At 43.2% G+C, this 54075-nt stretch overlaps 1 pseudogene; it reads left to right on the top strand.

Annotated features, from left to right (window-relative positions):
• Positions 1-38512: 38512 nt before the first annotated feature.
• On the top strand, positions 38513-48699 carry LOC130097272 (extracellular calcium-sensing receptor-like; annotated as a pseudogene).
• Positions 48700-54075: the final 5376 nt, after the last annotated feature.

Genomic DNA, 54075 nt, shown 5'->3' with positions numbered 1-54075 from the left:
TTGAAACGTGCATTGGAAACGATTGGGGTCCGGGTAACATTAGCAATCCCGAACCATTGAACACGCAAAACGACAACGGGGCGGGTAACAGTATCGAGCCCGACAAAGACAAGGATTTGGGGGTCGAGCGCAACCGGCCCTACGAGACATTCAAAATTTTCAAGCTCCATAACGATCGGCAATCGTATGACATATCTAAAATCGACGGCCCCCAGCCTCATGCTAATCAAGCCTTCGACGTCACAGACGGATGTTTCGATGTGTTGGGGTTCAAACTCATAAAAGCCGCGACCGTGGTTTTGCTCCAACATCTCATCGGAACGAAGCTGAAGGACGAGTGCGAGGGGTGTGAGATTGATCACCCCAGCCAGCTGCAGCATTCCTGCCTGTTTGACCCTCCTAACTACTACTTAGACACGCATTTTGATGAACTTTCGGCCAAACTGTTTAGACCCTATTTTCATGTCATCATCGCTATCGTGCTAAAACGGTGTGGGTTAAAATCTCACCCTCAACGGATTCAAGGAACAGTCGGGACTATTCTGCACGAATTAAAAGACGAGCCATTCATTGGTGTTAAGCTTGAAGAAATCAGAGTTGGACTTCTGGAGAAACCCTGCGACGAAATAGTTCACGACGTCGTTGATCTCTGGGAAGGTCTCGCGATCGTGAATGGAGAGTGACCAAGACACCCCCGCTATGGGAGCTGCCTGTACCGTAAAGAACACTATGGAATTCATGTTTAAAAGACATTACAAGCGACAGATGACCAAACTGTTGAATAAGATTATTACAGATGCATCGCGCGATGGTCATCCATTTATGGAAGACACTACACGTGAAGCAAATTTCAAGAAACAAATGGTGTATATAAGAGGACTGGCTAATTCCTGGGATGATTTGGCGGACAAATGCATTCACGGTATCGAAAAACCCGATGTGATGATAAAACAGATTCTAGATATGATGTGTGAATCACAATCCCCACTCACGGTCACCGATATGCTCTGTACTTGTACGTATGTGGCAGATGTCTGTACCATGCTGACCTTGAGGTCAAAACAATACGACCCTGATGATGATGACTATGGTATTAAAATTGACGAAATCAGTACCACCGTCGACAAAATTGTTGTAATGTATATCGACTACATCCTAGACAAACACATGATGGCCTGTCGCGATTTTCTTTTCTGGCTCGACTATCAGTGACGTCATTATGACTATCCTACTTTTATCACCGTCCATTTTACTTAGACTATGCATGTAACGTCGTTATATCCAATTATTCTATATTTTATTATATCCATTTTGTACTAACCTCATTATATTCAATTTTACTTAGATTTTGTAGTACTAATATTATTCTATTTACTTTCTGTTTGATTTTTATTATTATTATTATAGCCATGTCTACTTTCATGTATTATATTAATGCCATTTACTTAAATTGTGTATCCTGTAACTTTTTTTAATAAAAGATTGATTCAAAACACATGTACGAGTTATTCTTTTACAGCGATCGAAACGACAGCATGACGGAGCTCATGAAAAAGGCTTATTATACACCCTCCAACCCTGGTTCTTTAGGGGGTAAAAAACGATTAAAAGACGCCATCTTAAAAGATAGCGGGGTCCATCTAAGTGATAAAAAGGTTTCAGAATGGCTGTCTGGTGAGGATGCTTACACTTTACACAAAACAGCCCCTATAAAATACAAGCGAAATAGAGTAGTTGTGTACGGGGTCGATACGCAGTTCCAGGCCGATCTTGTGGACATGACAGCCTATGCCAAGGATAATGACGACAATAAATATTTGCTGACCTGTATAGATGTGTTTAGTAAATATTCGTGGGTTCGCGTGTTGAAGAATAAGAGTGGCGTAGAGGTTACTAGAGCGTTCGAGTCTATACTCGAAGAGGGGCGTGTGCCGCAGAAATTGCAGACGGATCAGGGAAAGGAATTTTTTAACAAACAATTTCAAGATGTAATGAAAAAGCACGATATTAATCATTTCGCTACCGCTACCGATTTGAAAGCCAGCGTCGTGGAACGATTTAATAGAACGTTAAAAAGTCGAATGTGGAGATTTTTAACGGCTACAAATTCACGACGATACATAGATGTTTTACAAGACATTATGCAGGGGTACAACGTCAGTTATCACCGAAGTATTAAAATGAGACCCGTGGACGTCAACAAACTAAATGAGGGTCATGTGTTTCAAAACTTGTACGGGGATATAAAGAAGACCGAGAGACCCACATTTAATTTCAAAGTCGGCGACATTGTCAGGATTTCTAAAGTGAGAGGCCCATTCGCCAAAGGTTATGAGCAGAACTACACGGAAGAATTTTTCACCGTATCCGAGCGCATTCCGCGCAAACCACCAGTCTACAGACTCACAGATTACGACGGCGATGCCATCGAGGGAGTTTTTTATGAAAAAGAGATGCAAAAAATAATTGTGAGTGAAAACAAATCTTTTAAGGTGGAAAAGATTTTAGGTCAGAAAAAACAGGGGAAATCTACGCTTGTTTTAGTGAAATGGGTAGGCTGGCCTTCAAAATTCAATAGTTATATAGATAAAAAAACTCTGGTGGACTTACAATCTCCTTAAAACAAGCCAGCGTTTAACGGATGAGATCATACGAGTGAAGGACTACCATGGACGATCAAGGTTTCTACGTCACGCTACCGTGCAATGCATCATCGGCAGTTTACCCCGGAAATCGTATATCCGCCTACACAACCAGGATAGCAAAAGCTATAGAATTGAAAGGACAATGGGAGGTGGGACTAGCCGAAATCGAATATCCTAGAAGCTGGTATAACTTTAACGATGAAGACGGTTATTTCAGCCTACACACTGCCCCAGGACCTGCGAATAACGCACCCTCTACAGACAGTAGACCTTTTAAAAAAGACTTATCAGGGTTTTTTGTATCGAGGAAATTACAAATAAGCGGGGGGTACTACGCAAACATTCGTGCAATCATCCGTTTGATAAATCAAGTTCTCGCACCCTCGGCAGTGTTGAATCACGATGAATTAAAAAACAAAGTGTTTCTGGTCGCGAGACCCAACATTTCAGTCAGTTTCCAAGGTAAACTCGCTACTATTTTAGGAATGATACCGGACGATAATCTCGGACGTTCGAACTACCATGAAGCATCCGATTTTACTACGAGCGTCACTACGTATGCTCCTCATCAAGCCGATATCAACGGTGGGTTCTACACATTGTACGTTTACACCGACATCATCCAATATCAATCGGTCGGCGATTCTTACGTCCCCCTTTTGAGATGCGTACATATATCCGGTAAAAGCAATGACGCAGTCATTGCTAGTTACGACTCCCCCCATTACGTATCGATAAACAAGGATCACATCACCAGCATTACCATAGAGTTGAAGGACGACCAAAACCGCAAAATACCATTTTCTTACGGGAAAGTCATCGTAAAACTACACTTTAAACCAGCGAATCATTCTATTCTTTAAAAATGAGTTATTACTATAACCCTAGAGAGCCCCATACAGCCGACTATGTGGACTATTACCGAAATCAGGCCGGAGGGGGTTTGCCGGGCTATTCCGGCGGATCGGTTATGTATGGAGCTGGACTAGGAGGACTTTTCAGAGGTCTGTTCAGGATGGCCATACCTCTGTTAAAAAGAGGATTTAGCATCGCGAAACCCCATCTAAAATCCGCTGCTAAAAATATAGTATCCGACGTCGTCTCAAACGTATTGACGCGAGCCCATACCAATAATGCTAATGGTCAAGACGGATCAGGGCTGATGGTCATGGCCCGTAAGAGAATGTCTAAACCACCGGGTGTGAGGAGGCGTGGTCAATGCGGTAAGAAGAAGAAGAAAACAACAAGTAGACCAAAGAAGCGACCAGTCACACGCAGAAAGCGTAAGAAGTCTGTTAGTCGAAAATCATCCGTCAAGAGATTCGTAAAAACCATATTCTAACATGGCGCTACTGCATCGTATGTCGGGAGAATGCATCAAGTCCGAGTTGGACTTATTTACAGTCCTGCTGACACAGACGGTTATTGAGAAAAACAGTTATTTAGAAGTAGCCCCTTTATCCGCCATATCGGACACCGCCCCATTAGAGTTTTTTATCGCGGGGAACGGCGATGATTATGTAGATCTAAATAACACGATGCTCTACCTACGCCTGAAAATCACAAGACCTAATGGAGCCGACATCGTACATCCAGCAAGGGTGGCGTTAATAAATTATCCTGGAGCCACTATATTTTCACAAGTCGACGTGACCCTAGGCGATCGTCTGATATCGCAGAGTTCGAACACCTATCCTTATCGATGCATCATAGAGAGTCTGATCAACTATAGTAAAGATTCTTTGGAATCTCTTTTCTCCGCCGGACTGTTTTACAAAGACAGTTCTGGTCATATGGATTCTAACGACCCGGTCGGGCGTAACACAGGGCTGAAAGCAAGGTGGTGGAACTGATGGCCCCTATACATAGCGATATATTCTTTCAAGAAAAACTTTTGTTAAACGGTGTAGACATCAAAATACGCCTAATTAGAGCAAAAGATGAATTCTGTCTGATGAGGTGCGATGATGTGGCTTACAAAATAAAAATAGAGTCGGCATCCCTATTTGTCAAGAAAGTCACTGTAGCACCGCCGGTGAGACTGGGACATGCCCAGGCGTTACTCTCGACAACAGCCAAGTATCCCATAGATAGGGTGGTTCTAAAAAATTTCTCCATACCTGAGGGGACGCGTGTTTCAAATCAAGAAAATCTGTTTTTAGGAACCCTACCAAAATCTATCGTCATCCTCGAAGGGACATTCTTCAGAACTTCATCGACAATATCCTCCCCCACAGCTCTGCCGTCTTCAACGATAGGACCAGCAGCACCCCCCTCTGGTTCATCTTTATGACCGGAATCAGTATTAGGTAACGAGAGCGTTAAAACGCTACTCTCACGATCGCCTTGTTTAACGATGTTCAAAAACCTGGTAAGGGTATTGGTGTAAAGTTTGGCTTTTTCGTACGGATTCAAGTCTGTGCGACGTAGAATATTTCTTATGGCGTCATCCAAACCGTTCTCTACGCTCCGTTGAATGTTCTCGCGGGGGTTTTCACTCTTCATCTTATCCAGTTGATGGTGCGGAACTAAATACATCTTCTCTGCATACTCCATCCTATCGATTCGCTATTAAACTCGTAATAAACGGTACTGCGACGCTTAGGAGCGGCAGCAGGAACCCGCCCTTCTGGTTAAAGACTCGTTTCTTGGCCGTTATGCCGATTTTTTTATCGGCTACAAATTTGATTTCGGCTTTTCTCTTTTTCAACTTTCGATACTGTTGCTTATTGACCGGGATGGTACCGTAGAGGATGTTAAGCGCCACTTCGCACAGTGCTAAAATGAATTCTTCGGACGCCGATTGTAAAATAAGACGTCGCTGTTTAGGACTGGCTTTATGTAACAGTTTTAACACAGGCAAATGTTTACAAAGTCTGGCAGACATGGTGATTTATAGCGTTCTTCTTCTTTTTTTCGGAATATAAACCACTTGACGGTCGGAAAGTAAGCCTGTTCTGAGACGGTACTGCTCCGGAGTTTTCGCTTTATAGTCTATCATTAGGTAGCCGAAAGCCCGATCGACAGCGTCGTGATAACACTCCATAAAGTATTTTGTGTTTCCCGGGTACATTTGACGTCCTAGCATCGCCACTTGATTGACGTCTCGTGGATTTTTAAACAGAATAATATAATTGGCGTTTAAGCTTATGGTTCGGCTGGACTTACCCTGGGCAAATACATTTTGCACTATGTAGATAGCGCTGAGATTGCGGTGGTGACAGTATTGGGTGAAAACACGTTGAAGTTCCACGTTACCGCTAGCTTGCTCCATTAAATCATCCACCACGAGCAAGTTTGTCTTGGTGACAGGCAGTAAATCATCATCATTCAGAGTCTGGGGTATTCCTTGCACAAATTTAATGTCGTACAATTGAAGTAAATCATCATACAAAGTCTGCCAACAATCATACAACCAAACAATGTTTTCAATTTTCATGGAAATGATATTCAAACCTTTTTCCAACAAAAGTTTTACAAAATATGACTTTCCAGAGTTGGAAGGCCCACTCACGACACAACTGAAAGGGTGTTGAAGTCTGAAATCAAAATCGGAAACATCCTGACCCCCTCTATGCATCATCTGATCAGTAGCCATAAGGAAGTGTGGTGAAATCAGACAGAAGCCTACGTTTATTATAGACCACCTTAAACCTTTTAACGACTGATTTGTTGTGCAGTGTGAGAGACTTTTTATTCCTCACAATGTCTTCCGTCTGAGCCAGGATGTATTTGGATCTATCATGCGACGTCACATAGCTGTCAACCAGACCAATCAGGGATTCGAGACAGATAGCTTGGGAATTTTTAGCATTCAGGGTTATTCCCTTAGCCTTCATGCACGATTTACCTTTGACCGTTTCAAAACCATACGATTTGGGCCCGCTCGAGCAAAAGACCGTTATGTGGTCATCATCGTCTAATTCGCTAGTAAGATCCCCCAAATAATCCCCCAACGGAGGCTCCCAGTCCCCGTCCCTGGACACAAATACGACGCTGTCTGTGTCAGAGTATAACAGTCGGTCGCCGAGTCTATCCATCAATTCGTACAATTCCAGTCGGGCGTGTGCGGTAGTAAAGGCCCCTACAAAAACATTCACGTCGCGTGCCTTGCAAACATCCTCTTTGGACGGTTTATGCTGGACGAGAGCAACGTCTTCTGAGATGAATGAGAAATACGTCAATGTGTCGGTATTACCAAAAACGATTCTGGTGAAATCTTCGGGGTCGCTCACCAGAGTCGTTTGAGGCAAGTTCTGTCTTAAAGTGAAGCGCCCCCACAAACTATTCATAATTAATTTTGTGATTGCCCTCTGGGCGGCGTTGTACTTAATCTTTTCAGGGTCTAGTTGAATCCCCTCTTTTTCAAAATAGTCGCGAATGTAAGTCTCTTTCTCAGCATCCGTGAAAACATTCGACGGGTAGCCCGACGCTTGCTGTTTCATACGCAAGAACGTTTTTACGTATTCGGCGAACAACGTGTCTGACTGTTGTGGAAAATGCCAAACCTCGTCTATCTTGGCTACCACATAACCCTTCTCGATGGCTTTTAAAAGCTCGATAGTCACCCAACAACCGGAGAGCGCTCTTTCCTTATCCGTATGGGTACAGCTCGTGGTCTGGTTTTGGTCGTGAGCACACGCGGCACAAAGGGGAAACATGAGTTTTCCTTGGCATCTGTAAGGGAGAACCGGGTGCAGTAATTTGCGGGGAGGGTACACGGTCGCTTTGATAAGGCCGTAATAATTTTCAATCGGTTCAAAATCTTTGAAAATTATTTGGGGGTGTTCAATCGGGTAGCTTTTCCTCGCCTGACAATACGGGTACAGACTGGTGAAGTCCAGATACTTTATTTTCTCATCACCGGTCACTTTGTGATAGAGTTTATAGGCGTTTGTTCTCCCGCCGTACAGAGCGTCTCGCGGGTTCAATCTCTCTGGCGCGGAATAATCGGCCATAAATTCGATCACGGACGGGTCGGTTTTTTTCATATCGTCCCATTGGCATTCCCAAAGAACTTCGATTTGCAAACCGTACGCGTTCCGCAGAATTTCGATCTTATCGTCAAACTGGTTCCTGAGAACCCCGTAGGGCACTCCGGACAAGGGGTGTGTCTGATGAGGTGTAAAGCGACAACAATGACCATGGAAAATACAACCCGCGTACTCTAGACCGTGTCGAATACCATCGTGTTCATAGAATCCATCTAAAAAGTACTTACCGATCGATACTTCGCCGTGGTTTAAGGCGTGGTGGACGTCTACGTTTCGAGTCTTTTTTATATACTCGAGCCATTCAATCGAACCGCTCGAGTATGCCTTATTCTGATGGACGTACGCTTTGTTATGAGTGAGGGCGAGCGTGTTTCTGGTGAGATAATGTGTTTTGAAGACCCCCATCGAACAGCCGGCGATCGTCGTGAACGAAAAAGGGTCGAGTTGGGTGCAATGCATGAAAGACTCCCTGTATTTCATGCATCCTTCACGTAATAAGACGACGTCGTTAACACCGTACTCGTGCAGTTCTTTCTTGAAGTCAAAGAACTTGCCCTCAACCGTCTGGTACCACTCGCAAAACTTTTGTCTTTCTTTGACCGACATGTTATCGTAATTGTAGAACTTTTTGTCAGGGTATGGCCCGAAATAGTTCTCATTTTCCACCCTGTTGAAAAGGTGGGGGAAGTAACCTTTTTCAGTCGTCGTTAAGTCTAACGCCGCGGGCATTTTGGCAAGAGCCATTGGGAAGAATGAGTAGCTATCGATATATCGCTGGGCATACGCCTCATCGTACATGAAAATTAATTTGCAGCCATGCATTATGACGTCCAACGCAATCCCGGCTTTGCTGAAAAACTCAAGAATTAAAAAGGAGTCAAATCGGGATGAATAATGCGCTATGAAGCAGTAACCATTATATCGCGGTTGTCTGAAGCGATTGATTAGCTTAGCGATACAGTCGGTACCATGAGCGGTAAATTTCTCCCCTTTGAATGTGATGGCGCAAACAAAATTGGCCTCGTGTCTGCCGTTCTCGTAACGCGTTTCAAAATCGTAGAAGATGTATTTCTCACACGATTCCTTAGGCGGTAGGGGTTGTATGAAGCATTGATGCTCACCAACCCCCGTCAGACGCTCTCGACAATGCTCGCATCTGTCCAAGGCACATGTGTGTTTGGTTTTCTTATCGCCCGGTTTAACGTCATAACGCCTGTTACATAGTTTGCAAAATTTTATAATATTGCAGGCGGGGTGTTCCTTACCGGGAGGTGAGTTTTTTTTATGCATTTCGAAGCAATAGGCAGATTTACAGTAACGCAGACAATCGGGGCAATGTATGATTCTTACAGGGAACGTGTAACAACCGGCGTCGAAACAGATGTTGCAGACATGCTTACATCGATGGTCTCTGCGACAGCTATAACTTTTATAGCAGAATGAGCACACGTATCTAGAACCCATGAATCCCTCCAAATTCAGTATCATGTAATAATGATCTTTGTGGATGTATAGGAAAACCGTTTTTGGGTGGGGTTCGTCAGAATTTTTGAACGTTTCTACGATCATAGCATTAGATCTGTGAAATACGACGATTTTAATGTCTAGCGCACGTTCAAACGATGCTATGTCGTCAAGACCGATTCGATCTTGGATTGAGAAGCCGGCGTTGTTTTGGATAGTGATAGCCAGTTTTTCTAACTCGTTCTCGGGTAATTGGGGGCTAAGAAAACGGGCGAGACAGATGGAGAAACACAAATTATTCGAAATATTTGTGGGGCAGAATAAGTTCGTCTTTTTTCTTTTAATCACCTCATCAACAGCCAGATCTGTTAGCTTACGTCGACCCCCGCCTTGTCGGTTAAAGACTACAGATGCGTCGATTTCAACGGACTGGTCAGATAGTAGCCGATTGTTACTCTGTAAAACTTTTTCAATTTGATCAAAAACCGAATCTATGTCGTAATTATTACCGCTAGTTAAAATCCCGCTGACGGGTTCTTGGAGACTGGGGGCTGACACTGTAATATTGATTACGGGAGCACTGTGGTCGAATTCTCTAGCAAAATTAACAACCCCTGCGAACATGTCGTGTAAGTAAGTATGATAAGAGGCCAAATCTGTCGAGTTAATTTCTCTCAGATTCATAGTCCTTCTCAGCGTTACGCCATTGAAACGAGGTCGTGGTAAAACATGATATCCGTTAACGTCCCCACCGTCGCGAATCAATCTATCGACGTCGGCGCAGCTTACTCGTGGCTGTGTAGTGGAATCAACATTACCTGATGTCGATGCTTGTGATGTATCATTACCGTCAGGGGGCTCTGGTGATTGCGATGGTTGGTTGTTTAAAACACCGCCAAATTGCACAACAGGATCGAACAAATTCATATTTGGATTTACAGCTAATTCGAAAAGATCCAAATTAGCGACGGGTTGCGAAGATTCTAAATTAACCAAATAGTCTTCTAAAGAATTCGGAAGCATACTTAGCATTTCGATTTCGTCCGGTGACAGTTCTGTATCGTCTGCGTCAAAGCTTTTAGCACCCTCCATTTTAGATTTCAGACCAAAACATGAAATATAAAAAGCATACGCGTAATAGTACAAAATCAGAGTATATGTAAAAAAGTATATATAAAAAAAAAGCATACACGAAATAGTACAAAATCAGAGTATATGTAAAAAGTATAAAAAAGCATACATGAAATAGAAATAAATGAAATGCATGATTTGATAACACAACTCTATTTTACTCATCCGACTGATCAACGAGAATGAGAAGAAGATGATGAATCAAAAGTATCAGTTCACGATGGAATTCGGCGAACATGTGCTCGTTTCTATTGACACGACGAAATATTTCGTCACCCAAATTTCGAATAAATCGATCTTGCGTATCGATTCTATCATGTATCTCCTGCTGAGAGCCGCGAAGATCTCGGCTAAATGAGGATAATCTACTATGTGTTTCGATCTGCGCATCACAAACCTGAACTTGCAGCGTCTCTATTCTACCAAGTGTTTCGATATGTACGTCGCGAACCTCAGCATGCAATGTCTCTAAACGGTTTTGTGTATCGGTGTCTGCATCACGAAACTGCTGTCTCAATGATTCTACTGAATCAATAAGCGCATGCATCAGAGGGGTAGGATGCTCATCATCAGCTGGCCGAGTCACTGGTACTACTTCTTCAGCATCGATGTCTCCTTGGTCTTCTTCCGACGATTGGTGAAAGCAGTTGTTTTCATCTATAGTCTGATTAGTTTTTATGACCGATACCTCGTCGTCGAGTCCGCTCGCCCAAGAACCACAGACCCATGCTTCCAGTTGATCGGTATTCCAATCCGTCACATCATCATGCTTTCCGGTCGAACCTATTGTGTAGAAAAATAACAAAATCGTAATCGTCTTGTTCAATTTAGATTTTTTAAACTTCCGATAATGTAGTTAGTCTTACCGTAAAACACTGACGTATCAGGACTGAGGTGATAGTCGCATGACCGACTGGTAGATGGACCAGCCGACTGGTTGATAGCCAAGGTATCAGGGGTAATGGCAGGCGGAGTAGCCGGTGGGGTGTTAGGTAGAAAGGTCAGAGGGACGGCAGGAGGACCGGCATGCGGAGTGATAGGACTGGGGGGTGGTACGGCAAGCGGTGTGGATGGCGTGGTATCGGACGTGATGGAACCGTCGGTCTTTCTGACCTTTCTCAAAGGTTCATCGCTCGGTCCTGCACTCTCGCCATCATTGTCATCTCGCGTAAGATCTACGACATCTAATACTGCGAATTAAAAATTATGTTAAAATAAATAAAATAATTCATTTTAATTTGTAAAACAATATAAAAGTTCTCACATGCGTCGTTAATGGCTTGGAAGGCAGCCAATTCGATGTTCGGGGTATTTGTGCCTGGAAAATATAAAACCTGTTTATGCATGAAAGACAAATTGGTGAGCTGATTTTATACACATCAACTCTGAATAATAAAACACGTACGCATGTAATGTAATGTAACCCGCATCTACAACCTTCAGCCTCGAGAGGGTAACTGACGCTAGAATCTAAATGGCCGTTCTTTTTAACAAATTTGACACACACACACACACACACACACACACGCACACGCACACAATGGATAAAAATAACAAATAAAAAAAATTATAATAAATAAATGAAATTAATTAAAATAATAAAGTTAAAAAAGATTATCGGTCCTAAAATCAAATCAGCATGTCATACCATTTACAACTACTAGATGGACCTATTTCACATGTCATACCATTTACAACCGCTAGATGGAGCTATTTCACATGTCATACCATTTACAACCACTAGATGGAGCTATTTCACATGTCATACCATTTACAACCACTAGATGGACCTATTTCACATGTCATACCATTTACAACCGCTAGATGGACCTATTTCACATGTCATACCATTTACAACCGCTAGATGGAGCTATTTCACATGTCATACCATTTACAACCGCTAGATGGAGCTATTTCACATGTCATACCATTTACAACCGCTAGATGGACCAATTTCACATGTCATACCATTTACAACCACTAGATGGACCTATTTCACATGTCATACCATTTACAACCACTAGATGGACCTATTTCACATGTCATACCATTTACAACCACTAGATGGACCTATTTCACATGTCATACCATTTACAACCGCTAGATGGAGCTATTTCACATGTCATACCATTTACAACCACTAGATGGACCTATTTCACATGTCATACCATTTACACCCGCTAGATGGAGCTATTTCACATGTCATACCATTTACAACCACTAGATGGACCTATTTCACATGTCATACCATTTACAACCGCTAGATGGACCTATTTCACATGTCATACCATTTACAACCACTAGATGGAGCTATTTCACATGTCATACCATTTACAACCGCTAGATGGAGCCATTTCACGTGTCATACCATTTACAACCGCTAGATGGAGCTATTTCACATGTCATACCATTTACAACCGCTAGATGGACCTATTTCACAAATCAGGATGAAGTACGCGCCTACCCGTGGCTAGGGGTGTTATGTGGCGCCAGCTTTAAAACACTAACAACAACAATAACAACTTTCAGACAGTGTTAAAACAGGCTTTTAGGTTTTAAAACATCGCGAAAACAAAACGATCTAGCTTCAGAACCATGTAGACTGCAGAAAAACTAGTTTGTCATACAACGACTCATAGAATCAATAGAACATAAACCACAGTTAGCATACAGATGATATAAGCCAAGCCAAGAACTATAATAGGAGATCGAAATGAGTTCGGTCTACACCCCCGCGATAGTATATGGGAAACGATTAAGGTAGGAAAAATGTTTGTCTCTGTTTATTGTCGAACATAGAAAAAACATTGTAGCATGCTAACTATACAGTCAACCTACATTAAGGAAGGCCTAGTCTTTTCATAATAAAAGCCATGGGTATGTATAAAATTAATATCGTAACAATGATAGAGATTTTAACCGACGCATCCAGCATCATCAAGCGTCGGATAAAAATAACAGATAGCAGATAAAAATAACAGATAATGGTAGCAATAGCAGATAAAGCAGTTAAAAACATCAGACAGCAGATAAAAATAACAGATAGCCGATACAAATAACAGATAAAAGGTAACAATAGCATAGAAAACAGTTAAAAACATCAGATAAAAATAATATAGTTAAAACAATCTTTTTAGATAAAACAATGCAATAACTCCAGCAACTACTCAACCAATGATTAAACCAGTAATGAATTATTCCTAATGTATAAAAACAGTATATTAATATAACATATAAAACACTTACTTTTTTGCATCTTGACGAAGGTGAGCGGTGATGGCCTGCAGACAAGGGTATTTGACAAATGTTTTTGTGTTTGGCTGGAATCCGAGCTTTATTTATACACCTGTAGCACGCGGTGAAAAATACTGCTCTTTCGCCACTAGATGGAGGTGTTGCATAAGGAATAACTTCGCATCCAGGATGTCGCTATCGCTGTCGTGATGGAACAGATCGCAACCATAGCGTCATAATTTAATCAAACCTGTCAAGCGTCCCGCGAGAATGATTACCAGCCGTGTTTTAAAAAACAAACGACCGGCATGATCAGCCATGTGCAGCGGAGATAAATGAAGACAAAGACGTCATATCGATGTTAGGATCGGTTGTACGAATACAGACCGCATCTCGTGTATCAGAGATCGATTGTTTACTGCTTTGACACCCTGACACACACACACACATACACAGACAGGCATGCACGGATAGGCATACATGAGACACGATGCTTTTACTTTTATAGACACTGTAACTCGACTGTTTACTTTTATAGACACTGTAGTCACGACTGTTTACGATTATAGACATTGTAAACTCATTCGTGAGAAACGCTGTTTTTTTGTTTTACAACTTTTAACTGCATGTTTCAACCATACAGTTAAATTATTTTATAACCGATTCATTTATACTCTTTTAACTGCATGTTTTCAACTTTAGTTAAATTATTTTATAACCATTTCATTTACACCATTTTAACTATATGTTTTCAACTTTGGTTAAATTATTTTATAACCATTTCATTTATACATTTATAAAGAATAGTATGTTTCAACCTTAGTTAAATTATTTTATAACCATTTCATTTATACATTTATAAAGAATAGTATGTTTCAACCTTAGTTAAATTATTTTATAACCATTTCATTTACACCATTTTAACTATACGTTTTCAACTATAGTTAAATTATTTTATAAACATTTCATTTACACCATTTTAACAGTACGTTTTCAACTTAAATTGTTTTATAATCATTTCGTTTATACATTTATAAAGATCAGTATGTTTTTCAACTCTAGTTTCATTTGAATAATATTTTAAACGATAGACCCTGTTTATGTAACATTGTTTCAGATATCATCAGAGCTGGAGAGGTATGCGAGAACCCCCGTGACACACTTGCAGAGGTAGGGGGAGCGTCTGTGACACACATGCAGAGGGAGGAGAGGGACGCCCTGTGACACTGACTTTTTTCGGCTCACATTACACAGGAAACCACAATGGCCTCTGGAATGCCTGTGATACATGTTCTATAACAACCGCTTCAAACTTTCTGCCATAAAAACGCACAATGCTTATGTCAAAACACTTGATTGATCAGATAGCTCAACACCACAACCCTTATCAATACAGGCCAGATGGTCAAACTGTCAAAACATTTCATTGATCGGATAGGCGGGGTCAACTGCTCGACCCTTATCAATAGACGCCGGATGCACAACCTGTCAAAACACATAATCGATTGGATGGGTGGGGTCAATAGGTCAATCCTTATCTATAGATACCGGATGCACACCCGGAAAAGGTCAAAGGTCAAGGGCAACCGGAAGTCATCAATCATTTTGACACATGGTGTCCGGTAAGGACTACTAGCGTCTGCGACTTACTTTCACTTTGATTTGCGATAGTTTGCACTTTGGCTTGATGAAGAGATGCCCAGCTTCTCATCTGCGGTAATGCGTGTTGCAGTAGCGTCGTCATATCTGACTATAACATGACATATAGCCTAGCCTATATAACACGCTCTCACACGTTTATTTTTTAGCATTTTTGGGAGGAGTAAAATTTACATATGTGGTTTCAACAACCAGATGCATTTACACTTGTCCAGTTCTACCAGAAAGACTCGGGAGAATAAATACTGTAACAATAAATACATTTATTGATAGCCCAGCAAGCAATAAAGTTCTTTGGCGTAGGCCCCGTCCATAGCTCGCAATCCGAGGGTCCGGACTCTGCATTTCCTGCCTGAAGACGAAGGCAGGGGCGCAGCCGACCCCCTGTGAGGTATAGGAAGGGACCATCCTGGTGGTGGTGGGGAGGATGGAGGGGAAGGGACCATCCTGGTGGTGGTGGGGAGGATGGAGGTGAATGAAAGCGTCAGCATCTGCGAACTCAAACATGTGTAAGTACTGGTCTTTTATACCGCAAGTATTAGACACGATTGGATAGATGAGAAGGTAATAAGTGACGTAGCAATTGAGTCTTCCTGGCAGAACTTAACGCTAAAGCTTCCATTTCTACCAGAAAGACTCGGGAGAATAAATACTGTAACAATAAATACATTTATTGATAGCCCAGCAAGCAATAAAGTTCTTTGGCGTAGGCCCCGTCCATAGCTCGCAATCCGAGGGTCCGGACTCTGCATTTCCTGCCTGAAGACGAAGGCAGGGGCGCAGCCGACCCCCAAAAATAGGTGGAAGATAATTCCACCAGGACGGAGCCCACCCCCAAAGAACGGTAAAGAACAGTATACCCACCAGTCGTGTATCCTGTAGAGCCTAAAATAGAAAGAAAAGGGAGTTAATAATGGGCATGAACATGAAATGTGGAAAGCCTCGTAGCCAATAACTAATTAGTGAGAGACGACTTCATAGTGAGCCTGAAAGGTACTATGAGAAGACGTGAATAAAGCATTTATGCATTTATGTTCTGCAGCTGTATGTACATTAGCATTTATCCATGCTGACGCTTTCATCCAGAGCGACTTGTGTTTTGGGACGCACTTACGTCTGATCGAACCAGTTTCCCTGAGAATGAGTTGGAGGGAAGCAAGTGTTGTGGAATAGTGACTTAACTGAGAACGAGGCTAACTTAGGACATAGGGACAGGTCATGGAACAAAAGCTGTTATAGGACCACAGAGAAAAGGCCACCTTGGGCATACAGAACCGGCCATATGGGACAAGGCCGGAACAGACCGCACAGAGACAAGGCCTCGATGGACCACACAAAACAGAGCCACATTGGCCAGGCCTCATTGGACCACACAGAGACAAGGCCGCGATGGACCACACAGACAATGCCACATTGGGCCAGGCCTCATTGGACCACACAGAGCAGGCCACCTAGGGCCATACACAGAGCAGGCCTCCTTAGACCGCAAACTGGCCACATTGGACCACACGGCCATGATAGACCACAGACACAAGGCCGCCCGGCCACATGGCCTTGCTAGACCACAGAGACAAGGCCGCAATGAGCCACAACGGCCTCTAATGCCGCACATAGAACGAGGTAGACTGGACAAGGCCGCAAGGCCACACAAAACCAGGCCGCAAGGACCACAAGACCACATGGCCATTTTTTAGCGAGGCAACAATGCCTCAAGGCCGCTTTGCCACACAGACAACGGCCGCTTGGCCACATTGAACCGCGCCACTAAAGGCCACAGACCACTGGCCATTTTTTACATACAGGACAAGGCAACTTTGTGCCACAAGGCCACTATAGACCACACAGAGCAAGCCACACAGACAACGGCCACTAGGCCACATTGAACCGCGCCACTAAGGGCCACAGACCACTGGCCATTTTTTACATACAGGACAAGGCAACTTTGTGCCACAAGGCCTCTAGACCCACACAGAGACAAGGCCCGCTGGGCCACAAGGCTGCTAAAGCCATACAGAGACAGAACCACTCATAGACAAGGCCTTAGGCCACATAGAACCAATGCCATAACTGGCCACAAGACCACGGGACAAGGCCACATTAGGCTACACGGTCACAGTAGACCACACTGAACATAGAATGAGGTCGCGATATCGTAAGCCCACACTAAGACGAGGTCGCACAGGGACACCGGCCACTAGGCCACACAGAACCAAGCCATAAGGGGCACAAGACCATGTAGGCCACACATAGGACAAGGCAACATTATGCCACAAGGCCTTGAGACCCGCATAGAGACAAGGCCCGCTGGGCCACAAGGCTGCTAATGCCACACGGATACAAGGCCAACGAGACACAGCCACTAGGCCACACAGAACCATGCCATAACTGGCCACAAGACCACGGGACAAGGCCACATTAGGCTACACGGTCACAGTAGACCACACTGAACATGTATATCATGCACTTGCATAATTTTTATTTATTTATTTATTTTTAAATTGTTTAAGACCATAAAGACCACATGGGACAAGACCACAACGGCTACTACTGCCACATAGAGACAAGGCCACATTAAGACAAGGCCACTAGGCCACATATAGACGATGACTCATTGACCATTTGTAAATGCGAGCAGAATTTAGACCAATTGTGAGAATGGCACCACCACCAGTAGTTGCAAAGGTTATTTACCTGAACCGTTTTAGTGAAGAGCTTGCTGAGCTTCGAGGATGATTTTGAATCAGGTCTTATATAGACTCTAATGCAGAGGAAGACCATCTGCCCAGGATCTTAATAGCTGGAGTAGAAATGCCATGATCAGCTGCTGTAGTGGCTGCCTCGATCCTGAAGGAATAACCAGTATACTGGGAGGGAGATAGACAGCAGCTTTTGAGGACAGAAACTGATGAGTCCTGAACTAGGCTTAGAGAGAAGTGCTCCGTTAGTTAGGATAAATGGAGGGGAATTTAAAGAAATTAATCAGATGAGAAGGGACAGAATTTATAACTAATTAATAAATTGATAAGTGAAACAGAGCCTTGAGAGTCATTCTTAGAGTTTTTAAGAAAGAGAGTAAAGAAATTAGGTGAGAAACGCAAATTAGAAAAGACCATGGGGAAATCGGAGTATTTAGCTCCTGGAGTGAATCCCCTGGATGCATGAGCCATGACGCTGTAACAGACAGCTACAATCTGAATACCAATAGAAAAGAGACCATTGCGGACAGGAAGTAATAAAAAGGGGGTTGGATGGATTTTGCTTTTCTAACTTACTTAGTGTGAAATGTTGCCGTATAAGCATAACCAACATCTTCAAGGTTACAACACTCAAAGTTCAAGCAATGGGAGAAATTCATTTAAGAATTGCTTTTTAAAGACTACAACAGCGCTGAGAGGAGCTAACGAAATTCCTCCTGGGTTAGTGCATCACAACCTAAATTACATGAATCCTGCCCACGGGACATGATTTAAAGAAAATCGAGACAGAATAAGCTAATTAGTGACTAGAGATAGCTACGATGAGCTACGTAATTCATCAACGACCATCCAGAATGTTGTCTATATGTTGACACTTGAGTCTCTCCATCTTGAATGATCCCGGTTGAACAAAGCGAAAAGTTTAAAATTGTTGGTGAGAGGTAATCGGAGCTGCAAAACGAGCTGTTGAAACTCCGACCCCTGTGCCGGGAGTAGCAGCCCTGCCACATCCAAAGGGATAGACAAAACGATATGCTTAATCACTTTCGAAATGACCATTCCAACATGCTATTCAAAATTATCTGTGGGCATTCCGAGCCAAACCCCACATACACACCGGAGACCCACCACATATTTTGCTGTTTTACTTTTCTTATTTGTGTGTTCTGTAAAGCACTTTGGTCTGTCTAAGCGGCTGTTTAAATGTGCTATATAAATAAATGAACTTGAACACATATCCTGCGAAAAGGGCACAATTATACACATTTTTATCTTTGTGATACAAAGTGATTGGCAGGCGTTTATCGGAGGTTTACTACAGGTCTTGGCTATGCCTTAAGTAGCAAACAAAGAGAAGGTATGGTGAACAGACTTGGATAATTAGTATTAAAATACTTGCGTGAATTTGAATGCCTGCGAGCAAACTATGAATGGAAGAAATATTAAATTACGATTTCGTAATTGTAGACGAGGAAGGAACAATCGGCCGTGATGAGGATGTGAAAACAGGAATCTGAAAAGAAAAGCAAAACATTACTAATTTAACAAACTCTGTTAGAAGAGGGCAGGGTGATGGATCCGGGTTGCTGAACGGCAAAAGCCGTCTGAAAGCCTGTAACAAAGAATGAAAGCGCGTAGCTATGGCTTTGCATTGGCAGGAATAAGCACGACCTTAATTATGAGATTAAAGACGATTGATAGCCAAATTAACGTCTCAGGAATGGCATGATCGCCTAACAATAAGATCTGCCTTGATGACAACCATGCTTTGTTAGCACAACGATATAATATATTTTGCGACCACGTCATATCTCTAAGGATGCTAACGACCGCTATAGGATGATTTTGTGAAGAGCGGACGAAACGAACCTTGAGTAAGCTTAGAAGATTCATCTAGCCTTTACTGATCTAGATATCTGAATCTGAGATTGGACGTGCACCCTTTGTCTAGTAGTGTGTGGGGGTTTTTTAATTTTTTTTTTTAATTCTTAAACCGGCTAAATCTGACTTCTTAATACGGTACTTACCTGAAGTAAGGTGACGGCGTCCTGTCAAGAAGCTACTATCATTACCTAAATGATACTTGATCTGTTGTCTTGAGCGTAGAATCCTTTTCTCAGATGTGCAGCATATGCCTGACATGGCTCCCAAGTTGCTCTTTGCAGAAATAGCCCAATTCCATACCACACCCAGGAACGTTGTTTCCTGAGCTGGTTCCAACACGCTCTTTTTCGTGTTGAGTCTCAACCCCAAATTCTGAATGTGGCCAAGGACGACATCTCGATGCCGAACCGCCATTTCTCGAGACTGAGCCAGTATAAGCCAGTCGTCGATGTAATTCAGTATACGAATGCCCTGGAGTCTGAGAGGAGCCAGAGCTGCATCCATACACTTCGTGAACGTGCGGGGAGAGAGTGCTAGGCCGAACGGAAGAACCCGATATTGATATGCTTCGCCCCCGAAAGCAAACCTTAGGTACCTCCTGTGACATGGAAGGATGGAGACATGAAAATAGGCGTCCTTTAGGTCTATTGTGACAAACCAGTCCTCGGACCTGATTTGATTCACGATGATGGGAATCGTCAACATCTTGAACCTGAATCTCCTCAGAGACCGATTCAAGTGTCTCAGATCCAAAATCGGCCTGAGCCCGCCATCCTTCTTTGGAACTATAAAGTATCGGCTGTAAAACCCTGACTCTCTGTCTGGTAGGGGAACACTTTCTATGGCCCCTTTGACCAGAAGAGCCTGTACTTCCTGTTCCATAACCCGAGCCTGTTCTGGAACCACTGTAGTCGGCACCACCCCTGCAAACTTGGGAGGTGGGTGACCGAACTGCAGTCTGTATCCTTTTTCTATTATATTCAGGACCAATATATAAATAATTGGAAGAAGATGCCACTGTTCCAAAAAATTTACTAAGGGAACCAGCCTCTCGAGGCTGGCCTCGGGTGTCTCTCGAGCATTGTTCTCGACTTTCTGAAGCAGCGAACTGGCAGGAAGCAGACGAGAACGATTTTTCGACCATAGGTGGCGCTCTTTTGCAAGCTCTTGGGACGAACGCCACGGTGTGCGTTCGCTGGAAATTGATGCGACCCGAAGCGTCAGTGACGGCGGGACGACATCTTTTTCCAAAGGGCTCCGCTGGGAAAACAACCTCGGTTGCCTCACAGCGGGGGGGGGCAGCCCTCGGAGGACCTATTAACTTGGCTAGGACCTCTTCCCTGAAGCCCTCTTAGCCTGAATGACGGCCCTCAGGTCGCCCTTCTGGCCAGAGGATTTAGAATGGGAACGTTTCCTCTGTTGCCAAGCTCCCGCGGGAGGGGCTCGAGAGGAAACGCTCTCCTTCTGCTCCAGGCGATATGTGGAGCTGGTGGACGGCTGAGACTGGCCACTTGGACCAGCCTTCCCAGATCTAGAACGTCGGGGGAGATATTGTTGAAAAGCTGCTGATTGTTTTTTCGTCTCCTGAAACCTGTCGACGACAGTAGATACTGCGCCGCCGAACAGGCCAGAAGACGAAACTGGGGCATCTAATAAAAAGGAACGATCTTTATCCTTCATACCCGACAAATTCAACCATAAATGCCTCTCCGTGGCCACCAAAGCTGACATGGAGCGGCCAATTGCACGGGCCGCCTCCTTAGTGGCACGGAGAGACAAATCTGCTGCTTTTCTCAATTCAGCAATATCCTCAGGTGTTGGCCCCTCCCCCTCGTCTAAATCTTTTAGGATGTCGGCCTGGTACGCCTGCAAAATAGCCAATGCAGGGACGCACCAGCCCGACCAGCCGCCATATAAGCCCTGCCCACCAATGCAGAAGTGTCCCTACATGGTTTGCTGGGCAGCGCCGGGGTTTTAAGCGAGGATACCGCTTCGGGAGAAAGATAGCTCGCTAAAGCTTCCTCCACCCGCGGCATCCTGCCATAGCCCGCCTCACTCGCACCCACAACGTTACTATAATCACACGAAGTGCTGTGCGATATACGAGACGAGTGAGGCTTTTCCCAGGATCTCGTGATTTCTCTATGGAGATCTGGGAAAAAAGGCAAACCCCGGCGCTGAGGTTGTGAGCGGTGCTGCAGAAATCTCTCGTCTAATTTACTCTGACGAGTTTCATCCTGCTTATCTTGTGGCCAACTGATGTTGAGTTTGGCCACCGCACGCGTCACAACCTCCACCAACTCCTCATAAGCGGAAACATGAGCTGGCGAGTGTGACTCATGATCCGCGCTCCCGATGCTGAGCACATCCACTTCCTCGGAAGCGCGGGCTTCTGCACCGTGAGCGAGTGTCAGAGAATCTGCAGATGATGAACGAGAAAGTGCCTCAGCAGTCTCGTTCTCATCTGCGAGATCCTTTTGCGATCCCCATGATCTAAGCCTCCGCGCCGCCTCAACGGATGCGGGACCTGAACCACAAGGATCGCGAGCTTGACCATCTTTAGAGAAAATAGCCAAGCGGGAGCGCAGCACTCTTAGTGGGAGTGCTTCACAATGTTCACAGGCAACTCCCTCAAGAGCTGCCTGTGCGTGCTGTGCTCCCAAACAATTTACACACAATGAATGTGTGTCCCCACCCGTAATAAATCTGGAGCAGGGGTGCACACATTTTGTAAATTGCTCACTCGCCATAATAACACTTTCACTCAGGACAAACAACAGTAAATAGGACAGACAGTTTCAACATAGAGCGCTTGCTGAAGAGCGATAGCTGGTATGTGTGTGCGTCAGTGTCACTTTTATACTTCCGGTTATGCCGTCACATGTTACGTCAGGACGCAACGCCAATCAGGATTGGATTAGTTTCATTTTTACTTCAGAGGCGCACGCTAAGGGAGCGTCCCCAAAGAGTCAATTCTCGACGCAGTGTAGAGTTCCCTCGAAAGGGAACAGTAAATACAAGACAAATACGAGAGAGAAAAACTACCTCCGCTTCCCCGTCTGCATACACCATGCTTCTGAGCGCGAACGCTTAAAGGAGAAGCGATATAATTTCCTTTGGTGTCCCACTAATTAAGGCCCCACATACAACAATTAATAGGAACTCTCGACCGGAACCATTGCAAATAGTACATTGCAAACAAGTTTTGCTGAAGTTAACAGTTTATACTACATTTCTTATTACACATAAAAAAATAAAATAAAAGTAAAACTCAAATGCCTAAATTGACCGGCTACACATGGATTCGAAATCAGGGTCGTATTTTGAAAACAAATTACAAATACTTAAATAATTCCCCCTTGCTTCTGCATCAGTATCTTCACGATGTCCGCGGAAAGGGAGGCCTAATTTAGCAAGCAATTTTATAATATTAACGGATTTGTAGAGGTACTGTCTGTTTTTTCTACTGTGCTTTGATGGCTGTGTGACAGCTGTGCTGCCACAGATCCCGATTCACCAGCCTGTTTGTAGCTCTCCCACATCGTCATGCTGTTTAAATGTACCTGTGACGAAGCGTGTTTTGTCAGCTTCTCTGACAGTTTTTTCCAGTTCCGAGCTCCCACTTTTGTAAATAGTTCGTCTGCGCCTGATCTTGCAATATTTGAAGAAAAGTGGCGACAGCAAAAACAAAAAACGTAATCCAGTGAAATTGAGTACTCCATCCATGGGAACTTGTGATAGTAAAATGTAGAGAAGGCACGATTAACATTTCCAATTAGGCGCTTAGGGAAAGAAGAAAGTATGGGCTGTTTCGGCCCAATAGCTTTTTCACCGAGGTCAACGTATCCAGATCCAGATGCGGCAGGTTGCGCGGGTAACGGTATCTCCGCTGACACGGTAGCGGTGCTGCTGGCTTTGTTCTCAGATGCGGCCTCGATTGCTGTGTCAGTAGCAGCAATGGAATTGATAGCTGAAGTGTCAGAGTTAGAAAACTCCACACTAGTGGGCTTATTAAAAAAACGACGAATGTCCATTTTGTTTATTTATCTGACTAAAGCGGGAACAGAACGAGAGTCCACTCACTTACCGCGATACTTTGAGATCCGCCAGTCGTGAGAAAATTAGCTTATTTTTCAATACAGTAATTAAAAATAATTTAGCCTTAACTTACTCATTATACCCGCAAAAATGATAAGATAAGACAAATAAAATGAGAAAATATGAATTCAGTAATTTTTATTTATTTTTCAAAGCACAAGGCAGGCATTAAGTATACCAAAACATAATGCTAAGACATTCACTCATTTGGGAGAAAAACAGATAACTGGCATTTACTCCCAAGGAAGGAAATATACTGGAAAGAATACATTTTAATACAACAATTAAAGTTCGATAGTAACGCTCAATATAGCTTGACCATCTGTCCAGCGAAGGATCATATGTGTCCACGCTGCCTTTAGGACCCTCTATAAACCTTTCTACTGATCCCAGAGAAAGAGACAAACGGCCTTGTGGGTTACGTGGCCTTCGTGTCCTGCGTGTACTACGTGCAATCTCAAAGTAAGATTGGAATGCACCTAAAAGAAACTGGTTACTTACATCACATGCATTTAAGAAAATATAATTTCACAAGCACAAAGAATATAAAAATGATTATGTGATAATGAATATATTTGATTATTGATTTTTATAAAGGAAGTATATAAGCATTCAAAGGGATATATGATTATAGATGTATTTGAAGAGGCAAGGGATTTTGACCAACCCTTCAGTCCCCCGTTTTAGACCAATGTAGGGTCCAATACCGCCACGTCTGGTCTAACCAGTGAGGTCACTACGGAAGGGAGGAGTGGTGACGCATGCTCCCCTGACGGGTCACACTTGTCTCTTCACCTCGTCACGGACATGCTGGATACTAAAAATTCCAGTCCCCATTAAGAGGCTCTCCCACCTTCCACTCACAACAGGACATCAATGTCATTTTTTTCTCAGTTTATCAGTCAGGTTAAAATTTTTATAAAACACATAACTGATTACGAAACAAGTACATATTTATTCTCTGGAAGTAGGCTAAATAAGCAAGCACTGTTGCTGTATTCCTAGCATGGGCTAGATCCACAGTCACTACTCAGATCCTAAATAAAGACATTGTCTATAATCATGAATACCAGAATTTATGCACTAGGTTTTTTTTATTTTGATAAAATTATGATTTCCAAATCCTTTTATTATGAACAAAGTTGGATGGTTAATCCATTATTTTCACTACCCCTTTTATAGACCCTTTAGGTTTAAAACACAATGGTTGTCTAACTAAAAATAAACAACAAAAAAATAAAATATTAATAATTAAGACCCATAATAATCGATGTAAGCACTTTAAGTCTTTACTGAAATCATCCTTCAGTTTACATAGCATGTACCATTTTAATTGTATAACATCTTATACCCTTTTTTGTTTGTTTCAAAAATAGAAATAAAATAAAACAAATTCACATCATCATTTCAGTCATTATTTTACCACTAAAATATAGAATTGTTCCCCATTCTGCTTAATAGCTTTTGTTCATTCCTTATCTTCATATCACGTGAATCCCTGTCAATCATACAATGCCTTATTATTTTTATTTTGAAACTCACTTTTTCATACCATTTAAACTTAATTTGACTTCCATAAATTCTATCAGAAATTGTATTTTCATAACATACATTTTTCTACTATATTTCTTCCATCTTGCCCTACATGCCAGTTCCTTCTGCATCCGAGTCTCTCACCACTGTCAGCCTAGTGACACTTAAAGTTCCCTCGTTAGGGGAATCATGGTATTTTATTAATTCTTCAATACTCTTGTTTTCTTATCATTAACTTCAACTTTATTTTTCATTATAACTACTTCTCACAGTATTTGTCTATCAAATGGTTAGTCTAAAGATTATAGAATATTAGAAGTATATTACAAATATATATATATATATATATATATATTATAAGTATTGTCTCAGTCCCACTTATCTTTACAGTTTTACAGAAACCAAAATATTATGTTACTCAGATCCCAACCCACAGCCATATAGCTGCTTTCTCTTTTTACCTTTATTAAATTGTAGTTTTCTTAGACATCTAATGTCATACATACATCCATTTAATGGATTGAGAAATAAAAAAAAAAAAATTTTGAAGTTATATTCACTCCTCCTTTGTTCGCCCTCCGGCCTTTCATTAAAAATGAGGGAGCTTACTCTGGATAATTTGGATAGTGACTTAGTCAATGTGTCACTTTGTCTCTCTGCCGTCAAGTCTATATATATTTTTTTTCCTCTACTTTTATCCTTATGATCCCACCTAGTTGTCTATTTAAATTTAGACCCTCAGTTGAATTTAGACAAGAGTTTACCCCATAATGAACGGCAATCTTCTTTACAATTCCAATTTATATAAAATACTAATCCAGAGAGTAATTCAGTTCAATATCATAAATGACAAAAGCATTCATAATTACCAATATCAGACAGAGCTGGAAAACCACTCCAATTAAAGCTCGTCCCATGTTCTGTGTTGTCTTTTCATCAGATTGACTCATTTCACTTAACCCATCTGTAATGATAAAACACTAATTCCAGAGGTTAATGACACAATATCCTCAAAATCAGGAAATAATAGTACCCCAAACTAACACATACAAGACATGCAGTCACCAACAAATACACACATTCATACCTGACTATGAACTGCTCATATTCTCATATTCATATCTTTTAAATAAGATTTTAAACTTCACATTTTCTTGTAGCTTTTACTTAATTGTATATGGTCTCTAAACCAGTTTCAAAGCATGCCTGTTCATTATTCATTTAATTTAACAAGGTCAGCTGGGTTGTTTTGGTTCATTAACATTATTTTGTTTAAGCTTTCTTTAGCAGGCCAATAACGGAAAGACAGACACAGTTACCATCCCTTCCTCCGCTCAAGCAGTCTCTCTCACTATAAATAAATAATCTTTTCAACAGCCTTCTAAGACTGTAACTTATACTAAATTTAAATTCATTACAATAACCTTTGACTATTCACCTTTGTTATCCAGACTTTTCTTAAATCTACAAAAGCTGTCTTCATCTTTAGTCACCACCATGTCTAACAACCTTCAGGAGTTTGAACTATGTTATAGACATACTAGTTCTAAATCAACACTATAATTTTCCTTGCCCATAAGGCAACCGACATCAAAAAGTTTTATTACAGTCTCCAGAACAACTAATGGGAATCAATTCATGGCCCCGACTGAACCCCGAAAGCCCATTCCTATTAGCTCTTTATCTATAACCTCCATCAGGGTGTTGTCCCCTGGCATATTTGCAGACGCTTGTCACGATGAGAAACAAGCCATACAATGAATGCGGTTTCTGGTGGGTGGTATAGAGGGACTTACGTTTCTGGGGCAGACTGCCGTAACTCCTCACAGCTCCATCCCCCCTAACGATAAAGGATGCTGTTGGCCTCGCAGACATCCGTCCACTCTCATACCCAACCTCACATAAAACACCTCCATCAGAAGATGCCCAGTGTCGGCGTGACCCCCCTGCCTTAGGTTGCCCCCTGTCTGGCCAAAGAAGGTCTTACCCGTCATAGAGATGGTCACTTCGTGCACACTGGTAACCGCTTTTTCCCATCACAGAATCTTTGACCGTTTTCTTCAACAAAATCTGTTGTTTTCTGGAGCTTAGGAAAGACACAATCAAGAGTCACCAGGGCCATTCGGACTGCCTAATAGTTGTAACACAGGGAGACAGATTAATAACAACAGTATTTAATCACTTAAATCCATTAACCATCTTAAAAGCAGCAACCTAGCTACTCAGTGGATTTAGATCACAACCGTACATTCAGTGTACATTTCCGTCGGCCCCGCCCCCGTTTCATGGTGGGGACTAAGATCAGACAAAGAAGTTACTGGTCCTAAAATAACCTAATCAAAGATGTCACTTCGTCTATTATTATTTTGACGACTTCTTTAAAGTCCTTCAGTTTTACTTTGAAAACATTTAAAATACAAATTGCCCTCTGAATGGCAATGGTTTCTTTTAACATCTCTGTGTCTATGATCTTCAACTGAAACACTGTGTTTTACTACAAATAGCTTATCACTTATGACACAGGCTCAGATAACAGCTTTTAGCTGACACTGAATGAGAGAGACTCTGAGGCATTCAGGACTGGTACTGCACTCTCATAAACTTCTAACATCAAACTTTATCTACCATCTTTTAACTCTATCCCAGCTTAAGGCATCTTTGCCAGAAATGACATACGGTTTCAAATAAATATATCATTTATATTTGTCTTTTGCCCACACATCAGGGAATTTAGGCATTACAAATTTCCACTCAGATTGAGTCTGTTGCACTGGCAGTTTCAGCCACAGCACACATCAGATTCAGATAAGCAAACTGTTTCATTACAGCCAATAACAAACTTATCTTTTGAAAGCAAAACATCAGCTTCTAGTTCTTTCATGGTCAACTTTTCAAGCTGTTTGTTTAATCAGCATTTAGCACTGTTAATCCAGTACTGCTTCTGCTTATTTGTTCTTACATAAAAATAATTATTCTAGTTCTCCATAACGTTTCACATTTATCAATCTCCAATTAGGATTCACACTAATTTTGACGAGGCAAGCACTCTCTGCTTGTGATACTTTTGCAGTTATTGTAAATCATCTGTGAGATTAGTCTCTCTATATCATCTAAAACCTTTTTAAAATGTTTAATTACAACACAATCATCCTTTTAGTTACTTTGATATATTTTGCAACTCACATTTGTTGGAGTCATTAATTTTACATCAACCTGTATTCATCAATTCACTTATAAAAATGTACTATTATAGATCTTTTCTTCAAAAGGATTCACTTTTGACCTTGTTTTTATCTCTTATTTCTCAGACTAAAAATTTTACTGTCGTCATTTAAACACTGATCTACTTTCAAACCAATATTATTACCAGAAATGTGTTGTCATTTTATCACATTTTTAAACACCTTTTCAGTGGGCATTTACAGTTACGTATTAAATGGTCCTGATGACCACCATTAAAACACTGTCGGCTCCAACTTACTGCACACTCTTGAAGCAGTGTGTGTCCCATTCAGGAATGCAAACAGAGCCACTGATAAGCAGTTCTCTGTATTCTTTTACAGTCCACCAGTGGCGGATTTAATCACAATAGCCCAATCATAATCTTCATCATTATTATTGGCAGAACATCCATTTTCATAAGCTGCATCGAAATGCTCAAAATATTCTAAGTTGTTTTCACAAAGTTTCTGTTTAACTTTAGTCGCTTGTCCAGGGAAATTATCCCAGACCCAGAATTTCTTTCACTTGCTTCTTGTAATCATCGTAAGCAATACGAGGCTAAACATTTTAATTTTTCAGTTTCTTTGTTTGTTTGTAGCCAGTCAAGTTGTTTAATTTCCAATCAGAATCAAAATCCTGACTACCATTTACTTAATAATTTCTGCATTTTCTTAAAGCGTTTGCTTTCCTGTCTCACTATTTGTTTCAGGACTGTTCAGGTTACTGATCAAGTTATTCATTTTTTCTGCCATATCTTAATCATGGTTCATACTCACCTGAAGTTATTGCAGAAATGGAGGCGGCGATCTTTGAACATCTTTGAAGCCAGAGCTTGGCTTCTGCGTGATGAAACTGCAAAGTATACTCCAAAATCACAGTTACATATACTGGTCCACGCCAATTTGGGTCACAACTTTTTTTAAATTTTCTCTCGGAATCGTTCCTGATGCATCCCTGGCAAACAACCCTATTATTGTTGGTATCCCTAACTGCCTGATTCACTTCACTAAGTTCGGGGATCCCCTTTCTGAGATGGAAGAGATTGAGCAGGTTTGCGGTGCCACTGGACCTACAATCCAGGGACGTACTCTGCTGGGGTGGTGTCTCACACCAATATTGCCCAGTGGGGCCCCCACAGAGCACGTTTCACTTGTGCTGTTTTAACAACAGCGAACCTTTATACTCTCAGCAGTATAAATAATCTTCACTCGCCTCATCGGAGTGAAGCTCTCCCGCTCCCCTTCAAAAATCTCTCCCAATCAGATAGCCCTAACCAAATAATAAAATCTTACTACCTTGTTTGTTGATTAGCCAGGGATGTCACCAAAGAATAATTGCCTGCGCATCCTCCACCATAACTGTAAGGGGTATACAGTCAAAGACCCAGAACCAGATATGAAGAATGAAGACCCGGAGTCAAAATTATAAAAAATTAAAGAAAAGTTTTACTGAAGATAGTTTGCAGTTTCATCAGCAGAAGTCAGCTTCAAGACTCACACAGGAGTTCGTAGGCCGCCTCGCTTACAGTTACAAAGATCACAGTAGTTATACCATTTCCAAGGTCTAAGCTACGTCATTGCTTACAGGTTGAATGATTCTCATTGGCTAAGAAACATGAGAGCCTAAACAATTTAACACATGTGAGGAGATAGGGGTGCCTATCGCCATTAGTCAAGATAGTTGTCGTCCACTCATTAGATTTAGGTCTGTGGTGGCCTCGCAGGTTAGAGAAGGGCGCCGGGGTGTCTGGTCCGAACGTCCAGAACCTACATAGAATGTCATACGCACACACACAAATAACAGACACTAGCAAATAACAGCTCCCATCAAGGCTGAAGAGAGTCTGAGCTCCGTATTATCAGTTAAGTATACCAAAACATAATGCTAAGACATTCACTCGTTTGGGAGAAAAACAGATAACTGGCATTTACTCCCAAGGAAGGAAATATACTGGAAAGAATACATTTTAATACAACAATTAAAGTTCGATAGTAACGCTCAATATAGCTTGACCATCTGTCCAGCGAAGGATCATATGTGTCCACGCTGCCTTTAGGACCCTCTATAAACCTTTCTACTGATCCCAGAGAAAGAGACAAACGGCCTTGTGGGTTACGTGGCCTTCGTGTCCTGCGTGTACTACGTGCAATCTCAAAGTAAGATTGGAATGCACCTAAAAGAAACTGGTTACTTACATCACATGCATTTAAGAAAATATAATTTCACAAGCACAAAGAATATAAAAATGATTATGTGATAATGAATATATTTGATTATTGATTTTTATAAAGGAAGTATATAAGCATTCAAAAGGATATATGATTATAGATGTATTTGAAGAGGCAATTGGGATTTTGACCAACCCTTCACCTGCCTTATTAGATTCAGTTAACCAGTTTAAAGATGCTTTCATAAATATAGCCTACATTTAAATACATTTTGGAGAACAGACAGAAGAAGATCTGTGCATTTGATCGTTGTTTGTGTTGGGCATGACATGACTGCGAGTGTAATATGCTGAGTAAAATGTGAACAAGATTGACTGTATGTGTTCACCTGAGGTTTAACCCAGTAATCACTTAAAATAATTATAAAATATTAATGTTGTTAAGGACGTTGAAATGTTTATGTTCTGCATTAATTCATATTTTTAGTGATTTCGTATGAGGTTAAAAATGTAATGATGACATGTTTGGGATGAGTGTATCTGATTGTTCTCTTACGAGAGGTTCTCTCGTATTGCGTAAGCTAGCTTACGCTACGGGAAAGATTCATCTTTTCTGAATTATTGAAGCCAAAAAATTATCCTTAATTTTGTATCCATTGTCAACGCAGTACAGCAGCTGCAGACCTTGAGCGGGCTATCTAGCGAGCTCATTGGTCGCTCTGCGGGAACTGCTGCAGCCTATGGACGGACAGAATGAACTCGCGTCCAATGAGAGGCGCTCGCGCCTTCATCACGTCACAGCCCGCCAAACTGGGCGTGGCTAGAGTGTATATTAGAGCGGTCCAAAGGCTGCCTCCCTGATTTTCATCTCTTCAGCGAAGCTCTTCGCATCTGATTCACAGAAGCCGCGTCGCCGTCTGAGGGGCATTTTAGCGAGCTTGGACAGCGCTTGAAGAAGCCGGCCGCCTTCGCCACCTTCAGCCATCCGGCAAGCTACGCCATCCGGTGACGTATCCTTTTTTAGAGCTAAGCTAGTTCCTCAGGGAACTTCACAAAAGAGCACGAGCGTCTTTTTAAAGATGCCTCGCACCAACTGCGGCTCATGCCGCGCCCCTCTCAGCGCCGGAGACCGCCATCTCATCTGCGTTCTCTGCCTGGGACTGGAACACGCAGAGCTCGCTCTCGCTGACGGCGGATGCGACCTCTGCGAGGAGCTTCCGATGTCGACCCTGCGGGCTCGACTCGAAGCATTTAAAGCCGAAGCTGCCGCGCCGCCTTTCGTCTCGCCGAGCAAGAAAAAGCGCTGCTCCCAAAGGCCGCCGGAACCGATGCTAGAAGCGACCGTCTCGCCGGAGCCTCTCCCTCGAGCCTCGCCTTCACCTCCCCCCGCCCTCCCCGGAAGCGCAGTTGCCGCCGAGCGGCCGCACTGCTGCCATTTCGGATGACGAAGCGGAGGTGAAAGACTCCTGTTCCGTCTTGGCTTCGGACAGCGAGGAGTGGTCAGGCTCTCTCGCCTCCTCCTCGGCCCGCGAATCCAGCAGGACCCGCGCCGGAGTCGAAGAGGAATTAATGCGCCTCCTCACACAGGCCGTCGACCGCCTCGGGCTCGAGTGGTCACCGCCCCCTGAGCAGGCCCCTAACAGACTCGACGGCTGTTTTCTACAGAGCCGTCGCCGCGCGGCGCCCGCGGCCCGGGCCGCTCCTTTCCTGCCGGAACTCCACGCCGAGCTCACTAAGTCGTGGAGCGCGCCTCTCTCGGCCAGGACCCGCTCCCATGTCTCCACCTCTCTCTCTTCGGTGGATGGCGCCGCCGAGAAGGGTTATTCTTCCATCCCTCCGGTCGAGGATTCGGTCGCAGCGCACATTTGCCCGCCCTCCGCGAGATGGCGGTCTAAGCCTACGCTCCCGTCTAAGGCCTGCAGAACCACTTCCGCTTGTGTTGGCCGCGCTTATGCCGCCGCCGGCCAAGCCGCATCCGCTCTGCATTCCATGGCCGTCCTACAGATCCTCCAAGCGGATTTGCTTCGAGAGTGGGATGAAAAAGACAGGCACTCAGAGGCTGTATCAGACTTAAGGAGCGCGACGGACCTTTCTCTTCGCGCCACGAAAGCTGCAGCCCAAGCCCTGGGAAAGTGCATGGCCTCACTAACGGTAACCGAGAGACATTTATGGCTAACGCTTGCCGACATGGGGGAAACTGAACGCGCCACGTTCCTCAACGCGCCGCTCTCTCCTTCCGGTCTCTTCGGGCCCGCGGTGAGTGGCATTATTGACCGTTTCTCGGAAGTCCAGAAAGCCACCCAGGCCATGAACCTTTTCCTGCCTCGTCGCGCTAGCTCCTCTGCAGGCCGCCCACGTGACCGGCCTCCTGCACGAGACTCTGCACAGCGCCCAGCTCAGCACAGCCAGACCTCTCAGCGTCGACAGGGCGGCCGCCCTAGATCGCGCTCAGACAGCCGCCACTGACCGCCGCCCCCCCGCGGGCCTCGGCCTCGGATCACGCTGAAACCTGAGAAACCGAAGTCCTCCTAGCTGCGCTGAGAAAACGACGGCTCAGTCCCGCCGCGGCCGAACCGCCGTCAAAGCTTCGCCCCCTGTCAGTCCCCTTCTCTCAGGCTACTGCAGTGGTGTATACAGCAGCCAACAAGCCGGTGACGCTACCCGCTTGCCTGCACCCAAACGCCGTTTTTACGGCGACCCAGAGAAATCTCTTAAAGAGCAAACGTGCCTTATGTGTAGAAAATGTGCCCACAACCCAGTGTTCGCCCCTACACACAAGCATTACACTACCCGTGTCCCTGTCAGAGCCCACTCACATAAAGCGGGCACAGCCCGCTCGAGTGTTAGAGTCAATAAACGCGCCCACGAGCCCGTGCGCGCGCCCCCTCTCTGCCCGCTCTGTCACACGGCCAGCCATCACCTCTCTGTATATAAGTCCCGTGCCCGTGACTATGCTCGCGCATCACTTAACAGATGTGACTCTTTCCCCATTCACCTCAATCGGGAAGTCACTCACAGAACAGCCTGTTCCTGCTGTTTGGAAGCCGTCATGCATAAGCACAGTAAGCGCGCTCACACATTCTGTTCAGCTCGCTGTGTGCGGCAATCAGGGCGATTTGGCCATTCACCCTCTAGCGTCACGCTTCAAAGCGTGGGAAGCTATCCCAGGGATACCCAAATGGGTGTTAAGCACGATAAAACAAGGTTATTTGCTACAATTCGATCGCCGCCCTCCCCGCTTCCGAGCGCGGCTCGAAACGACTGTGAACATGGCAGCAGCCTGCATGCTTCGTTCAGAAATAGCAAACCTTCTGTGCAAAAGGGCCATAGAGAGAGTGCCGCCTTCTCTGAGCGAGTCGGGGTTTTACAGCCGTTATTTTCTTGTTCCCAAGAAAGACGGCGGCCTCAGACCGATTTTGGATCTCAGATTTTTGAACAGGGTGCTTGTGAAAAGACCGTTCAAAATGCTTACAGTCAGGAAACTCCTCGCGCACGTGCGCCAGGGGGACTGGTTCATATCTCTCGATCTGAAAGATGCTTATTTTCAGATTCAGATAAATCCCCGTCACAGGCCATTTTTGAGATTCGCCTTCGACAGTCAGGTTTATCAATACACCATCCTTCCGTTCGGCCTGTCCCTAGCACCCCGTGTTTTTACCAAGTGTATGGACGCGGCGCTCGCACGCCTGCGGAGCCAGGGCTTGCGAATACTTAACTATTTGGACGATTGGCTGATTTTGGCACAATCACAGACGGAGCTACTGTCTCACAGGACAGTTCTCCTCAGTCATCTGAACAGCCTGGGTCTCACAATCAATTGGACCAAGAGCTCACTTCAGCCCAGTCGAGCGATTTCCTTCCTTGGAATAGAGCTAGACTCCGTGGCTATGTCGGCTCGCTTATCAACACAGCGCGCGCCGTGTTCAGCGACTAGCCGCATCTTTTCAGATGAACAACCTCACGCCTCTGAAACTATTTCAGAAGATGCTAGGTTACATGGCCTCAGCCTCAGCAGTACTCCAGCTGGGTTTACTGCGCATGCGCCCGCTTCAACATTGGCTAAACACCCACGCGTTTCGCCGGGCTTGGGCCACAGGCCGCCAGCTGATCAGAGTGACTCAGACCTGTATTTCAGCTCTGCAGCCCTGGACAGTGGCCGAATGGTACCAGCGGGGAGTGATGATGGGAGCTGTGTCCCGCCGAAAAGTCATCTCGACAGACGCGTCCAACACGGGTTGGGGCGCGGTCTGCGAAGGCTCACCGGTGTTTGGCCTATGGTCAGTACGGGAAAAGCTCCTTCACATAAATTGTCTGGAAATGATAGCGGTCGAGTACGCGCTCGTGCGCTTCCTCCCGGTCATTCAGGGTCACCACGTTCTGGTCCGTTCGGACAACAGATCTGTGGTATCCTATCTAAACCGTCAAGGCGGCGTCAGGTCCAGAAACCTCTTCCACCTGACAGAACGCATACTGAGTTGGTCCCAGTGCCATCTGCGCTTGCTGAGAGCGACGCATGTGCCAGGCCACCTGAACGACGGCCCAGACAGTTTGTCCAGAGACAATATTCCCCCAGGGGAATGGTCTCTGCACGCTCTAAAAGTCCAGATGCTGTGGCGCCTATTCGGCAGAGCAGAGATAGACCTCTTTGCGTCAGAGGAGAACTCTCACTGCCCAGTGTTTTTCTCGAAGAGCGAGGACGCGCTGACCCAGGACTGGCCCAACCGCCCGCTTTACGCCTTCCCTCCCATCTCGCTATTACCATAGGTAATACAGAGGATCAGGGAAACGCGCTGCTCGGTGCTTCACATAGCCCCGCGCTGGGAGAATCAGACATGGTTTCCGGAGCTTACGCAGCTGTCACTGACAGCCCCGTGGCCCATTCCAGTGAGATCAGATCTCCTCTCTCAAGCTCGCGGCACGATCTGGCATCCCCACCTAGAGCGCTGGGCGCTGCACGCGTGGGTGATCAACGACTACCCGTCGCTTTGCCAGAGGGCGTTATGAACACTATCATACACGCTAGAGCTCCCTCTACGAGAAGACTCTACGCGTCCAAATGGTCTGTGTTTTTAAAATGGTGCACCGACAGAGATCTGGACCCACGGACATGTGGGGTTTCGCCGCTGCTCGTGTTTTTACAAGAGCTATTGGATAAGGGCAGGTCCCTTAGGCAGGTCCCCAGGTTCAGAGCGCAGATCATTTCCCTATCGGCTCTGCCAACATCCGATAGCGAATGTGACGCCAATCTCCTCTGCCCTGTGAGAGCACTGAGATTGTATACTGCACGCTCTGCCTCTTTCAGACGCACTGAGCAGCTTTTCGTTTCGTTCGGGGGGCGCACCAAGGGTCTCGCCGCCTCGAAACAGACACTGTCTAGATGGATAGTGGACGCTATTGCTGCTGCGTATGCATCAAAAGACCTGCCATGCCCTTTGGGCATTAGGGCTCACTCCACTAGAGGCATGGCCTCATCGTGGGCGTGGTCCAGTGGGATTTCCATTCACGACATATGTGTGGCAGCGGGCTCCACCTTTGTCAGATTTTACAATCTGGAAGTACCCGCCCTGCAGGCTAAATTACTAGCGGTCTAATACGCTACAGCTCTCCTGGTGAGCTGCACTGATGGGAAACTCTCCACAGACCGGCACTACTGCTCTGTCTCTCTTCCCGCTATGTGCTTATGTATTGCATTCACACTGGCCCGCGCTTTTGCTGGCCAAAATGCTTTCCCCACTCATAGGGCTCCCCGGGGTTTTTCTCCCCCTGGGCTCATGCTGTGGATGCTTGGCGCGCACGGCGTTGACAATGGGTTCCCGTAGCGTAAGCTAGCTTACACAATACGAGAGAACCTCTCGTAAGAGAACGAATTGGTTACCTAACGTAACCTCGGTTCTCTCTAGATGAGGGAACGAGTATTGCGTAGCCGGCCGTGCTCGCGCCACGAGCGTTTTTCGCTTCATTCTATGAAAACCAGGGAGGCAGCCTTTGGACCACTCTAATATACACTCTAGCCACGCCCAGTTTGGCGGGCTGTGACGTGATGAAGGCGCGAGCGCCTCTCATTGGACGCGAGTTCATTCTGTCCGTCCATAGGCTGCAGCAGTTCCCGCAGAGCGACCAATGAGCTCGCTAGATAGCCCGCTCAAGGTCTGCAGCTGCTGTACTGCGTTGACAATGGATACAAAATTAAGGATAATTTTTTGGCTTCAATAATTCAGAAAAGATTAATCTTTCCCGTAGCGTAAGCTAGCTTACCCAATACTCGTTCCCTCATCTAGAGAGAACCGAGGTTACGTTAGGTAACCGATTCGGTCGTGTGTGTGCGCGTGCGGTTACTAATAGTTGGGGAGTTCTCGCGAGACGCTTCATTCTAAGTAAAAACTCTGTATATGAAGCATCTCGTCTGACTGTTTATTGATAAACGTGCTCCCTTACAGGTACATGAAGCGTACATTTGCACACGTGAATTTTTGCTAGGTATTGTGTTGTATTGTTGGGTTAAGTGCGATACGGGGCGAATCCAATGTAAAACGCTAGAGTTATCAGCTGGGGAGCACGCGGTTCGCGCGCAAATCGTTCATGTGTGTATCGGTAGGGTGATTAAATGTATGCGGTTGAATTTATATAACGTGCCCTGTTTAGTTAAAGGTCGATGTATGATCTGTGTTGTCACGTGTGTTTTATGTGAGATTGGGGCTTGTGAATATAGAGAGTGTCGCTGTTTTAGGATGCGCACTACTTTAAGTGCACTCATTTATTCACGGTGAACTTGGGATGCGTTGATTTAAAGGGGGAAGTACATACGAGCTCATGCACTTGTGTATAACATTATATAAATAATAGAGCTCATGCATTGTTGTGTAATAATTGTTCATTTATTGCCACAAGTCATTCTAAGTAAAAACTCTGTATATGAAGCATCTCGTCTGACTGTTTATTGATAAACGTGCTCCCTTACAGGAGTGCTAACGTTACACGAGCACATGTGAAGAGTTTTAACTCTTTCTAATCTGTGTCAATGGTTCCCACCCCTTTACATATGAATGCAAAACTCCATAGAGTCACTTTATTCCGACATTGTCTAATAATCCAAATGTAGTTGTATAAGTTACTATACTATTATACAAAACAACGGACTGGGAATGGTTTTCAGGCTACAGATATAATATACAGATATACAGAAATAATATTTGTCTCTTCTGTTTTTGTTGCAAAAGATAGCTTATCTAATTATGATAATAATAGTCATTTAAATGAAAAAAATATCTAAATAATATCATGTTATATATACAGTATATATATATATATATATATATAGGCCTATGTGATCCAAAGTAACTAGTAACTAACTACTTGAGTAGTTTTTTCATTGGATACTTTTTTACTCTTACTCAAGTAACTTTTAAGATTATTACTTTTACTTTGAGTAAATATTTCTATAAGTACTTGTACTTTTACTTGAGTACAGGGTTTGGATACTCTACCCACCTCTGCCTACTACAGGACCGATGAGAGTTGCCGATGTCATTCGCAGATCAACGGCTGAGTCAGCAGCCTCCTCCTCCGATGCAGTGGATTGGCAGCGAGGCGTGGGTTACAGATCCACAAATGCTGCGGTTTAATTTGTGTATCGGTGCTGTTGGCTTTGGAATCCCGCGGTCTGTTATTCCGGTATTTCATAATTTTTTACTTGACCTGTCTCCAGAGCAGGCACTGAAATTTCCCCTGCTCACAGAATTCTGGGAAAGCTCATGTCTAAAACGGCAGACAGGTTCTTCTACTGGTATGCCAGCATGTGATGGCACAGAGGACCTGCGTGCATTACAGAACCCGTACACAGACACGTCCCAGTTGAGGATCACTAGCATGGTGTACAAAGCCACATATGCTATAGCTCATGCCCTACATGGCATTGTATGTAACGGAAAGTATTGTGACAAAAACATAAAAGGCAGGTAAGTTTTCAAATAAAAAAATCAAACTGATTTTAAATGAGAGAAAGAAAAAACAAGAACAACTATATATATATATATATATATATATATATATATATATGATAATTCAACAAATTATATTTCAATCAACACAATGTCAAAATACATCTCAATTTTGAATGTCCACCCTGCAGGTTTTTGATCAGCTCAAGCGAGTCAACTTCACCAAAAATAATTATTCTATTTCATTCGATACCAATGGAGACCCCGTGGCCACCTATGAACTTGTGAAATGGCAGCTTCAGGGAGACGGTTCAGGTGATTTTGTGACAGTGGGTCAATATGATGCATCCCAGCCTAAAGGACAAGAATTTAGTTTGAGCACAGCTATCATTTGGAACGATGGCAGGGAAATGGTATACATTGTTTTGTTCTGTTCATGTGTAAGTTAACTGTGAATATCTGTGAGAGCTATGTTCCTGTCTTCTGCAGGTGCCTGTGTTTGTGTGCAGTGAGAGCTGTCCTCCAGGTTCTAGGAAAGCTGTGCAAAAAGGAAGACCTGTCTGCTGTTATGACTGCATTAACTGTGCTGATGGAGAGATCAGCAATGAGACAGGTACTTTGTTTAGGCTTATTCTGCTAAATAAAGAATCCATATTTCTTTGCATCTTGTATGCCCCCAAAAGAAAATATCTGGCTTTTCGGTTCACGGCTGGTCATTCTAACCCACAGTATATTATGGTATTCTCTATCATCTTTTGTCTGTGAGTCCATCGCATTGCCAACACATCTGTGTGTAATTTAACCATTAATTCATTGTCCAGATTCTGTAGATTGTTATCCATGCCCTCCAGAGTCCTGGCCCAACAAAGAGAATGACAAGTGTGTAAAGTATGCGGTTGTTTTGGGGAATATGTATTCAATAATTAATAATTAATAATTATTCATACGGGTTTGAACCAGATACTTATACATGTTAAATCGCCCAATGAGGGGGATAATCTGTTACCTGCATCTGCATTCATATCTATACATCGGATTTTAACCACAAGGGATTATGATCAACCACAGATGTACAGATATTTTACAGACAGGTTAAAATTAGCTCAATTGTCAGAGTAATATTTGTGGGGATTCATTTATGATCGAATCTGCTTGTCCCGCAAAGCCTGATCATTCGATCTCCATCAAACCTCACAAAATTCTTACTTTATAGACTTTCAAAGCTGTTCCCCTGGCCACGAAGTTCAGCTTTTCTGGTCTATAACGACATCTTTTAAGTATCAATAAATTTGTAAAGCCAGTAGCTTTGACCGGAACATTAAAGGGACTTGGATACGAGCAAAACACAACAGAATCAATGAATGTATATAATGAATTTAATAATTGCAGTACACTACGTATACGGTTACTAACGTTACAGGAATAAAATGTATATACAGACAATAACACAACGACAATGAACAAAACACTAAAAGGATCTGAGAGTGAAAGAAACAGGGAGAGAGAGAGGGAGAGAGACTGGAGGTATCAGTGGCAAATTACAGACTTTAACCCTCTGGGGACCAGAGTGTTTTTGGGGCCCTTGGGATGTTTTGACATGCACTGACATTTGTGCTTTTTTCAGTTATTTATAAACATGTTAATGGCAAAGGTGTAAATTCACTCTATATAGCACAAACTTGGCTACCATGATATCTGAGCAACATGTATGTACATGTTTGTATTTTTAATAGAATAATGTTTATGCGTGGTTATTGAAAAAAATAAAAATGAAAGTTGCTGAAATGAGGGCTTGAGACGAAGAACCATATAAGTCCATATTTTCAAATTTTGAATAATGACATTTTTTTAATTTGGACTCTGAATATTATATATATATATTTTTTTTTACTTGAAGATAGACAACAAAAGTTTCACAATTCTAATGAGATAAGATTTTTTAGTATCAATCTTAAAAATAAAAAGTTAGAGTAATTTACATTTCTGGAATGTGGAAGAACAGTATAAGTCCAGTTAATGTGGAATAACAGTATAAGTCCAATTCATCATATCACTTAAACCACTGGAGATTTGATTCCTTTGTCTTAGTTTTAATACAGTAACAGAACCTTAAAGAAAATATTAAACATTTCTTTCTTTCAATTTCTTTTATTTTTTTACCAACATAAATCACAGAACAAAAACACAGACAATACAGTACGAACAATGAACAATACATAGGCCTACTTATAGTACAGAAAATAAACGTCAGTACAAACAATAAACCGTACATACAATCAACAATACATACAAACAATAAACAACAGTAATAACTGTAAACAATACATATTTACAATACAGACATACATCATCATCATTCCTTGCTATGGTTCCATATGCTAGTTTACCATTTTATAATACATTTCATAAATCACCCCATTCATTCATTTACTAAATAAATAACTATATTCCTATTATACAACATAATATAAGGCATACAAGATAAACTACAACTACTATTATGATTAATTTTACACAATATACACAATATACCCCACCTTACCCTGCACATGACCTACACATACCAGGCTACTCTTCGCATTCTAATGCCCCATAAAATGCTTGGGCCTCCGCTGGCATGTAGGCTAGCATTTTCATAAGATCCCGGTGCTTCTCCTTCTTGACGGGCAGAGGGTCCTCATAAGCACGAGCATACGTGGTGGAGAACAAGGGAGCTGGAGGTGGTTGATTCTTCCTCTGTTTGGTGATCAGCCAGGTCTTCCATCCCTCGTAGAGGCTGTGGCTCCCTTTTGGGTGGACACACCATGGATCAGCAGCTGAAATCATGATTCAACAAGAAATTCAATAAAGATTCTTCTTTCACGCACATATCCCCAACACTGTTAATCTCAGAAGACCTACTCTTTTGTTTTTTACCTGTCACTTTCAACCACATCATGGATGTGATTAGCAAGCCAGGTGGACGCTTTAATGTTGCATCAGGGAGCTGCCTGAAGTCCGGACATTTCATCTCAATGACTTTGAATGGATGCTGCTGCCTGGCTCCATGGATCATCTCGGCGACATCGCTGGGGCTGTGGAGTGTGGACACCTTACGCCTCTTGTCCAGCGTGGCAAAGGAACGGTCACAGGGAAGGAAGGAGTGACCAGACACCATGAACTTCTGCTCTATCTGACTGAAGTACCCTCTAGATACGAGCAGATTCCGTTCCTTTGCCTGGACTAGGGGAGCAAAAGATGTTTCTGCCCACTTCAAAAGACAGCTTGCCACCTCGATGGAACCTCTGTGAGCGATGCCCTCATGCCAGAGGCACATTGTAGGAGGATCGTCAGTGCCCATCTCCTGGATACAGAGGTTGTAGTTGGCCAGCTGCCGTTGATAGTACACGTTGGAGTGTGTCAGGTTTGGTGTGAACACTACCCCCTGCATGTCGATACAAATGACATGGCAGTCATCATTGGCTTTGGCCCACTCTGTGTCAGCCTGCAACTGGGTGTACGCTTTTTCAGCTTTCCGGTGGTGAAGCTCACTCTCGGCTGCGATCTTCAACCTTTCTCCTTCTGTTGTAGCAGCTGTTAATTTTAAAAACAGGGCGTCACATTTCGCACAAGTGTCACTTCTTGGCTGCCCAAAACTGAGGTTCTGCTGCTTGAAGATGTCCCTATAGAGCCAGAACTTTGCAGTGGATGTTGGATTGTGTTCCTTGTACAGGCGGAACATGCGGAGCAGGTTTAAATCAGGGCTCAGGTACTCCCTCTCCACATCTCCCTTCATCCGTGAGTAGTGGTTCGGTTGGCGTGGGAAGCTCAAGATATGCTCTCTTATCCCCTCTCTCACTGCAGGATGAATGCTATGAGGCCTAAAAAATAAACACCACAACTCATGAACAAGGGAAATATAATAAACTATGCTGGTCTGTTTTGCACAATTGCATTGTTTCTGTGACCATAAATGTATAATTATAAACATTCCTCTAAACTATAGGATTTTGTTTTTCACATACAGTCATTAAAGGGATACTTCAGGATTTAGCATTAAGCTTTGTATCATTAGAAAACCGAATTCTTTTTAGTATTTTCGAATTACCATGCTTTTCTCCCTCATTTCCCCCTGAGATGAGAGATTTATGTATTTTTTGTCTGGAAAAAATCCTCCGATGACGCAAAAATTGTCATTGTTTACATGCACACCTTTTGTTTCAATCTAACTGAATTTATTCCGATTTGTGAATCTGAATGTAGTGTTTACATGGATGCTAAACATGTGATTGATTGATGTGTGCATTTTAGCATTGCAATCTGGGAGTTGTTGTCTTTCATCCCCATAAATCAAAAATACATTTTCTGGCTTTTAGAAGGCTCCATTCAAAAATAATTTCACATTTCTACTACATAAATGACCCATTTTAAATACACATTAATCTTTCCAGAGCTGAAGTATCCCTTTAAGATCCACATGTTGTAATGATACAAAGAATAATCATACATTACATTTGCATAGCACTTTATCTCTGATATCGATTTCAAAGTGCAAAAATATGTTTCCTGACTGGGCAACAACAGTGAGCTGAATCCTAACCATTACGGTATGTCCACACTGGCGTTATAGGGTGGCAAGGCACCCAACGCTCTATAATGCCAGCGTCCAGTGCACCATTAGACCAGGGAATGTTGTAGGTGTGACAATGGTGCAGCTTTAAAAACTAACAGGACGAGAGCATGAGGTCCTTCAAGATTTGTTTTTTTTTTACTTACCTGTTCTTATGTTTTCCTCTGAAGTCCTCTAATGGAGACCTGACTTTAGCTACCTGCTCTGTTCCCTCAGACTGACTGCCTAACTTTTCTTGAATAACCTTTTCAAAGATAAGTAACTTTAAATAAATATGTTATGGACAATGTATCTAATTAAAATCATGCATGTAATAAAAAGTTAACAAACGGAAAAGGCTAGGCTATATAAAACTTGCCTGTAGGCGACTGTTGGTCAGTTGAAAGACTGACATAAATGTGAGTTTACAAACAGCAAGTCTTTGGCCTCCTTGTTGCACATGGTACTTGAAGGTGTACTTCCTCTTAGTAATCTCAGTGTCAGGCCCACGTGGTCGTCTGCGACTCACCTTGTGCTAGAAGTAAAAAGACATGAAGTAAAAAGACATTTACCATAGCGTAGCAGGCTAGCCGTATTGTAGAGCTGTCAGGTTATGGTCATTAAGTACGTGAGTAGGCTTTGGTTAGGAGAATGAATAAGCCTTTTAGGGCACCAAAGCGCTGTGGTCTGACTGTAATGCACTTGGTGGCCTACTTGATGCTGATCATCCTTCATCCATCCTCACAAAATTTAACATTTACAGTGATCAGGCACATGTGCAGTCTTAGTGAATTGAAGGCATACAGTAGTATTCAATTCACTGGTTATTTCATGGGCCTACATTGTGATGCATTGCATACTGTTGACATGATATGGTCATGAATTGCTTAAGTTAGCCTACCTGCTCCAAACCAGAGAGAATGATAGCGTGCTGCCTCTCATAAGAGACAGCATAAAACTCTGTGAAGAGCTGGAGTTTTCTTTGTTCTGTTAGGCTTGAACACTGCCTGGGACACGTCTCCTTGCACACCTTGCCCTTAACAAAAACAAAGTCACATTAGAGTTTTTTTGTTATATATAGCTATAGAACACTAGAGCTATTAGCAGCTATTAAGGTTACTACCTATAATATATAACGTAACAGCTTACACAATCAATGCATTTTTTTATTATTACCTTTTATTTATTTTATTTATTAAAAAATGAGTAACAAACAAATATAGCATACAATATTACAAAACAAAGTGTTGCATAAATGGTAACATGGGATCCAAAAAGTATATCAAAATATTTTAAACACGTCAATGACTTTTTATTTATTTATTTTTTTTACCAATTTCAGTGAAGACATAAAGCAATCAAAGTCTAATTTTCTCAGCTTTCATTTCGACCCATTCATGACTTGATTCGCTAAACAGTCAGAGCTGTATGAACATTAGTAACGTTAGACGCCCAGTAATATGCCCCCTGACTGTAACCAGCTACGTTACAAAGTAACTGGCTAGCCAGACATCAAACGCAGCTATAATGTTTCGATTCATTTATCCTCGGTTATAAGGAGTAGTAGCCTACAGCATTAATTTCGACCCATTCATGAATTGATCCGTTAAACAGAGTGAGCTTTATGAATGAACTGTAGTAACGTTAGACGACGCGCAGGAGCCTACACGCCCCTCTGACTGTAACAGTAGCTGCTAAGTTAGATACTTTGTATACGGTTCTTTCACTCACCTCTTTCGGTGGACTTTTTCCTCGTTTTTGCTCTCCTCTCCGGTTCACATATGGTTTCCCAGCATCCCTCAAAGACTTCCTTGCTCTGTCCTTCCATTCATTCATGTTCGCTCTCCTTTTTTTGCCGAGGTTTTGCCTTTTAATGTCCGCAGCGGACATGAAAGCAACCGGCGTCTCCATTTTTCGTTAGTGGACATAAACGGTTTTTCCGCGTGAGACTATTTTAAAATTTAAAATACAGAGTTTTGGTCGCGCGAACACACCCCCAAAGTGATTCTGTATACAAAGTGGCACACATACATTCAAGTCACATGGTTATCTCAATTTTTGTTTTTTTGGACTTATACGGTTGTTCGTCGCATGAACACAAATAAGACCACAAAACACATATTGATTATTTCTTCACAAGACTTTTGAAAATTGTATCACATAGCCTAGAATATTTGCTCCAAAACTATGTGAGAATCATCCTGACTACTCATTCAGATAAGTCAATAAAGTCTTTTACATTTTTAATGACGTGTTTTGTTTGAGAAAGCTTTATGCAGGAGGCGTGATCTCTCATTAATATGTGTGGCATTCCACACCTGAGAAAGACAAAGACCCTCCCCATAATGGCCCTATTAGGTGCTATCAGGCCATATCATTACAGGAGCCTTGCACAAAGAATGAGGAGATTTAAAAAAGAATGGCTTTTAGATTGTTTGGATTTATATAAGGAAAATACAGGGTGCATACGTCTGGACACTTCTATCACACACCCTTCACCATATAGACATGGTTTTATTTCAGTTCAAAGTTCAAAGTTAGAGTTGGAAACATCTTGAAAAGAAAATTGTCTTTCTCCATAAATGTCTTAGTTTGATCATACATATTTCAAAGTTGAGGATTCATTATTTTGATATAGCTTGAACAAACACTATAACATCTTAGTTGATTAGTTTATTGACAAAACATACTATATATTTAACATATGAGCAGAAACTCCTAAAAAAAGCTTATTTGATGTCTATTTTAGAGTAAAAACTTTATCCAAAACGAGTCAACGAAATGTTGTCTGTTATTTAGTCTGTAACAGTGCGTATCTGTGCGTTCATTCATTCATTCATTCATTCATTCACACACACACACACACAAACATGATTCACATTTAACAGTATGCTATTTTTCCGTTTACAGACACTACGTTATTCTATATCGCGATTAGAACAAAGCACTTGCAAAAAACACTTACTTCTCAGCTGAATCTGTTCATCCTCGAAGTGAAAATAAACCCAGTGGTAAATGTCCCAGGATTGTTCCTCATATAGCCGCGCAAGACGACAGTAGATTAATCTGACTAAAAAATAATGTGTGTTTTCAGAGTTTATGGGCGTTAACGCGTCTCAATGTGTTGCTTCACATATTTGCGTTTGAATAGCGTGTGCTCTCCGTGGGCGTGTCACATTACCAGAGATAATCAGCTGAGAGAACGATAATGAGACGGGCTGACACGTCTCTCTTTTTATATAGATGACATAAACGGAGAATAATAATTTTAGTTTTGAATCGGATCATTTAAAAGTACAAACTCAAATGATTTAAAAGATATATTGCTTATGGCTGGGTGAATAGTTTTAGCTGAGTTGTGTTGAAGATTAGAGACGTGCTCCAGAAAAAAAGTTCACGGTGACCGAGAGGCAGAACGCACACCCTGTTTATTTTCTTTATTTTACAAAAGCACAATATTTTATTTCGATTGTATGTGGGCACAATAAAAAAGTAGACATTTAACAGATTATTTTCTCATATTTCTTAACTCTATATGAACAGAAATGATGGTAGTACTTTAAGTCTATTTTTCTGCTATGTGAAAAAAAACGAGCAAAACGCGCCCGCGCGTTTCTGGTCCCCAGAGGGTTAAGACCATTGAGAGACACCACGAAAAACACAATCTTACTGGCTCTGAAGACTCGATAAACGCATACTTGCATTTTTGGTTCTTATGTGGCTGAACACGGCTGCGTGAGTGAGCTGCGTGTCTTGTGTGTTCCGTTGGAGTGTCACGTGGTTGCGGCTGGTCCGAGGAGCGCGCATGTGTGGCGTTGGAGCGTCACGTGGTGTGCGGGTGTGTCTGGAGAGCGCGCAATTTCAAAGGCTTAAAAGGTCTTCGACGTAATTTAAAGTTACCAAAGGAATAATTCCGGGGGGGGGGGTGAAAGAAACTATGTAGAACCGATGAAGAAACTATTAAAAGATTCTGGTAATACTTATATGTTGTTGTTATCGACATATAATTTACCCAGTCATTTCAATCTTCACAGTACCAGGTTATAAAGACCAAATATGCCACACATACCATTCTGTTTACCCATGGTATGCAAAATCTGGAACATTAACCCATTCGAGTTTACAGGAACATAGACCAAACACATACAGGAAAATCATGAGATGGGACATCAGATAAATGTTAATACAGTTATCACATGGTTATATATATATAGAATATATATAGGATTACACAGGGTTCATTTCTCCTTCTTAGCAAGAATTAGGAGAAATCACACTCTCTGGGACATTCCAAGGGGGTAATAAAACTCAGTCTTGTAAGAGAACACCCCGTTCTGTGTGTGTGTGTGAGTCTTTGTGTGTGTGTGTGTGTGTGTGTGTGTGTGTGTGTGTGTGTGTGTGTGTGTGTGTGTGTGTGTGTGTGTGTGTGTGTGTGTGTGTGTGTGTGTTGGAGTGTGCTCGTGTCCATCTGGCTTCGCTCTGAGGAGATAGCGATCTTTTTGAGGCCGGACTCCTGGCTGTGAGTGTGTGTGTGTCAAGCAACGCCATTAGGGACAGACTTTCTGTGGACTCGCTGGTGAGTTACTAAAGGCGAGTCGAAGGTTAAAAGCTTTTCCCTCCCCAAACTTAGAATGGTTATGTCATGTGAGCCTGACCAGATACTCTACAAGTGTCTTCCTAAACCAGTGGAGTTTCTCTCTTGGGATGAGATCCTCTGTATCATCCTCACTGTTTTTTCTATGGCCGGGGCTTTGAGCATGGCTTTTGTGTTTTATAAAAACAGGACATCTCCAATAGTAAAAGCCAACAACTCAGAACTGAGCTTCCTGCTGCTCTTCTCACTGACTCTGTGTTTCCTCTCTTCACTTAGTTTCATTGGTCGGCCCACTGAGTGGTCCTGTATGTTGCGTCACACAGCATTCAGGATAATTTTCGTCCTCTGTATCTCTTGTGTTCTGGGAAAAACAATAGTGGTGTTAATGGCTTTCAGGGCTACACTTCCAGGAAGTGATGTTATGAAATGGTTTGGGCCTGCACAACAGAGACTCAGTGTTTTTGGTTTCACTCTTGTACAGATCCTTATATGTGTGATTTGGTTAAAAATATCCCCACCTTTTCCTTACAACAATATGCAACACTACAAAGAAAAGATCATTCTAGAATCCAGTTTAGGATCAGCTGTTGGTTTCTGGGCTGTACTGGGTTATTGGCCTCCTAGCTTTCCTTTGCTTTATTTTAGCTTTTCTGGCCCGAAAGATCCCTGATAACTTCAATGAGGCTAAAATTCATCACGTTCAGTATGCTCATATTCTGTGCTGTTTGGATCACATTTGTTCCAGCTTATGTCAGCTCTCCAGGGAAATTTACTGTGTTTCATTATAGTTTTTAGACTAGAGCAGAATACCAAAAAACATTTAATGGATAAAGTACCATCAAAAGCCCTCTGAGAAATAATGTGTTAAAAATGACACAACCTGTGTTCATTTTTTACACATTCATGGGTGAGTGTAATGATGGCGCAGACGCAGAGGAATTCAATTGCAGCTTTATTGAGAAAGGTCAACAGGCAGGGTAAATCAACAGCAGACAGGATCAACGGAGGGAGCAAAGAGCAAGACGAGTTCACAGGCAAAGGTCAGGGCAGGCAGCAAAGTCCAAAGAGCAATCCGGGTCAAGACAGGCAGAGAACGATCAGAGGTCGAGGTACACAGTCCTAGGTACGATATCAGATCAGCAGACACAGAGATAAACGCTTGGAATTGTAAGCCAGGGCAATGCAATACTTCGCAGATAAGTGGTGTGTGGAAGTGGCTTTTATGTGTGTGTAAATGAAGTGCAGGTGTGTGCAATCAGTGCAGTGCAGGTGTATGGTGTTTGGTGTAATCAGTCCAGGGAGGTGTATGATTGGAAATGTAGTCCAAGTAAACCCAGGAAGTGCGTGGCTAATCGTGACACTGAGTTCCAGGACCACTATTTTTGTGTTAATTTTAACTCATTCACTGTTAATGAGTTTAACACTAGAACGGCCACGATGGTCATTTTGACCGTTTTGAATTTTATATCTGCAATAACTTTGTTGAAAAAATAAATAAAATCCTGCTGGTACCTGACTTTTCCTAAAAGTGTCTGTATTTTCATTTAAAATGTTTTTAATATAAATTACACATAAGGCAATAAAACAAATGAACATATTTACCTATTTCGGCCACAGACGGTCATATTGACCGCACTGAATTTCGCGGTATTCTTTTGTTCTCGCGGTTGACCTTTGTGTATTAGGAAATAATCAGAAGATTCAATTGCAAAATGACAGATATGTTTATTGAGAGCTGGTCAGATGCTGGGAGAGTTAAGGTGTGCAAATGTCCGGTATGAAGCCCTTGGCAGCACAGGGACGCTGGAGTGAGTGCTGAACACGGGATGACACACGGACAACGGATACAGGCAGGGAACAAACACGCAGGAAAAATCCACAACGATCTGACAAAGACTAGGCAACAACAGTAACACTGAAAAGGCTCGAATCGCTGATCAGTCGCAGCTGGCGCGTTGATCAAAGCGGGCGTGCTGATCAGCTGCAATGATCAGCGACCACGCACACATGCACGCACACACACACACACACACAACAAGACGAGAAAGGAGACAGCGAATTCATAAACCGTGACAGTGACTACGTTTACATGCAGCCGATGTTACACAGGACCACTTCCGCCTCTCACCGGAAGTGCATAGCGCGGTGGGGTTTCTGAAAGAGGGGTTGCTGGTTGTGCAGCGGGGCACGTGGACACTAGAGGATTCTGGCAAGGCTTGATTCTGGATCTAAGACCTGAGGACTCAATTTTGCACTGGGTGGAAAACGAAGTGCGACCTTGTTGGTTGGTGAGTCGATTAAGAAGTGGTGTGGGATAGCATCGGCCGACGGCCTGTATAGGTCCGGTAGCGGTGCTGTCTCACAGCTTCTGGTTGATCATTAAACCAATAATCTTGCTAGGGATGGCAGGGAGACAGGTGGATGGGATGGATTACAGTGAAGCAGAGGGGAATGGTAGTGATGAGAGGAGGGAAAGTGATTGGGATGAAGTAGGGAGAATGCGTAGGGATAAGAAGGAGGCTAGTCGAAAAAGAAAGAAAAAAGGTTGTTAGTTCAAATTGGACGGAAAGTGAAGAAGATGAAGGGAAGGAACCTAAAATAAGATTGTTTAATGTAGTGGTACGATTTGAGGGAGAAGGAGGAGTTAAAAAAAATGGATCCACTTAAGTTAACTAAAATAATAAGAGAAAAGGTAGGAGAAGTGAAGTATTTGTAGCGTTGGCGGGGGGAATAAACGGTTGGAAAGACCAAATCGTATAGTGGTAAATAAATAACAAGCTGACTACGCCACCCCTCTTCAGAGAGAGGGGAAATAACTACCCAATGTAAATAGGGCACACAGGTTCGTTACCATGGAGGGCAAAGAGACCTGGATATCAGTACAAAAGTTAATTTATTAAGTTCACATCAATAGGTAAAACTTTCTGGTCACTATAAAGGCAGAATGTCACACACACATGACTCGTACCACACTGTTCATCCACACACACGATAAATGAGAAAATAAAAATAAATAACTGTTAAGATGGCTGAGGCTCACCCGTAGTGGGGTAGGCTAGCTAAGTATCTAATTCAAAAGCCACACGCACACACACACGCACGCCCAGTGAGGTATAAGTGGTTACAAGCGGCAAACCACACTAAGTGCTTGAAGTACCACCACCAGAAGGCAAGAAAAGCTAGCCTCCCAACCCCGGGGTCCATCAGCCTAAAATAAACAAAAACAAGATTAATGAATACACTAAACAAATGATACTAGACACAACTAATAACAAAATTCAGAGTGGTTGGTAATACCAAACACTCACCACAAAGGAACACTAACTTGTAGACAAAACAAGTTCACAAATCACAGGGCAACAACGTTGCAACTTAACACACACATTTCACAATAATCAACATCCAAACTAACCAAAAACAAAGTAAAGAAACATACAACTTAACACACAGGCAGCCAATGATAAGATGACTGAAGGGCGAGCCCACGTACACAACTTCGGCACCTGCAGCGGTGAACAGATCGATGGTTGTAGCAGTGAAGACATACAACAGAAACAGTAACAGCAGCAAGACAGCAGCGGTGTCTAAATGGATTTTATGCAGAAAATGATCAGCCCAACGTCCACATTAAGACGGAGCATCTTCAAAGGAATCAATATCCTGCTAAAAACATCAGACATCAGTTGATTAGCTCAGTTAAATATTAGTTGAAACTTTAAAAGAATAACTTTACATACCAGTTGATCATCACGGAATTGTATAAGCCTACGGTTGCTCACAGCAGCGTACACATAAAAACAAACCAACTGAAAGGAAGAGCACGTAGATTATCGCAAGCTGCACAAGTCTACATTACAAACATTTACCTATAGCCTACCTGGGGGAACGGAACAGCCTGCACATCACCGCGGCGCTGCCAACCAAACACGGCCAGCATTGAATGGTGGCGCACCTGCAACAAGGGGCGGAGCTAACAATGACGCATGACCAGGTGGCATAAACAGTCTTTAAATAGGCCAGGGACAGCGGCCGATAGGCTGCCACATCTATCACTCATGTGACAGCCACAAATAACAGGGCAGGGTCTAACCCGCTCTGCCACAATCTACCCCTAGCATTTGAATCGTCGCCCCGACGATAGACCGACTGCCACTACAGCCAAGAAATTACCTAGTGCCAGGGCAAAAGAGGGGGCAAAGACAGAATTAGACCCAGGAGCCACCATAGTGACACCGTACTTAAAATCATTTTACAGGTGCCGTTATCTAAACAGAACCTCATGCCTCTATAATAAAAATGAACTTGAAGGTTAATGACCCACCGAACAGAACAGAGCCATATTGTCCAATCCCAAATAACCAACATAAGGAATTAAAGGCCCATACACAGCCGGCAGCTACAACCACTAGCACGACTGAAGTCTGTCCAGCCCCCATAGTTCAAAGTTTACAAAAACAACTCCGTAACAGTAGATACTATAGAGCTAGTGTCGACCACGCACGGTACTTAAAAGCCGCCTATCTATATGACAAGATGGGGATATGACAACACTAAACGGGACATATTTAAAAGACCCGAACCAGTCACTTGCCTACCCACGCATTGACTCGACCGGAACTAGTCTGCAGACAATGCAGATGGGCCACCCAGCTAGAAATTTTACGTTCCCAGAACGTTCTGAGAATGTCCCCGCTGGTGTCAAGGACGTTGCCTGGTAACGTTCCCACAACGTTCCCAGACAGACACGATGTGGAGTTCTTTAAAGGGTTTGGGGACGTTATTTGGAGGACCTTCAGGGAACATTCAGGATGTTCTGGGAACGTTTAGAGGACAATATTTAATTCAGAAATCCAATGTTCCCAGAACATTCTGAGAACGTCCCCGCTGGTGTCAAGGACGCCGCCTGGTAACGTTCCCACAACGTTCCCAGACAGACACGATGTGGAGTTCTTTAAAGGGTTTGGGGACGTTATTTGGAGGACCTTCAGGGAACATTCAGGACGTTCTGGGAACGTTTAGAGGACAACATTTAATTCAGAAATCCAATGTTCCCAGAACATTCTGAGAACGTCCCCGCTGGTGTCAAGGACGCCGCCTGGTAACGTTCCCACAACGTTCCCAGACAAACACGATGTGGAGTTCTTTAAAGGGTTTGGGGACGTTATTTGGAGGACCTTCAGGGAACATTCAGGATGTTCTGGGAACGTTTAGAGGACAATATTTAATTCAGAAATCCAATGTTCCCAGAACATTCTGAGAACGTCCCCGCTGGTGTCAAGGACGCCGCCTGGTAACGTTCCCACAACGTTCCCAGACAGACACGATGTGGAGTTCTTTAAAGGGTTTGGGGACGTTATTTGGAGGACCTTCAGGGAACATTCAGGACGTTCTGGGAACGTTTAGAGGACAACATTTAATCCAGAAATCCAATGTTCCCAGAACATTCTGAGAACGTCCCCGCTGGTGTCAAGGACGCCGCCTGGTAACGTTCCCACAACGTTCCCAGACAGACACGATGTGGAGTTCTTTAAAGGGTTTGGGGACGTTATTTGGAGGACCTTCAGGGAACATTCAGGACGTTCTGGGAACGTTTAGAGGACAATATTTAATTCAGAAATCCAATGTTCCCAGAACATTCTGAGAACGTCCCCGCTGGTGTCAAGGACGTCGCCTGGTAACGTTCCCACAACGTTCCCAGACGGACACGATGTGGAGTTCTTTAAAGGGTTTGGGGACGTTATTTGGAGGACCTTCAGGGAACATTCAGGATGTTCTGGGAACGTTTAGAGGACAAGATTTAATTCAGAAATCCAATGTTTCCAAAACATTCTGAGAACGTCCCGCTGGTGTCAGGAACGTCGCTTGGTAATTGTAATGATGCAGCGGACGAGGAGAGATCCATTTGCAGGCTTTATTAAATAACAGGGTCAGACAGGCAAGGGTCGAATACCAGCGATATAAGCAGAGCAGAATACACACAATCAGAGTCCAAGAACAGGCAAAGGGTCGGGGCAGGCGGCGAAACAATCAGAATACAGAGTCCAGGCAGAGAGTAAGGCAGGCAGCAGACAACGAGAGGTAAGGTCCAGATAAAGTTGTAACAGGTAAACAAACACAGGGTACAAACGCTCAGAATAGTTCACTGGGAAAGCAATACTTTGCACCGAGTGAATGTGAAAACCAGGTATTAAGACACAGGTGAATGAAATGAGTGCTGATGAATCCGGGC

The sequence above is a fragment of the Rhinichthys klamathensis genome, unplaced genomic scaffold, assembly GCF_029890125.1.
Source record: "Rhinichthys klamathensis goyatoka isolate OS25496 unplaced genomic scaffold, OSU_Roscu_1.1 h1tg000214l_1, whole genome shotgun sequence".
NCBI classification, from domain to species: domain Eukaryota; kingdom Metazoa; phylum Chordata; class Actinopteri; order Cypriniformes; family Leuciscidae; genus Rhinichthys; species Rhinichthys klamathensis.
The sequence above is the reverse complement of the archived record's forward strand: the minus strand, read 5'-3'. Positions and strand labels throughout refer to the sequence as shown.